Consider the following 72,089-nt stretch of genomic DNA (forward strand, 5'->3'; position numbering starts at 1 on the left):
ATCTGGTTTGAGTACTAAACTCTTTCTTTAGAAAAATATACACAAATACAAACGCATCTAGTTCTGAATATGTATTCAATATATACTCATGGTTTCTCTAAAAGTTCATTCATTACCCGCTAGCCATGGACCCTAGGTTAAGTATCATTTCCTTAAACTACCTACTCTAAGGAGTATCTTCTTCTAGAGAGGATACAATCATTAGATGCAGAGTTGGATTAGATAATTTTAAGACATTCATTATTCGACTGTGAGATTGCAATCTAGAATGTTTAGCTAAATGGTAAAAAAAAAAAAAAATCAGCATAAAAGATTATGGACTACTTATCCAAGTGATCAATTTTAAAGGACTATATGAATTTAAGAATGGTAACTAAGATTCTTCCAGGTAAGAGGTTCTTTTTTTTTTTTAAGCAATTTTCTCCAAAAATTTCAGTGTTTTTTTTTCATACATTGAGAATCATTTTTCGGTGAATCAGATGAAGTATACATATCACTCCATATTTTAAAATTATACATTTTCTTTGGAATTAAAAAAAATCACAATTTGATTATTTTAAATAGATAATAGACACACATGAATTTTTAAAAAATTCAAACAGTACTAAAGAATGTACTGTGAAAATTAAGTCTCCCTTCAATATGTGACCTGCAGTCAACCAATTCCCCTCCTCAAAGGAAACTAGCATATTCTTTCATATATATTTCTGAAGTATTTACAGCAAATATATACATATCTTCATTTCATGCATGTACACATACACACCACACAAATACACACATGGCAGCATAATATACATATAGTATATTATGTATATAATATGTAGAACATAATATACATGTTCTACAACTTGATGTTTTTCATTTTACTAATATATCTTGGAGATAGTTTTATATCAGTATATATAGATTGCATCATTTTTAAATGTTTTTCGTTTTTTAATGACTAAACAGTATTCCATTGAATGTATTGTCATAATATAATTTTACTAGTCTCCTGTTGATGAATATTTAAGTTGCATCAATAAAGAATTTTATATGTGAATATTTGTGCCCATGTTCACATATATCTAAGGTATATTCCTAGAAGTGGCTATTTAAATTTAAGAGCAACCTATTCAGACTAGTTTGGCAATTATTAAGTAAAATAAGTGTATGTCTTTGGGTATATTCTAAGACATAAACAGTTTAAACTGTCAATTAGGTTTTTAAATGTGTTAGTGCTCTGTTGCTCAAGAGATGACTTACAATTCTAAATCTAAATGCCCAATTCAGGGCCGGCCCCGTGGCTTAGCGGTTAAGTGCTCGCGCTCGCTGCTGGCGGCCCGGGTTCGGATCCCGGGCGCGCACCGACACACCACTTCTCCGGCTATGCTGAGGCCGCGTCCCACATACAGCAACTAGAAGGATGTGCAGCTGTGACATACAACTATCTACTGGGGCTTTGGGGGGAAAAAAATAAATAAATAAAATCTTAAAAAAAAAAAATGCCCAATTCAGATTTGGAGTACTATATAGTATCAACATGAATTTATTTATTTATTTATTTATTTATTTTTATTATTGTTTTTTGTGAGGAAGATCAGCCCTGAGGTAACATCCGTGCTAATCCTCCTCTTTTTGCTGAGGAAGACCGGCTCTGAGCTAACATCTTTTTATCTTTTTTTTTAAAGATTTTATTTATTTATTTCCCCCCCCAAAGCCCCAGTAGATAGTTGTATGTCATAGGTGCACATCCGTCTAGTTGCTGTATGTGGGATGCGGCCTCAGCACAGCCGGAGAAGCGGTGCGCTGGTGCACGCCCGGGATCCGAACCCTGGAGGCCAGCAGCGGAGCGCGCGCACTTAACCGCTAAGCCACGGGGCTGGCCCTGAGCTAACATCTATTGCCAATCCTCCTCCTTTTTTTTTCTTCCCCAAAGCCCCAGTAGATAGTTGTATGTCATAGTTGCTCATCCTTCTAGTTGCTGTATGGGGGACGCGGCCTCAGCATGGCCGGAGAAGCGGTGCGTTGGCGCGTGCCAGGGATCTGAACCCTGGCCGCCAGTAGCGGAGCGTGCACACTTAACCGCTAAGCCATGGGGCCTGCCCATCAACATGAATTTAACTCAAATTGAGGCCCATTTCTATGAAGATTCATGTTAAGATTTCGTAAAGTTCTGATTATCTGTTGGAGTGATGTGGTTGATTGCATTTTCTCATCAATTGACTTTTAGTCAGCAAGTCCTTTATTTCAACTCTTAAAGTGGGTTTTTAAAATGTTAGCTTCCTGCTTTTAATCAATAAATAACTTTTAACAATCTTCATACACCTTAACATTAAGTCTAATTGTATTTTACTGCGGAAATTGTAGGACCTTTAAATCTCTACAGACTAAAGGCCATAGAATGAAAATTGTTTCACTAAGTAAAATTTTGGTTAGCACTTTGTTTTCTCATGACACATCTCTGTCACCTAAAAGTAGAGTAACTCTTAGTTTACCAAGGACCTAATTTAGTTAACTTTTACTTAAAATCAAATTTAGCATTCTTTTTCACACCAATTCAGGCTGTCCGGAAAGTCAATTCACAGAATTAACTCTCAAATATGATAAGTACTAAAGAAGTACTAGGAATAATTGATATGAAAAGATTTCTGCTCTGTAAATGTTGAAGTAGTAGATTAAAAATTCATGTAAACCCCAACTGTACACATTTAATCAAAAATCATATTGTACACTTAAAAATGGTGAATTTAATTTTATGTAAACTATACTTCAAGAAAGCTGATTTTAAAAAGGGCTAGAGGAATGATTAATAAATGCTATGAATCCCTATGACTGAAAACAATGAAATCATTTTAAAGTCATATTTTAAAAAGAATAAAAGAAAAGAAAGACAATCCCAGATCATGATTTGCATTCAGTTGTCTTTTCAGTCTCCTTTAATCTGAAATATTCCTCAATCTTTATCTATCATGACATTGGAATTTTTGAAGCACACAGGTCAGTTACTTTATAGAATGCCTGTCAATTGGGGGTTATCTGTTTTTTTCCCACGAGTAGAGTCAAGTTATATATTTTTTGTGGAATGCCACGGAAGTGATATTGTCCTTAGTGCATCATAATCAGAAAGCATGTGATGTCCGTTAGACCCATTACTGGTGATGTTAACTTGGATCACTTGGTTAAGCAGTGTCTGCCAGATTTCTCTAGTGTAAAGTTACGAACTTTTTCCCTTTTTAATTAGCAAGTATCTTTTGGGGAGAGATTTTCAAACTGTTTCTTGTTATTCCTCAAACTTTTACCCACTAGTTTTAGCACCCACCTGAGTCCTGCTTGTCTTAATTATTACTGTCACGGTTGCCAAATGGTAATTTATAGTTTTATTTTGTATTTGTTTAATCCACCTGTAATTTATATTAATGTAGTATGAGGCAAGGGTCTAAATTTACTTTCTTCCTAATAGTCAATTGTACCATCTTTTATTGATTTGTCCTTTTTGTACCAGAATAAAATGTTATCTTTATAATACAAATTTTCATATGCACTTGGATCTATCATTCCTATGTACATTCTTCCATGTGATCTTGGGAACAATTTCATCCATTCCTCCCAACCCCCCATCTTGCAGGGGTTAGTATAAGCAGTTAAGAAAACTCTTCCTGTTTCTACATGAGAATTTGACCTTTCATTAAATTTCCAGCTGTTTCTCCGGCACCCTGATAATGATAGTATGTCAACTCTGTTACATTCGCTTATGGTAAAAACAACTTGATTGCTAATTGCATCTGGACTAGAAGAAACTATATCTGATGGGGACACCATACTTTGAAGCTTCCAATTGCAGTGACATAACAAGGTGTCTTCCAAGAACTTTAGAAGCTATGCCTATAGAGTGTTACAAGAAATGTTGGGTACTGAGGCATAAAACTTCAAGTCAAGCAGCTCCTGCACTTGCACGATGTGGGTTTCATCGCCTGGCACAACGTTGTACTGTTGTGCAGACTGCTACAAGGCCTCCTGCAGAACACCTGGCACTGCCCTACTGCATGTGGCTTCGTGTCCTATTCTAAGTGAATATGATGCAAAATGTGGAGTAATATAATTTTCTAAGCCTGAATGTTTACTAGAATTTAAGACAACATCTTGATGGATGTAGCAGAGCATTTTAATTGGAACTCCATTAAATGTATATATAAACTTGGGATAAGGATTGGAATGTTTATAGTACTAGGTCTTCCCATTCAGTAATGTATAAATGGATTCAGGACCCACATATACAACAAATGTTTTTAGCTTTCTTCATTTGAGTCTTGCACTTATTAAAATTTATATTATTTTTAAAAAGTGTAAACCTTGAATAATCCTGAAAAACCAGAGCATACAAACCATAATTTAAAATTTTAAATGTAATTAAAAGTTCAATTACAAATACGTGTATGGCTTTACAAAGAGGTTAGTGAAAAAGTTTTTAATGTACAGTATTTGAATATAAAATTCATCCCTTTCTATATTTAAAAAAAATTTCCATTGTGACTTCTCTGCACTTGATTTTGTAAACATCAAATGGAATGCCTCACTCATCTGAGATCATCAGGGATCTCAGGTGTTCCATATAAGCCAATTTTCAAGGTGACTTAAGCACCAATACTTATGTTAACTTGCCATGTCTCTTCCTTTATCAAATATATTTATATTAAAAGTGATTTATTTATTTCTTGCTGAGGAAGATTCGCCCTGGGCTAACATCTGTTGTCAACTTTCCTCTTTTTTTTTTTTAGCTTGAGCAAGATCAGCCCTGAGCTAGTATCTTGGCCAATCTTCCTCTATTTTGTAAGTCGCCACCACAGCTTGGGTGATGAGTGGTATAGGTCCGTGCCAGGGACCTGAACCCAAGAACCTGGGCTGCCAAAGCAGAGCGTGCTGAACTCAACCACTACACCATGGGGCCGGCCCTAAAAGTCATTTTTTTTAAGACAATATTTTTATATTGAGATAAAGTTCACATAAAATTAACCATTTTAAAGTGTACAATCCAGTGGTACAAGAACATTCACAATGTTGTGCAAGAATCACCTCTATCTAGGTCCAAAACATTTTCATTACTCTGAAAGGAAACCCATACCCATAGCAGTCACCCCCCATTCCTACCTCCCCACAGCCCCTGGCAACCACTAATCTCCTTTGTCTCTGTGGATTTCCCGATCCTGGATATTTCATGTAAACAGAATCCTACAATATGTGACCCTTTGTGTCTGGCTTCTTTAGTGATTCTTAAGCATTCTTTTGGGTCTACATGATTGAATATATTTTCAACCTAGATCCCTTCCATCATATTCTCTTCATACTTCAACTCTTTAGTTTAACTTGATGGAGCTGAATGGGAATGTCTTAAGTTAATGGGCCCTATCAATCATTTCCCCATGTTACTATCATTCATCATTCATACAAATATTTATTGTACACTTACTCCATGCCAGCCACTGTTCTAGGCACCAACAATGCAGCAGTCACAAAGCAAGTTACCTCACTGGTTACCTAATCTTTTTGTAACTTTCAAATTGTAGGATACATCCAAGAGAAATAGTACTAAATTAGATATACGCAGATCTTCATTTTAGGGAATTCTGGTTTTTTGCTACATCCTTTTTGTGTGTGTGGTAAACTATACATAAACTTACCGTTTTTGTTTTTTTTTTAAATTAATTATTTATTTCCCCCAAAGCCCCAGCAGATCGCCGTATGTCATAGTTGCACAGCCTTCTAGTTGCTGTATGTGGGACGCGGCCTCAGCATGGCCGGAGAAGCGGTGCCTCGGTGCGTGCCCGGGATCCGAACCCGGGCCACCAGCAGCAGAGCGCGTGCACCCAACCGCTAAGGCACGGGGCCTGCCCTAAACTTACCATTTGTAAGCGCCACCTGCGTTTGCTTTCTTTTATTTAGGCCTTTCTTGTTTTCTATATTCATTACTCCCCCTCAATAGTACATCTCTCTTTTTAATGTAAATTTCATATAATACAAAATAGTGATTTTGACTATTCAATCCACTTAATTAGTTGGGTGGGAAAAAGAAATTTCATACACCTGAAGCACTAAGTTTGACATCAGGGGTGGACACATTTTGAACAAATAAGCCTTGATTTTACAATACAAATAATAAACTTTTAATTGTCACAATGAAGCAATATATATTTGTGCTTCATATTTCTCAAGGTGCTATGAAATTCAAATGTTGTAAGCGATGATATCCTAAAAAACAAGCAGCAAGGAAAGATTATTCTTTTTGAATCCATGGGCAATGTCTATATGACAGCTTTTAAGCTAAGAGGTAGCATAATTTCCCTGAATTTGTATGTAAAAACTGGTCTACTGGTTTTCTGCAAATTCCTCTCAACTCCTCTCTCCAGACTACCCTTCAAGAGGGTAACTAAGAACTATCAGGAAACTGGTATATATTCTTATAGAGCTTATTCTTTGCAGAAAATAATTTAAAAACCAAGCATTTGTATACAAAAATTGTTTTCTGTGTGCACCCTTCCTAGGAAGACAGGTTGTACGTTTTTTTCAGATTTTTAAGGGAGCCATTAGCCAAGCAAGATTAAGTAGGAACCACTGTTGTAAAGTTAGAACCAAAAGAAACTAAAAGCTTTTCTTACCCTTCAGTGAGTTGAAAAAATTGTCTTGGATATTTACTTTATTATAGGTAACATTAGTGAAAATGCCCAGAAATACTTCAAGTTTTTTTTCTCTACTCAGCTATGTGACCCCAAGGAAAGTTTCCATAACTTCTATAGCTGTAAAATGGCAATAGCATCTATTTTATAGGACTTTAAAAGTATAAATGAGATAATGCCTGTAAACCTATAGGAAGCAAACCAATAAATATTAGCAACTAAGTTTTTTATCTTCATATAATTTCAAACTTTCAGAAAATAGCACATGGAAATTCTTGTATACCTTTTACCCAGATTCACCAATTGTCTGCTATAACGTTTTTTTAATTGCTTTTTTGTTTTTGTTGACCTAATTCACCCATTCCCTCGCCACTACTAATCTTTTATCTGAGCTTGGTTTTTGTTTTGCAATTCCACATATAAGAGAGATCATACGGTTTTTGTCTTTCTCTGACTTCACTTAGCATAACGCCTTTGAGGTCCATCTATGTTGTTGCAAATGGCAAGATCTCATTCTCAATAATATTCCACAATCTCTTTCTCCATTAATCTATTGATGGACACTTAGGTTGTTTCTGTATCTTGGCTATTGTAAATAATGCTTCGATGAACACGAAGGTGCACATATCAAGTTAGTGTTTTCTTTGGATAAATATCCAGAAGCAGAACTGCTGTGTATTTTTTTTTTTTTTTGAGGAAACTCTATACTGGTTTCCATAGTGGCTGCACCAATATATATTCCCACCATCAGGGCCCAGGGTTCCCTTTTCTCCACATCCTCACCAACATTTATTTCTTGTCTTTTTGATAATAGCCATTGTGAGGTGTGAGGTGATACCTCCGTGATCATTAATGGCGTTGAGCATCTTTTCATGTACCTGCTGGCCATCTGTATGTCTTCTTTGGAAAAAATGTCTCTTCAGATCTTCTGCCTATTTTTTAACAGAATTGTTTTTTTTTGCTGTTGTGAGTTCTTTATATATTTTGGACATTAGCCCCTTATGAGATATGATTTGCAAATATTTCCTCCCATTCGGTAGGTTGCCTTTTCATTTTGTTGGCTTCCTTTCCTATGCAGTTTTGTATTTTGATGTATCCCACTAATTTTTGCTTTTGCGTCCGATTCAAAAAATCATCGCCAAGACCTATGTCAAGGAGCTTACTGCCTATGTTTTCTTCTAGTCTTATGGTTTCAGTCTTTAATCCATTTTGAGTTAATTTTTACATATGGTGTAAGACTGGTTTCATTCTTCATTCTTTTGCCTGTGGCTGTCTAGTTTTCCCACCACCATTTTTGGAAGAGACTGTCCTTTCCTCATCTTATACTCTTGGCTCCTTTGTCGTAAACTGACCATATATGTGTGGGTTTACTTCAGGGTTCTCTATTATGTTCCACTGAATTGTTTTTGAGCCAATAACATACTGTTTTAATTACTGTAGCTTTTTAATATAGTTTGCAATCAGGAAGCATGATGGCTCCAGCTTTGTTCTTTCTGAAGATTGCTTTGACTATTCAGGGTCTTTTGTGGTTCTATACAGAAGAGGCCCAGAAATACCAAAATATCAATACTAAACTTTTATTTCTATATCACATATTCACACAATCTAACCTTTAAGCCTAATATCTATGCACATATAGATAACATTATACCTATGCAACCACTACTTCTGAGAGCAGTTCCTCCTTCTATTAAAAGAACTTGCCTCTTGATTGTTGAAACCACACCTCCCAACGTGTTCCTCTCCCCAGTAGCGCCCAGCCCTTGGTTATTCTCTTTGTCCTCTCTGACCTCCCTTCTTCTTCAACATTCCAAGTATAATACTGCCTTAAGGCCATTACATTTGCTATTCCCTATACCTAGCATGCTCTTCCCCTAGACATCCACAAGGCTCCCTTTCTCACCCTCAGATTTTACTCAAATTTCACCTTCTCAGGGAATCCTTCAAAGACTGCCCTCTTTAAACCTGTATGCCCCTTAGTCCCCTACTCTCCTTCCCTGTTTTTTCTCCATTAACACATGTGATATCTGAATATTATATTTTTAATTATGTTTAGTGTCTCTTCATATGGCTATTAATTCTCTTGCATATTGCGGCTAATGTTTTCACTTTTGTTAATATGCTGCTTAAATCTTTAAAGTACTCCTATAATCAACATATTAATATTCTCTTTAGGGCAGTGATTCCTAGTCTTCTAATACCTGGCTTTACACTCGTTGAAGTATGTTTCCTACTAGCATTGGGCTTCTTGAAGACCTATTGTTTCTTTCCTTCAGCATGGTGCTTGGTAGTGAATACTCTTAATATTTATAACTTGGTCCACAAAAAAGAGGAGGGAAGAAAAACAAGAGTTTTTAAAGACTGAAGAAGAGACACAGATTATGCATTCAAGTGTAAGCAAAAATGTTAGGAAAAAGGACTGGTTCCTAAATCAATCCAGTTATATTTTCTCATTGTACCACAATAAAGAGACAGTCCCATTTTCAAAGAAATTAACTTTTATTTGAAAGGAGACTTTTCCCCACACGTATCTTCTACGGACTGTAGTATACAATGCCTGCCTAACTATTGTCCCAATTCCAAAATTTCTAACAGCGAAGTATACAATTGCTCTAAGTAATAAATAAATCCTTCACTGATTAAAGGAATACTTAAACTTCAATAAACTGAACGCGAAAATCACACTTTAAGTTTGTTAAGTTTTAACAGATGTATTTTAAATACAACATGTTTTGTAGGAGTCCACAAGCTTTTCATTTCTAAAAAACAACGTATTTTTAGGGTTCAAAAATTCCGTTCTTCAAAAGAAATGACCAAGTGTTTTCTTCTATAGCTTCAAACTTTCTACATTACTTGCTCCATGCCAACCCAGACAAACCTGACATGACTTAACTACTTTATGTGTTACTATCTACTCCAAAAGAAAGTTTTAAAAAAGGAGTTCCTTGTAAATGCAGATCTCTAATACAATGTCTAATACAATATGTAACACAAAAGAAGCTTTAAAAAGATCATTTCTTTCCTCATTTGATTAGCCAAGAGTTAATTTTCTGTAAAAGCAAAGAAAACTCATTTACAAAGCATAACACTGGGGGTTCCTTTTTTACTCAAGATGTTCACTCAAAATGACAACAATTACACCTTTAAGAGGATAATAAAAGGAGTGGAAAACAGCAATACAATTGACAAAGTATAGATGCTAAATAAACCAAAGATTTTTTTAAGGGTTCTTTTTAAGGAATAGGAAGGATTAGAAGCTTGGAGAAATCCAGAATTAAACAAAAAAGAGAGAAAGAGAAAAAGAAAGAAAAAGATGTCCTCAACTGCAACCATTCTGTTTATCAATAGCGTCCTGAAAGGGGGAAAAAAAAAAGGTCAAAATGACAATTATAGTGACTTGCCTAATATTTTTCCAACTATATTAACAGTCACCATATACCCTAATTTTCTAAAATTAACCAGTAATTAGAAATGAGGTTCTTTTTTTTCTTTGGTCAGGAAGATCAGCACTGAGCTAACATCTAATGCCAATCCTCCTCTTTTGTGGTGAGGAAGATTGGCCCTGGGCTAACATCCGTGCCCATCTTCCTCTACTTTTATATGGGTTGCTGCCACAGCATAGCTTGACAAGTGGTGCACCAGTGCACGCCTGGGATCTGAGCCTGCAAACCCCGGGCCGCCGAAGCAGAGCACACGCACTTAACCGCTGTGCAACCTGCCGGCCCAGAAATGAGGTTCTTAATGCTACAAAAGCAAAACCGTACGTACTTGGGCTGTAGGAACGAGATCTTGATCGTGATCTATATCGACTATAGTAAGGAGAAGGTGATCTTCTTCTGTAGGAAATAAAAGATTCTTTAGCATACAACATAATCACTCCACTGAGGCGGATGAAAATAAAAATTCCCTGTCATTCAAAATAATAATGGACTCAAGATGATAACTATTAAGTCTTCTGTGTGTCAAATGATACCAAAATAGTAAGCATATGGCACAAGAAAATACTGGCAAATACAGATAATTAACCTCTGTTCTCAGTCTTAATACTTTTTTCCTACGTTCTCCAGAAAGCATCATACAAAGTCTATTTTAAATATGTGCCAAATACTATTATTATCATCTAATTTAGAACAGAAATCACAAGTTAAAACATTACCTGTACCGGTAATCATAGTCTTCATATCTGTCATACCCACGGTCATATCCTCTATCATAGTAAGAATCTCGACGTCTGCCACCTCCTCCTCCTCCACCACCGCCTCCACCACCACCGCCACCACTACTACAGAAAAATGTAAAAATTTCATACCAATGTGAATAATTATTTTCCAGTATTATTTAATACAAACTGGTACTTAAATAAAATAAAATGGAGTAAGGAGGGGAGACAAGGGAGAAAGAATAACCTTTTCATGCCAGTTATCTCCATGTCTCACTTTGCTGACTCCCATGGTATTCTGCTTTGGCTTCCCATTCATTACACAAATAACCAGGAATGATTTCACAAAATCTGTCCAAACTATAAACTGCTTTATTAATGCACTACCCAAAACAGCAGGACCTTTTCAACAAGGTGAAATAAAGCACTGTGCTTCACTTCCAAGCTTCATTTGAAGCTTGGAAACAGTACCAAATGCTAAGATGTGAGTCCTTATGACTAATTCAAAAGCAATTAATACACATCAAGAATAAAAAAGTAACCAACCCTGAACACCAAAGAGAATTAACTGTCTTACACTGAGGTCCAGCACTAAAACAATTTCAAGCTCTGGTATTTAAACCTCTGGCAGTGAATTTAAACTCGAAGCCCTTTCTTCTGCTGTTTTCCCAATTCCTAATCATAGGGACACTATTTTCACTTTAGTTTGCTGTAGGCTCTCCTTGCCAAATCCTACATTTCCCCCAGTAAGGTTTCAAATTAAATGAAAGCCTATATTCCTTCTTTCTCTCTTAAGAAATAAATATTGTCTTTGGTTGTATTACATTAAAAAACATTATAAAAGCCCCCACTTATGTTCTACACAATGTGAAAACTGGCTTTTTGTCCCCCAAAACAAACACTAATACCAGTAAAACCATTCCTTATATACAAAGGTTCCAAGGTCACATAATAATAGAAAGAGAATATTTAAAAAGCATATGATATTTTTCTAGTATTTAATAATCTTTTTGTTTAACTACCAAGAGCCAGGAATGTACTTCAATAGTTTTAATTTTTTTCCCTGCTCAAATATATATATATATATACAAAAAAATAAAATGATTCGAAGAATACATACAAATTAAATAACTTACAACTCTTAACATAGAAAAAAAATTTATCATTTGATTAATCAACATTTTGCATGCGTATCTGGTGGATTTCTGGCTCTTACAGTTTAGCTTAGGAAACTTGAAATCTTACTGAGTTGGTCTGCCCATGTAGATGCCTGGTGTAGGTGTGTGGGCCCTCTTGGTGATAGAATAATCCACACGAATTCTTCTACCATCCAGCTCCATTCCATTTGCCCTTTCCATAGCCTTTAAAGGAGAATAGGCACAGAAAGTCATGCATAATTCACCAAGGAGAAATTACCCAAACTGCAACAAATTTAATATATTTTCCCTTTGAAATTTCAAAACTCTAAACACTTCTTTCTCTATGAATAGAGTCTAAGATTTTACACAGTAATCCCTGCTATATGCCTGTCAATAGTATTGAGTCTTCTAATGTACACACGGACACATAAGCAGGCCTGTGCTGAAAGACTGGAGGCAGCTACAGCCATAGAAAAGGAACCATACAACTCAGGGAAGCCTGCATAACTCTTGAGGCTGCAGTATCTAGTTTCAGTCTAGGCAACTAAAAGCAGAAACTGCAATTCAGCTGACAAGTCTAAACTAATCAAGCCATTCCTTAGGTAACACACTGCCACCTAGTGAACTCCAAACATAAAGGAACTTCCAAACCTGCCAACAAGTGCTCCTCTCTCTATACCTGCGCTTACATTCCCCATCGCTATGCCCTTTGGCACTAATACCAACAAATGCAATAATAATTCAATCACTTTAACAAATCTGCAAGAAGTTCTTTGGAACTAAGTAAAGTTGCCATTTTCATTTTACTTTATCCAGAAATAAACCTTGGGGGGGGGGAGTGGGGGAATCAACAGATATGACAAGTTTCAATTGAAAAAAAAATTTTTTTTAAATTTTTTGTTTATTGCAGCAACATTGGTTTATAACATTGTATAAATTTCAGGTGTACATTATTATACTTCTATTTCTGCACAAAAATATGGAATGCTTCACGAATTTGCGTGTCATCCTTGCGCAGGGGCCATGCTAATCTCTGTATCGTTCCAATTTTAGTATATGTGCTGCTGAAGCGAGCACTGAAAAAAATTTTTAATTGTGCTATTGCTTGCATTTTCACTTCAGGTCAGATATCCTGGTTTTTCCACATTTACACATTTATCCCTTAATTGAGAAAAGGAATAAACAAATCACAGATATGTAACAGTAAGAAAAAGCCATAATACTGACAAATTAAACCATCAGAGTGCCTATTAGAGCATCTACCACAAAAAATGACTTACAACCTGGAGCATTATTTTGCCAGAATTATCTAGGGTTTTTCAACTTCAGTACTATTGACATTTTGCGACTGCTAATTCTATGTTGTGGGTGGCTATCCTGTGCACTGCAGGATGTTTAATATCATCAATGGCCTCTATTCACCAGATGCCAATAGCATCTATTAGTTTTGAAAGATACGCTTTTATTATGACTGTGTATGTTGCGATCAGACACTGCTGATTCATAGAGCAATAATGACCTATATTCAACTACTGTCAAGTAAAATACAAAAAAGAAATGCCAGTACTTACCATTTATTAAGGTTTGATAAAACTTTAATAATGAGCTTCAAATTTCTTCAAATGGAATTTCTTAACTCAATCACTATGAACTGTTAGTATAGACAAAACAAGCCTACTGCTTCCTTTATAATCCAATACCTAACACATTAGAAGAGCACTATTTCAAATCATTGACATTGATTAGGATCATTCTGTTAGGCAAATTAAGAATGGCACTAAACAAAAAAGTACCAATTCCTTCTATGTATTATATTTCAATTATAGAAAAGAACGATAGATGAATATTAAGAGAAGAGAAAAATGGGCCGCCGGCCTGGTGGCTCAAGCGGTTAAGTGCGTATGCTCCACTGCAGCGGCCCGGGGTTCGCCGGTTCGGATCCCGGGCGCGCACCGACGCACTGCTTGGCAAGCCATGTTGTGGCGGTGTCCCATATAAAGTGGAGGAAGATGAGCACGGATGTTAGCCCAGGGCCAGTCTTCCTCAGCAAAAAAAGAGGAGGATTGGCAGATGTTAGCACAGCGCTGATCTCCTCACACAAAAGGAAAAAAAAAAAAGAGAAGAGAAAAACAATGCTCTGTTATCTATACATGGGGAGCTAAGTAGACACCCAGAACATTAAACAGATTAAACCTAAACACTATATAATTTTAAAGTCAATTTAATCATCTGCTTGGAGCACGAATAAGGTTTATTCAAAAGAGAACACTTACAGACTTTACTTTTTTCATTTACTCAAACATATATTGTTCACTTTAGAAGGCCAGATTTCAACCAGAGAGTATTAAATGAAAAGGGAAACTGGCCATTCCAATTGTAACACTGAGAAATAGAGTTTGAATCAGGTCAGAGAATGAAAGTGGACATAATGTTCATGGAACTGGGAGTCTATTAACCAACTTTTAACAGTAACTCAATACTACAGTCATCAAATTGACAAATAATTATATAAACAAAATTACCTCCTTTGAGTCATCTATTCTCTCAAAATAAACAAAAGCAAATCCTCGTGATCGTCCAGTTCGCTGATCATAAACCACATTGACACCACTCAATGGTCCATATCGAGAAAATACTTCACGAAGATCTCTCTCTGTTGTGTACAAACTGAGGCCAAACACTCCAAGACAAGTGTTGGGATCTGGATTCGCCTGTTGAATAAAGATGACATTTAATTTTAATCTTCAAATTAAAATAAAAACACAGAGAAATATTTTGCTTAAAACATGTCACCCAATACACAACTATATTGTTTAAACTCACATGGAAATAAGAACCTAAGAGGATAAAAACTATCCATATTTTATAGTTCACAGTATACTCAGGCCTTCTTTGGAATATAGCCTGAATAAAAAACATCCTTACTCTCTAGCCCAGCAATTTTCAGAATGTATCCTAAGAATTTATCCTTAGTTTAATGCCATATTTCTAGTTTATTCAAATGTTTTACATCCCTTACACATTTGTACATAATCTGACTTTGTAATTGCTGATTAGACTCTCCTCCTCCATTTTCATTTTTTTGCAAGGATACGCTTTCAATGTTCCCATGATGCAGATTTGAAAAATAAATGAATAGATTTCAAAACATCATTAAATAATAGCACACTCCACCACAGTTAAATGATTCAGTATCACATGGGAGAAGCACAGCACAGCAATTAAGCACAGGAATGTCAAGAGCCAAGTAGCCAGGTTGAAACCTGGGCTTTTCCAGTTAGCCAAAAAACAAACAAACCTCAATGTCACATACCCAAGACTCAATTTCCTTATCCATAACACGGTAACTTGCCTCACAGAGATGTTACAAGTATTAAATGTATTGAAGAACTTTGCACAGTGCTCAATGTGTTAGCTATTATTACTACTACAGAGTTTTTGGTATTTCTTTGCCCTTTTCCTTATCTCAATGGTCTCAACTCAGTTTATGCTTTTCATTTTAATTCTTGGAATGTATCATTTCTTTCCAAATTTCATCTGTTTTATTTTTTTTTTTAATTTTATTTATTTATTTATTTTTCCCCCCAAAGCCCCAGTAGATAGTTGTCTGTCATAACCGCACATCCTTCTAGTTGCTGTATGTGGGACGCGGCCTCAGCGAGGCCGGACAAGCGGTACGTCGGTGCACGCCCGGGATCCGAACCCAGGCCGCCAGCAGTGGAGCGTGCACACTTAACCGCTAAGCCACGGTGCCAGCCCCTCATCTGTTTTAAATACTCAAAAGTCAAGAATAGAAATATTCATGCACTCAAGGATGTTGTTCCTAGAGCACCAGTTTTAAACAGTGGTCTAGCTCTCGTAAAAGCAAGCTATTATGTTAGGACTAAATACATAGGAAAGACAAAAGTTTTCATTAACTTTTAAAAACCACATACCCTGCTGCCTGTATGTCTTCTCCGGTTAGACATTGGAGAATGACTTCGGCTCCTTCGACGCCGGTATTCTGGTGTATATGACCTACTTCGAGATCGTCTCCTATGAGAGTGAGAATGGGATCTGGATCGAGTGTAACGTCTATGAGAATGCCTTCTTGACCTCGACCTTTGAGAGAAATAAATTTAGGTAAAAATACTGAAACAAAATGGCTAACTCCAAGGACCTATATATATATATCCCTGCTTATTCTCAGCTCCTTTCTCCCTTCTGAGGAAAGGGTATTCTTCCTCTTGTTCTCTTAATCACTACAATCTCCTCTTCATTCTCAGTCTATCCCTCCTACATTCACTCTTTTCACCTTACAAGTATGTATAAGGCTCTATATTCTTTAAAAAGAAAAAAAAAAACAAAACAAAACTACCACTAGGAAAGAAATTCTGCAATATTCTACGACATTATCCTAAGTGAAATAAGCCAGTCACAAAGACATATACTGTACGATTCCACTCATATGAGGTACTTAGAGCAGTCAAAATCATAGAGACAGAAAGTAAAATGGTGGTTGCCAGGAGCTGGAAGGAGCAGAGAATGGAGAGTCATTAACGAGTAAAATTTCAGTTTTACAAGATAAAAAGAGTTATGGGGATGGATGGTGGTGATGGCTGCACAACAATGTGAATGTATTTAATACCACTGAACTGTACACTTAAAAATGGTTAAGACTGCAAATTTTGTTGATGTGTATCTTACCACAAAAAAGACAAAACAAATCACCAATTACCACTACAATAAAATCCTTTGATTCTTATCACCATTCTCAATATAGTTCTATATTCCCTTCACTGTTAAGTATCATTTCCTTTCCAATCTTTCTTTAGCTCACTGTAATCTTGCATCTAAATTAATCCATCAAAAACCTAAATACCATCTAATCTAATAGTCTTCATGTCTTAAGTCTAATAGTCGCCTTCATTTCCTCAAGCGTTCACCATCTCACCCATCTCTCCATTGCTAATTCCCTAGTTCATCTCCTATCTCTGATTATTTCCAGTCACTCTCAGGCCTCTTTCTTTGCCTATAAATGCAACAATTTCTTATCTATTAGTATGACCCACCCTTAACTAAACACTACTGGTCTGTAGTGATGATAGTCATACAAAACAACTTCTGTAAGACATTCAATAAATGTTATAAAAGGTAAGGGCCAGAAAGTTTAAAAAGACAGTACACGAGTGAAGGGAATAAAGCTAACGAGGCAAGATCGTTTGAGACAAGGAAGGCTAACAATAAAGCTGGGAGACTTAACAGATATTACAAGGTAGATGGGGGAAAAGTGTTCTAGGAATAGCCAGAGCAAAGGTTCCTTGGCAAGAAGACATGGAAATGTGATTAGAGAATTGCAAATAGTACAATCTGCTAGGAATTAGGATACTTACAAAGGAAGTAATGAGAGTGAAGATTAGGAAACGATTGAGACAACATTGTGTAAAATTTTGAATATCGAGCTCAGAGTACAGATTTATTGAAGGGAGGCAAACAAAGGTTTTCTGAGTGGGAACAAAAATAAAATGAGTGGCCTATCTAAAAGAAATTAATCATTTCTGGGGTAGGATGGGGTATGTATGAATAAAACTTACGTATGAGCAAAGATATGAAACAGGCTCTTTCTCGTTTACCTTAGCACTAATTTATAGCCTCAGTTTAAAAAATAAATAAAAAACACTAATAAGAAAATCTGTCATTTAAAATATCAATTGTTACTTTTATTTTATTTTTTATAATTTTATTTGTTTATTTATTTTCCCCCAAAGCCCCAGCAGATAGTCACATGTCATAGTTGCACATCCTTCTAGTTGCTGTATGTGGGACGTGGCCTCAGCATGGCCGGAGAAGCGGTGCACGCCCAGGATCTGAACCCAGGCAGCCAGCAGCAGAGCGCGTGCACTTAACCGCTAAGCCACGGGGCCGGCCCTCAACTATTACTTTTAAATAGTAATGAAAAGCAAGATGTTAATTTAAAACGCTTCAAGAGTGCCTATCTTTTCTCTAAATCAGATAGTGACAAATATGAAAAAAATTAAGAGTAAGGGAATAGTGCGCATGCTATTTAATTTTCTCAGGTGACATATGAGCAGAGAAATGAATCAAGTGATATGAGAATATCTGAGGAAAGAGAATTCTAGGCTGAGGGCAGCAAGTGCAAAGGTCCTAAAATGAAAATATGCTCATTTCTGTTTCTACACCCAAATTCTATCCATTGCTATTCTGCATATATGGATTTAATTAAATAGAGTGGTTAGTAAATCTAGCACTGGGCTGGATCCTGGATACACCAGAAAAAAAGACGTAGCTGTGGACTTCAAGAAAAGTATAGCCTTTTAACTGATTCTTCTGTCTTGTGCCTCCTTAGAGACACAAATTATGTCTCTAATCAAGAAATTACGATGCCTTCAAACTAACTGTCCAAGTTGTTTTTAACTTTTCCCACCTTAGTATACCTGGGAAATCAGATACAGTGACCCTTGCAGTGGTTCACTAGAATTTTTGTTGTTGTCAGTGAAAGTGGTAGGGGCTCTGAATCACCCAGGTATTCTCCTCATCCCCCCAAATTACGTCTGACCAGAGTTCCGCCTTGGATCTACTGAGTCAGAACCTTCAGGTAACAGACATAGTTGGAAGGTGAATCTTGAAAAAACTTCTCAAATCATTCTTTTTTGTGTGTGTGAGGAAGATCAGCCCTCAGCTAACATCCATTGCCAATCCTCCTCCTTTTTGCTGAGGAAGATTGGCCCTGGGCTAACATCCATGCCCATCCGCCTCTACTTTATATGGGATGCTGCCACAGCAGGGCTTGACAAGCTGTGCGTCGGTGCGAGGCAGGGATCCAAACCTGCGAACCCCGGGCCGCCACAGTGCAGCGCGCGCACTTAACCACTGTGCCACAGGTTCGCCACAGTGCAGCGCGCGCACTTAACCACTGTGCCACAGGGCCGGCCCCTCAAATCATTCTGATAACCTGTCCAACAAACATTCATTAACCTTTTCTACAATAAATTACACACTAAGTCTCCAATAAAGAAAATTACCTTTTTGTTGTACAAATATTGTTGAAGTAAAATCAAACACTTATCCTCAAATGCCAAGCATATTAAAATCAATGGACATATATTTAACTTGTATTGTTAGCTAGTATCTGATAGATTAATTGGGCTAGGAGGTGATTCTACCTTATCTGAGTCTTTATCTAGAATATACTATATTCATTTCTAAACTCCAGTTTGAAAAAAACTACTTCATGATTGAGTCTTTGGTGAAATTTCTTAACAAAATGCAACACAAATGAGGGATTTGTTAAAAACCACTTTGCCCTGAAAAATCCAAGGAAAGCATTTAAAGTATTATTTTAAATCACACTTACCTGGATTTTGATCTTGATCGAGAATGGGATTCAGAGTGTTTGGAAACCCTTGATGGACTACGAGATCCTGACCTGCTCTCCGATTTTACACGAGCAGGAGTTCCCGTTGGAGATTTTGACTGAGAGCGAGACTCCTAACAAAGAAGACAGTATTACAAATGGCACTGGTCACGTAGATGCCTAACACCTAACATTTAAAGTACCGTAATTATTTATATTGATTGCTCCTGAAAAACAAATGGTTAGGCAACACCCTCCAGAAAAAATTTCAGCTCATTATTAACCCACTGTTAATACTGCTAACTGTCCTCAATAATTCCCTACTTGAACCAGATCACCAATTCTCTATTAACTAAGTAATCATGCAAATTCATCTACAACTTGATCATACAGACACTGGAACATAAACCATACATTTACTTAACCTAGGACCCATTCATTCTTCCAGATTCTTTTAATTCTACTTCACTCTTGCTTTCTACTTCTCTTCATTCTTCATTGAGTTTTTCATTTTTCATACTTCGTGTATTCTTCCCCAATTCAAACAATTCAAAATAGCCTTAAAAAAATATTCAAGTGCTTCTATCTGACCAATCTTCTGTTCAATTTTTTCCCCCATTCAATTTTAATTTTCTGATCTTTAATACTTTTCATTAGCCTTCTTTTATCTTGATTTATCTTCCACATTCTTGGAAAAAACTCTTCAATTTCTTCACGAACATTAACCTTAATGGAAAAAGAACATTTAGTATATTTAAGCACGTGGGGATTATAAAACTCTGCTGGAGTTCAGAATGTTATCTACCAAATGGTAAAGCCAGCAGGTAAAGTGCAAATAACTAGTTTATTAAAAAAACAATTTTATAATCTTTAAAATTGTTCAAAAGTCTAGTTTCTAACAATTAAAGAGAATTTACTGAATTTCTCTAAATGTTTTTACCATACTCTTCACCCTCCTCCCCTTTCATGTTTCATCCTAGTTCCTAAAATGTGAACAATTTTAATATAATACTTAATTCAAGCATAAATCTAACATTAACTGTAACCCCCCCACCTACGTCTTAAATTTTCACTAATTTATCACCTGAAGATTCTTAGTGATCTTAAAATGTTTTCACTAAGCCATGTTAAGATATCAAGATAGAACTGAAGCAAAGCATTCTAGGCTGAAATATCTGTACACACCTATCTAAACTCGCACACTATAGGACACATGCTAAGGTTCAAAGAGGTAAAAACAAAAAAAATTACTAACATCTTCTCTCAATTTTGTTTGACCACTATCTTTGTTTACTCTGACTTAACTAGAAAGATATGTTCTGAAGTAAAACAAAGATACTAAAAAACTGAGGGGAAAAGAAAACATGAAATTCTTAAAATTTCCCCTTTGGCTTATAAATTCCTAATATATGTATTTTTGCAACTGTGCCATTTAAAAATTCTATATTATCCACGAAGTATCACAAAATTAGTATCAGTGTCTTTATTTTTGACCCCATCTCTTCTGTTCATAGTTTTTGCATATTTTATGCAGTTATGCATACTTGTACTCCCTTCAGTGACTATATCCTGTATCAGAAAACTGACTGACTTCTGAAAGAGTTGGATATAAATCAAAACTTTCCAAATCAAATAATTTGAAACTGATTAAAAGCTTGTTTTTTAATTTGACAGATATATGAGGCACTTATGACCAAAGCAGGATGAACAATTTGGTTTCTTCGTCCATTTAAGCCTTAATTATTAGTGTAAATAATTATCCCAATTTCACACCAATTTTCATTTACGCCATAAGACTACCGTGCAATTTCTTTAAAACTTTTCCTTTACTTTCCGTTTAATGTCAAAAGCCTTATTTATCAAGAACTGTACTAATACTCCCTATTTATTTTTTTCAGATAAAAACAAAACTGAAATATACGGCTACCTTTCTGTTCAATATCAACCTTTCCCATTTAGCTACCTACAATAAGTCTTTCACCACATGTCAGATACACTCTAAATGCCTGGACAAATGCCTGGAGCAGGCACAGCAACTTAGGCTTTTTCATTCCTTTAAACTGTAAAAAAGTAGCATATTCAGTACTTTAAAAAAAAAGTATGGCTTATTTGCTTGTAATTGAAGTCTCACGGGCTAGTTCATTAACTAAACTGCTAAGAATACCTTCCTATCTTTTGACTTTCTCCTCTATAAAACAGATCCTCTGGTATAACATTTACTTATGCCATCACTGAATACCAGTAGATTGAATAGTACCTATAAACTTTACAGTTCTCATTATACATACATATCAGAAGGCTGTGTGCTCTGTGATACTGCAAAAACCTTCAATTTTACTAAGATAAAAATCAGAATCTTATGTTAAAACCCCAAATTTATTCTTAAATGTTTATGTGAAGAAGCCTTCTAGTACAAGATAAAAATTTTATGGTACAAATATGTGTATATTTCATTTTCAAGTCCTCCCTCATAAACATAACTAATGGTTAAAAATTATTCAAAAGTGCTGAAAATTACCACTTCTTAGGAATTAATGTAAACAAGGCAACTCAGTAACATCCTAAAATTTACATTTTAAATCCCAGTTCTGGCACAGCAACTCATCGGAAAAAATGCAATTTTCTAGTTTGTTAACAAAGCATTAAGATATGACAGAGTATCTTTTCAAAAGACATCAACATATTTTTAAAGAAGGCTTGCTTTTTATTATGCAAGGTGTCACAAATACCTAACCTCCTCTGTTGCCTACCCTTCAAGTTTTATATCAGGGAAAACTAAATCTGCATAAATTTCTTCATGGAATCATTCAAGGTTAAAAAACAGTCCTCTTAACTCCCCTTTAACTCCTACTTACAAAGTTGTCACTATCATTTTAACCTCCAAAAACAGTTTAAAGACTTAACTAAAAAGGTAAATCAATAACTGTCAGTACACTTAACCTAAAGAATAAACTACAAAGCATAAAATAAACTTTTACTTCTTCAAAATTATTTTGACTATAATACGAAAAAAATGGCCTGTCGTAAGAAATGGTAGCTAACAGAGTCTTCACGCACAGAAAAATGGTCATATTAATAGTCACCATTTTTAAGTAACTTATTTCTCAAAAGCTGGTACCAAATACATACTATTTTCACTAAACTGTGCATTAGAAACCAGGCTACAATAAGCCCTTTATGGACAATGCTGGATTATCCTTTTCTACCCTTGACCATTTCATTATGAAACGATCATTTCAACTTTTTTCAAAGAAAGTCATAAAACTATTCAGAATTTGGAAACTGAATCGAAATTGCAAATAGAAAAAAATTAAATACTGAGAAGGTGTGGTAACTGTCCTGTTTCACTAGACTACACTTAACCTGCACTAAAAGCTGTCCAGTCAAGAAACTCCACAAATTCCTCAGTAATCTGCATCCGGATGCAACAACCACTCAGTGACAATCTTTCTCAAGCAAAAAGAGGCTCAGGGCCAATCTTCCTCCCTCCCCCAAAAAGCTGCCTAGTTGAAAGGGGCGGATTAACGACTCAACCAAATCTTATCATGAATTTTAAAAGCAATTTTAAGTTAGCTTCCAGTCTACCTTACCTACTATAAACCAGAAGCCAAGCAGAAAGTTCTCACAGTACAATCTGCTTAAATGGCGTGTGTTTGTTCTTTTTTCTATTATTATCAAGGTACCTCTGGTGGCAGCTGAAGGAGACAGCCAAAAATAAAAAGGAGGGAGCTAACCATGAATACTAAGAAAGTACTACAGTGTATTCAATACAAGCAGTCTAAGAACCAACTTTCTTTTATGTGTTAAAATACGGTTGTATTTTACACACTGTAAATAACCACATAACCATGTACTACTCTTTCAATCAGGAAAAAGGGTTATTAAATACATGCACATATTGTTGCAGAACATGAACTACAGAACATGAACAATTCCTACAGCAAGCAATAACTGCACTGTCTTTTAATACAGCTAGTATATTATAGGGGGAAGAAAAAAATTCCGACAATATATATGCTTAGTACTTAAAACCCATTAAAATAAACACATAAACCAATCTAAATGCTATGCTGTAACCCATTCTAATATTACGGCAAGGCAAACTGTATGCCAAGTAATTGGGCCAAGTTTACACAAATTCAGATCTCTATGAATATAGTATAAGCTTTTAAAACAAAATTTCTCAAAACATATTTTCCTAATACTTTATGAAACTGGAGATCTATTTCTATAGAAATACATTAGTGCATTTAGGTAAAATATATGTCCAAAAGATGGAGAGTGTACTTAGATTACCCAAATAACTTATAATATTCATTGTACTAAGAACTTCATTCTTTAGGACTTGTGGGAAACCCGTGTTTACTCAATTCTTTATTTTCGGCCCATAGAAATAGCAGTTCTGCCTCCTTCCTCTTGGGTATGATAGGCTGCTTCTTTTATAGACTCTTACTCAGGCTTATAAAAGAATTACTTCCAGTCTCTTCTTAACCCATAACTGCTATCAAAGCAATTTCTTAAAAAGAAAATACCAACTGCTCATAACATTAGCTGTTTTTAAAGGATAATTTCCCCTCTTTTAAGATCATCCCTGTATGCTGCCTGCTGAGTGAGATTAAAGTGGTCTTTGTATCTGAAAGGCTCACAGATGCTCTAACACTGCATGTGTCTCTTCTCTAAAATTTGGAATAATTCTGGGAATACCTAACATAAATTAATTAGGAATTGGCACTTACACATATATAATCAAATTTAAACTCATGTCACAACTGTGAAATTACCTGTAAAATTTATACTCCTTCGGACAAATTTTAAACATGGCTCATAAACCAGCCAGCTTATGTCATGACCAACTGTAATGTCCAAAAAGCTAGTGTGTAAGTGGCAATTTCAATGGTACAGAAAACAAGTTTATAAGGACTAAAGTGGTTTAGCTATATTAAAAGCCCAAAACAAACTACCAAGAACCTGTTACAGAATTCTATACTTATGCTCTCTTCTTCTAATGTCATGGAGTATTTATGAATCTTGAATAAGTAAGACTACAGGGCCTCAGTTTAAAGGAAAAATCACACCTTGTCTTCTACTTCAGATTGGTCAGGCCTAGTCACTTACACCTTTGGTGAAAATCCTGAGAGAATAAAGATTACACACAACTATATATGGCAGTAAACTGAAAGAGGGAGGGGAAACCACATTTCCTTTTATTATTCCCCTCTCAACTTTTTTTTTTTTTTTTTACAGTGTTTATTGATTCTTTTCCTCATCTGATCTTCACCGTTTTCTCATCTCCACTTCTGTCCTGCTAAATCTGTTAGGACATGCGAACAAATAACAGTATTAATTCACTTAGCATGTGAATATATACCTTTTACAAAGGTCCCAGAGTTAGTTATTTGATGCCTGAGGGAGTGATACTACCAAAGAGAAGGTTTTCACACTGTCAGGCAAGTTCTAGGAAACTATTATGCTGATTATTCACGGCCATTTCACACTTGTTACACTACATGTTACACCACAGGTAAATCAGTTCATTTACAAAATGAAGTCCATAGAGACAAAGTTTATTTGTATTTTTTTTATGACTCTCACTCCTAAATATTTAAATCCCTTGATATTCTTTCAGATCCCAAGACTCTTTATTCTTATTTTAATGATGGTACAAATCATAAGAAGCATCTATGACAAATATGTCAAATTACAGTTATGCAATATGGGTACAATTAGTTGCATTGCTCCTTTTTAAAATCCTGCCTTCTATATATTGAGCAAATTAAATTAGCACTCTTCAGTGAAAGAATCTCAACCATAAAAATTTGAACGTTAAAATATTTCCTTAAGTTTACAAACTTTTTGCTTAAATGATTGAGTGGAATAAAAAAGCATTAAAATTGGATAGATGATAGTACTTAACTTCAGGAAAATAAACCCAAGACAAACAAGATTCTCTCAGGTATAATACTACCCTACTATAAGAAAGGAAGTCTTATTCTTTTGTAACAGGGTGATGTGACGAGATATATGAAATTAAATTGCTGAAGAAGCTGAACTGTTTTTTTTTTTAAAGCTAAAGCGCTGACATTCTTATCTGTAAAATAGGGATTCAATTTTATTTGTATTCTTTTTTTAACAAAAAAAAAAGAGGGGGGGGAGGGGGAACCTCACTAGTACCCTCACATTTATTATTTTAAAATTTCACCAACGGAAATTTTTTAGCCCAGTTTAAGGGCTTTGTAAAAGGAGCCAGTCTCCAAGCTGGGTTTTGAATGGTGTAGTCATCGCCCCTATTATTACACATCAGGTTTCAGAGAAGGAAAAAACCCTTCAGCTATTTCTGCTATTCTTGAACAATACCTTAACACACACAAATTTTAATTCAAAATTGATACAGGTGAATTTGTGTTTTCCTTTTCACTTCTATCACCAATCATCTTGTATATAAAGAGTAGTAGTCTGTTAAAAATATTCCAGCTACTTAAGAACCCAGAACAAGCCCTGAAAAGGAGGCAAGAATAAGTAGCATCTTTCTCTTCAACTGTACTACAAAGCATAGACAATTGTGGAATTATAAGATGGACTCCTACATGACAAACGATCATTAACCTCCACTAAAACACTGGGCCACTGTATGAAAAAAAACTGGACTCAGTTTTTCTAGTTTCGTTTAAAAATTAGGGGTAGAGGGGGAATAAAATAAGTAAGGTGATAAGAAAAGCTTAATTTCCATTATCCTTAATTTCTATATAGGACAATTTTTTTTTGAGATCGCAATTCCACTATTACTTGAAGCTGTTTGAAGCATGCAATTCATTCTTTTTATGAGCAAACAACTCATTCTTTTTATGAAGATGACATGCTCAAGTGCCAACCTCACTCCCAGCTCCAAAAGACATTTCCACTCAAAATATTTCTGTTAACTTGATATACATCTCCCAAGCAAATTGCTTTAATGGACCCATTTATTCTAATGGCAACACTATTCTCCTGGACTCCTGGAAAATGCCTCACTCATTCTTTACATCCCACTGCTGTTCTGTTTAAACCAAATTTTTCATACTTTCTTTCCTTAAATATTTCAAGTGTGCCCTGTTGCTCTTCCTGTACCAGTCTCCGTTCTTCGCTAAAATTCCTTTCATTATGCCACTCCCAGAGTTAAGAATTCATAGATGGCGCCTTACTGCATACTGGATTAAGTCCAAATTCCTAAATCTAGAATTCAAAACCCTCCATTATCTGCCTGCATATTTAGTCAAATCTATCATCTCTCACTATTCCAGCAACTTCATTGTCACACTCATACAATTAATATTCATTTCCCTAATCATCAGATCCAGTGCAAGTTTTACATCCTAGTTAAAGCTTTCCCGATCCCCTCACAAAATTGCTCAGCTCCATTTTCCGAATTCCTTATTTTTTTAATTCTGTCACACAGCACTTGATTATATACTTACTTTTACCCAGAATTGAGCTGTCAGTCATCTCAAATTAGACTCCAAGTTTTCTTTCCCTCAAGAACACCTGGCCTTTAGTAAAAAGGCAGCAGGTGCTCAACAGTTTCACTTCAGGCAGAAGGGAATTTCGGTTGATTAACTTTTAGGGTCACATAACAAAATTCAGCCAATTAAATTTTCTTTCTTAAAGTTCCTTTACTCCAGTCCTTTAAAATGGAAGAGACATTAATCTATAATGGAAAATTAAGCTCCTGTAACTGTTTTTAGCCAACTCCGTTAATGGCTCTGAGACACTGAAGTACAGTGTGCTCCTTTTAAAAAAGTAAATCAAAATATATATAGCATAGTGTATGAATGCAATGAGCAATGGACTGGGACGTGTAAATCTCAGATTCCTAGCTGCATGGTCTACTGGGCCTCAGTTTTTAATACCTAAAATTGTAAGAGTACTCCAGCCCTTGCAAGATAAATGTGAGCAATAAATTAGAAAATATGTCAAAGATGGGGGGGGGAGAGATTCTAAAATGCTATACAAGTAGGAACCATTAGTTATCAGTCGTTTCCTTAAGGTATTTCACAGGCTCCAGAAAGTTACCCTCTAATTCTAAATATCTTTTCAGTGAGATGAGGTTAATAACTGCCCTGTTTATTTCGTGGATAAAGTAAATGAAATCTGAATTTCATTTACTGACCTGTCAGTGTTTTCTCTAATTTGTTTTAGTCAAAAAGTTTCAAGTATAACTACTTAAACTTCTCAAAAACATCATTTCAAAATCTTTTTGAGCCCCTCTAAAAGGTTACTACATTTAAATACAAAGACAAGACCACAACAATTGTATTCTATAAAAACTTTTTAAACTGGTTTGTGGTTAGAAGATAAAAGATCACCGTAGTTTAAAAACCAAAAGCATTAGTGAAAATTAAATTGCTTTAAGAAACAATAAAAAAAGGTAGAAAAGCTTCTGGCATTCTTCTAATTCTTTAACCAACTACAAATAAAGACAATCACCTCAACCTACCAAAAAAAATGTTAACAGGTGAGCGTGAATGTATTCAATCTACTGAGTTCATTCATGCTGAAATGTACTTGGGTTTCATGCATGAAAAAATATTTTCTACAACCACAAACACGTAAGAGGGGGGAAAAAGGTAAAAACCTTTTTTCTATTAAAATAAATTGTTAATGCTTACATACATTTTAGCTTAAAATTGGGTGGGACTCTTACATGTATTATTTTCCTAGGTGGGTAAGGTGGTTATCTAGAACTTGCTCTATTCCCCGACTTGAGGACTAATTAAAAAATAGGAACTTAGGGGAAAATAAGGTCCTCAAATAGTAGTGCTCTTCATTTCCCCATAAACCAAATCAAAACAAATTTTAACAGAAAAAATTTTGTACTAAAGTTAATGGAAGGAAGGATTAATAGGCACCAAAATTTCTTCCCTTAACCAACATTTTCAAAACAAGAAGCAGCTTACGACTGCCACCGAATATTTTTATTACAGGATTTTAAAAAACTTTGTTGGGACAATCAACACTTCATCCTAAAAAAACAAGCAGATTCAACTACTCATTTATAGCTATGGTCCAGATTTTATTTAAAAAGTCCAATCTTAAAGGCATTAAAAGTAGCTTTTTGTTTCTAACGTACTTAAATCTCTTTCCTCAAAAAAGAACAAAAGCCTAAACCGACCTTTTGATTTACAGCTGTCTGGTTCCAGAGGTTTATATTATGAGCTTCTAAAAAAGACAAAATACATTCCCTCCAGCACACATATTAAGTGTTTTTTTATGCGTTTCCCCTAGTGACTAGAATACCAACACAACAGCCAGAACATGCTGCCTGGAGATTTTGTTTTCTTTTCAGGGTTTCACACTAACTCACTTCCACCAATTTCCACTACGAGGGTTAACTTTGGAAATATAACTTAAACACTGATAAACGTTCTAGCACATTTAGGCTGAGAATAACGTATCTCCGTCATGTTTATATTCATCGACCCAAAATAATGAAAACCTTTGAGCCCTCTTTGCTGGGGGATGGGTTGAGAAGAGAAATGGGAGAGGACCTGTAATTTTCAGGTAATGTTTTGAGTTATAATATACACTGACTAGCTATTTTAAAATACTGAGCCATGATTATTTGTTCAGTTATGTAAATTTAAGACAGACGATGCCCTGTTTTTTTTTTTTTTTTTTTACCGTAAAAACCTGTAAAGGAGTAGTCAGTTTTTAGATGAAAGGTCATAGGAAGAAAAGCATTAGAAGTTGAGATATAAAGAATAGAAAAAAAACACCCAACATCAAGGAATTAGAAAAATAAGGCGTTAAAATAAGGCGTTATAGCATTTCCACATTCATTTTGAGGTGAAAGAAAGTAGAAGGGACATTAAGGGAAAAGGGCTCCTTGCGTAGTTTTCCCCTCACAGCTCTCGTCTTAAGAACGCTTAAGGGTCGGTGCGGTCGTTGACTAACCACTTCATTAGGCTCGTCCCACCTTCAACCTCAAGGCTTTCGCCTTTATAGACGCAACGCCGCCGGTTCCAACAGAGACGCGGCCGCTCACTGCAATAGAGAGCCAAGGAGACACAGGCCCCAGCTAGTCCCACGCCAGCTTCTCCCCGCCCAGACGACAGCCCCGCGCACTTTCGACCCCGAGACCCTCTACGGTGCTCGGGGTCGCCAGCAATGCCACCGCAGGAAGCACCTACCACTATGCGGCCGGAGGGGAACTCCCTGCCGTCTCCTCCCGCCCCACCGTGACGGGGACCCACACCTCCAACAGAGATAGGAAGCCTTAGGGTTGGGGAGAAGGGAGGGCGCACTGCCGGGGGAAATTGGACCCAGGAGTCCAGGTACCAGTCAGTCTCCAAAAAAGGAGGAGGAGGGATATTCGTGGTGTTTGGGGAAGAAGTGGAACCCAGAAGCCATCTTGGGATGTGAGGAAGCAACCGCGATGGCTCCAGAGGCTGCTCTCCACGGGCCCCCGCAGAACTCCGCACAACCCCGCCCGACCGCGCCTGTCCCCGTGAAACCCCGAGCATCGGGCCGCCGCCGAAGACGGCTCCCGCGGCTTTGTACTCACTCTGCCCTCGAAGTTGTTCTCCTCTACATCACTCATGTCGGCCAGGCGCTCCCCAGAACTAAATAAGAGACAAGTCTCGGCTTGAGGGCCTATGGCCTAATCAACCTGCTGACTCGACCGTGGGGAGGAGGAAAGAGTCAACGGCCTCCTCACTCCACTCCCACTCGGTCGCAGGCTCCGGCAAAATGGCGCCGATACCGCCAGAAACCTTCTGGCCTCCCTAGTGCGCGACGTAAAGGGGCGGGTGTCTCTGTGACGTCACGAGGCCCCGCCTCCCGCGAGGCTCTTTGGAGGTCTTGGCCCAGCGCCGAGGGATGGGCGAATGCCGGAGCCTGGGCTCGTTGGAACCAAAACCCCGCAAATAAACTCCAAACTTCAGACTCCTTTCCAACGCGTCAGTCCTTTCGAAGATTTTCAGTCAACAGATGAGCCTTTATTGACCTTGGCCCCTTTAAATATTTTCCAAGCGGATTCTAATGAAACAGAAGAAACTGGGAGCGTATATATAATGAATAGGCTTTTGTTTTTGGATGTGTTCAGCAATTTATTACTTTTCTTCAACATTTGCCCTTTGTAATGCTATCGAAGTAATACATGCACAGATGGGGTTATAATGAAAAGTCACAGTTCCTTGTATCACCCCTTCCTGCCTCCAGTCCTTTCTCCAAGAGACAACTGTGTCAATTTTATTTTTTGTGATGCTCAGCTTCCTGTTACTCTTTTTTGACTTAGATATTTCTTTATAGCTTTGTAGCTGTAAAGACCTCCCAAGTCCAGCTACTTGATTCCCAAACATGGTAATAATTTCTGAGATGACTTTGAGCTTTATTTGTATTTTGAAATTTTTAAAATTAGTTTCCTCTTAAAATTTTTATTTCCCGTAATACTTTGGATAAAAGGTTGACATGGACCTTCAATCATGTTCTATGTTAGGAAAGTTAATTGAACATTATTATGAAGATTGCTACCCCTGGGCAAGACTTCAAGATTTGACTGTGTCTGCTGTTCATAGAGGTAAAAATATATAACATCTACTTTTTAAAAAGATGTTGAATTTTATAATGAGGGAATAAGGCTTATAGATTGGAACCTCCCAATCAATCTTAGCACTACTAAAAGTGAGACAACCAGACATGATATACCTCTTGATGTGATGCAATAATAACTACACATCGCCTTCTGTGAAGTATTTTGTGGTCCCTCCAAGTTGATCTCAAATCTAATTCAGCCTTAGATCTAACCAACAGTTCACAAGAAATAGAAAAATAAGTCCAAAAAAAAAAAATACCAAGAGGTAGTAATCAGCTTCCACAGGACAAATAACCTAATTTCCCCAAAAGATTAAATAAATCTAAAAATAAGAGTGTAGGAGGAAAGGTGGACTGTTGAAGACTAAAAGTCTTAAGAGACATAATTAAACATGTACCTTATAATCTTGATTCAAACAGAGCAACTGTTTTGAGACAGCAAAATTTGAATAAGGACTGGGAATTTGATGATATTATGGAATTTTATTAGGTGTGATAATGGTATGGTGAATATGTTTAAAGAAGGAAGTCATTAACATGAAATGACATATCTGAGATTTGCTTTAAATTATTCCAGAAAAAAGACCAAAATAATACAGTAAATATGGGAAGGATACTAGTTGTTAAAATTGGGTATTGAGTACATAAGAGTACTCATAATGGGAATATAAGGGTTACTCTCTACTTTTGTGTGTTTGAAATTTTCCATAATAGTTTTTTTTAATATTGCAAGAAACTATTTTTCTTTTGTTATATTAAACTGACACTGAAAGCACTTTCAAAAGAAAAGGTCAAAAACTGTCACAACTCTACAATAAATATCTAACATCTCAGAGACAATACTTTGAAGGACAACAGTTATTTGAATGGACAAGTTCTATTTTTTCTCTTCATTTTGAAATTCTTTTGAACTTGTTTTTAAAAAAAGTTGGGGGAGTGACGTCAGCATCATGGCAGAGTGAGCTTCCCCCATTGAACTCTCTCCCTCTAAGACACAACAAAAAGGACATTCATATTCCAACAGAAGCTATTCACACAACACAGGAGACGTCTGAGTCACCCAGGCAGCCGTACACCCGAGGACTGAGGTGCTGGAATCTCCAGAGTAAGTGGAAGGAGGTAAGAGGAGCTCCCTTCCTTCCCCAAGGACTGTGACCCAGAGACTGAGACCATGCGGCTCTCAGAGGAGGGGAAGGAGCAGCTCGCTGCATGAAAAACAGCACTCTCCAAGACCCCTCACAGCCCGAGGGGATCCCCCTACAGAGGGAGTGGAACTGTTTCGAGGGTAGTTTCAACAAGCTAGACCGTCAGGAGAGCAGAGAGCGACAGCAAGGCGAGAAACCTCTGAGACCAGGGAGGCGACAGTAAGTGCCCCTCCCCCCCTCGGCCTGCCAGACTGGTGCTTCAGCACAGTGGTGCTTCAGCTCAGCCCCATCCCCAGAGGCAGCAGCCCCCAGCTGCCCGGCCTGACCAGCATCAGGGAGAGCCTGCACCCCCACACCAGAGGCAGCGGCAGCTTAGTCCCCACCACGCCACAGCCCCAGCTGCTCCAGCTGGACCGAGCCACGGCCCCAACTTCCCCAGCTCCACAGTGCCACGGCGCCAGCTCTTTCGGCTGGAACATGCCGCCCCCAGCTCCTTCTGCTTGACCACCGCCCCTCCCCCCCGGCTCCAGCTGCTTTGGCTTGGCCTGTGCGAAGGCTCCAGCTGACTTTGCGCCAGCAGCTTTGGCCCACTGCACTCCAGTTCCGGCTTCTTTGGCCCAGCGCACTCCAGTTCCAGCTTCTCTGGCCCAGTGCACTCTAGTTCTGGCTTCTGTGCCCCAGTGGTGCTCCAGCTCCTCCTTCTTCGGCCCAGTGCACTCCAGTTCCAGCTTCTTTGGCCCAGCGGCACTTCAGCTGTAGCTGCTTCAACCCACCTGCACCTGAGCCCCAGCTGCTTCTGCCTAGCTGCACTCCAGCTCCAGCTGTTTCCACGCTTCCCCCCCAGCAGCCTCCACTCAGCCACGCCGCAGATCAGCCAGGGGCCGACAAGAGTGCCCACGGATTGAGGAGGGCTGGAATACACAGCCATTGACCCCCACCCAGCGGCAGCAAGAGGAAACTGTGCCCATATATTTTCACTATGAGGAAAGGTAAGCCAACACCAACAGGCACCATGCAAAAATATATTAAATCTCCAGACCAAAAGGAAAATGACAAGCAGCCAGAAGTCAACCCAGAAAGCACAGAAATGTATAACCTTAATGACAGAGAATTCAAAATAGCCATCATAAAAAAGCTTAATGAAATACAAGAAAACACAGACAGACAATTGAGTGAAATCAGGAGTTTCTTCACAAAAGAGATTGAAACTATAAAAAAAAAACCAATCAGAAATCTTAGAGATGAAAAAACAAGAGGAGATAAAGACAAATCTGGAAGCCTTAAGCATCAGAGCTGACAATATGGAGGAAAGAATTAGCAATATTGAGGACAGCAATGCAGAAGTGCTCCATATGGAGGAGGAAAGAGAACTAAGACTAAAAAGAAATGAAGAAACTCTCCAAGAAATAGCCAACTCAATTAGGAAATCCAACATAAGGATTATAGGTATTCCAGAGGGAGAAGAGAGGGAAAAAGGAGCAGAGAACTTGTTCAAAGAAATAATATCTGAGAACTTCCCAAACCTGGGGAAGGAGCTGGAAATACCAGTGAATGAAATCAATAAATCCCCTAAATATATCAACATGAAAAGACCCTCTCCAAGGCATATAGTAGTAAAGCTGGCAAAAGTCAATGACAAAGAAAAAATATTAAGGGCAGCTAGACAAAAAAAAGTAATATACAAAGGATTTCCTATCAGGAGATCAGCCGATTTCTCGACAGAAACTTTACAGGCTAGGAGAGAGTGGAACGATATATTCAAAATTCTAAAGGACAAAAACTTTCAGCCAAGAATGCTCTATCCAGCAAAAATATCCTTCAGATATGATGGAGAAATAATAACTATCCCAGATAAACAAAAGCTAAGGAAGTTCATTGCCACAAGACCCCCACTACAAGAAGTGCTCAATAAGGCCCTCATCCCTGAGGAAAAAAAGAGAAAGGGGATTCAAAATTTTAAACAAGGAGGAAAATAGGTCAACAAAATCAGAAAAATTGCAGTCCTCTATCAAAATAGATTAGCAAACACTTAATTATAAAACCAAAGATCAAGGAAAGGTAAGCACCAAGCGTAAATATAACCTCATCATGTTAAACACGAACTCACAACACAAGAAGGAATAAGATGTAACAACAATAACATAGAAGGGGAAGAGTATTGAATCGACTTAGTATAAGGGAATAAGAGGCCGTCAAAAAATGGACTATTACGTCCACGAGATTTTTTATGCAAACCTCATGGTAACCACTAACCAAGTAATCAGAACAGAATCACACATGATAAAGAAAGAGAAAACTAAGAGAATCCCCATACAGAACTACCAAACTGAATTGGTAGTCCGAAACACATGGGACGAGAAACAAAAGAAATGCAAAAGAACAGGAAAAAGAGTGATAAAATAACAGCAACAAGCCCCCATATATCAATAATTACCCTAAATGTAAATGGACTGAACTCTCTAATCAAAAGACACAGAGTGGGGGGATGGATTAAAAAACAAGACCCAACAATATGCTGCCTCCAGGAAACACGTCTTGGCTCTAAAGACAAACACAGGCTCACAGTGAAAGGATGGAAGACAATACTCCAAGCTAATGGCAAACAAAAGAAAGCAAGTGTTGCTATACTTATATCAGACAAAGTTGACTTCAAGATAAAACAGGTAATGAGAGACAAAGACGGGCATTGTATAATGATAAAAGGGGCACTCCACCAAGAAGACATATCACTTTAAAATATATATGCACCCAATACAGGAGCACCAAGGTACATAAAGCAACTATTAAAAAACCTAAAAGGAGATATTAACAACAACACCGTAATAGTAGGAGATCTGAACACCCCACTCTCATCAATGGACAGATCATCCAGACAGAAAATAATTAAGGAAATAATGGACCTAAATGAAAAACTAGATGAGATGGACTTAATATATATATATACAGAGCACTCCATCCAAACACAGCAGATTACACATTCTTCTCAAGCGCATATGGCACATTCTCAAGAATAGACCATATGTTGGGAAACAAGGGATGCTTATATAAATTTAAGAAGATTGAAATCATAACAAGCATCTTTTCAGATCATATAGCCATGAAGTTAGAAATCAACTACAAGGAAAAAACCAGGAAAGTGACAAAGCTGTGGAGACTCAACAACATGCTACTAAACCACCAATGGATCATTGATGAAATTAAAGGAGAAATCAAAGCATATCTGGAGACAAATGAAAATGAAAATACACCATACCAACTCATATAGGAGGCAGCAAAAGCAGTCCTGAGAGGGAAACTCATAGCAATACAGGCCCACCTTAACAAACAGGAAAAAGCCCAATAAGCAACCTCAAACTACACCTAACAGAATTAGAAAAAGAGGAAAAAACAAAGCCTAAAGTCAGCAGAAGGAGAGAAATAATAAAAATCAGAGCAGAAATAAATGAAATTGAAATTAAGAAAACAGTAGAAAGCATCAATGAAGCCAAGAGCTAGTTCTTTGAGAAGATAAACAAAATTGACAAACCCTAAGCCAGACTCACCAAGAAAAAAAGAGAGAAAGCTCAAATAAATAAAATTAGAAATGAAAAAGGATAAATTACAACAGATACCACAGAAATACAAAAGATTATAAGAGAATACTATGAAAAACTATATTCCAACAAATTGGACAATCTAGAAGAAATGGATAACTTCCTAGACTCATACGACCTCCCAAAACTGAATCAAGAAGAAATAGAGAACCTGAATAGACCAATCACAAGTAAAGAGATTGAAAAAGTAATCAACAACCTCCCAAAAAATAAAAGTCCAGGACCAGATGGCTTCTCTGGAGAATTTTACCAAACATTCAAAGAAGACTTAATACGTATCCTTCTCAAACTATTCCAAAAAATAGAGGAAGATGGAACACTTCCCAACACATTCTATGAGGCCAACATCACCCTGATACCAAAGCCAGGCAAAGACAATGCTAAGAAGGAAAACTATAGACCAATATCCCTGATGAACATAGATGCAAAAATCCTCAACAAAGTATTGGCAAATCAAATAGAGCAATACATTAAAAAGATCATACACCACGATCAAGTGGGATTTATACCAGGGACACAGGGATGGTTCAGCATCCCCAAATCAATCAATGTGATACATCACATTAACAAAACGAGGAATAAAAACCATATGATCATCTCAATAGATGCAGAGAAGGCTTTTGACAAGATCCAACATCCATTTATGATAAAAACTCTCAACAAAACGGGTATAGAAGGAAAGTACCTCAACATAATAGAGGCCATATATGACAAATCCACAGCCAAGATCATACTCAACGGGGAAAAATTGAAAGCCATCCGTCTGAGAACAGGAACAAGACAAGGGTGCCCACTCTCACCACTCTTATTCAACACAGTACTGGATGTTCTGGCCAGAGCAATTAGGCAAGAAAAGGGAATAAAAGTAATCCAAATAGGCAACGAAGCCGTGAAACTCTCGCTGTTTGCAGATGACATGACCTTATATATAGAAAACCCTAAAGAATCCATTGGAAAACTATTAGAAATAATCAACAACTACAGCGAAGTTGCAAGGTAGAAAATCAACTTACAGAAATCAATTGCATTTCTATGTACCAACAACAAACTAACAGAAAGAGAACTCAAGAAGACAATCCCATTTACAATTGAAACAAAAAGAATAAAATATCTAGGAGTAAATTTAACCAAGGAAGCGAAAGACCTGTACAGTGAAAACTATAAGACATTACTGAGTGAAATCAATGATGACATAAAGAAATGGAAAAATATTCCATGCACTTGGATTGGAAGAATAAACATAGTTAAAATGTCCATAGTACCTAAAGCAATCTACAGATTTCAATGCAATCCCAATCGGAATCCCAAGGACGTTCTTCACAGAAATAGAACAAAGAATACTAGCATTCATATGGGGCAACAAAAGATCCCGTATAGCTAAAGCAATCCTGAAAAAGAAGAACAAGGCTGGAGGCATCACAATCCCTGACTTCAAAACATACTACAAAGTGATAGTAATTAAAACAGCATGGTACTGGTACAAAAACAGACACACAGATCAATGGAACAGAATTGAAAGTCCAGAAATAAAACCTCGTATCTATGGGCAGCTAATCTTTGACAAAGGAGCTAAGGACGTACAGTGGAGAAAGGAGAGTCTCTTCAATAAATGGTGTTGGGAAAACTGGACAGCCACTTGCAAAAGAATGAAGTAGACCACCTTCTTTTGCCATACACAAAAATTAACTCAAAATGGATCAAAGACCTGAAGGTGAGACCTGAAACTATAAAACTCCTGGAGGAAAATATAGGTAGTACACTACTTGCTATCAGCCATAAAGGGATCTTCTTGAATTCCATGTCTACTCAGACAAGGAAAACAAAAGAAAAAATAAACAAGTGGGACTTCATCAGATTAAAGAGCTTCTACAAGGCAAATGAAACCAGGATCAAAATGAATAGGGAACCCACCAGCTGGGAAAAAATATTTGCAAACTGTATATCTGACAAGGGATTAATCTCCATAATATATAAAGAACTCACACAACTGGATAACAAAAAAACAACCCAATCAAAAAATGGGCAGAGGAAATGAACAGACGCTTCTCCAAAGAAGACATACAGATGGCCAATAGGCACATGAAAACATGCTCAACATCACTAATCATCAGGGAAATGCAAATCAAAACCACACTAAGATATCACCTTACACCTGTTAGAATGGCAACAACCACCAACACAAAAAGCAACAAATGCTGGAGAGGCTGTGAAGAAATGGGGTCCCTAATCCACTGCTGGTGGGAATGCAAACTGGTGCAGCCTCTATGGAAAACAGTATGGAGATTCCCCAAAAAATGAAAAATAGAAATACCTTATGATCCAGCTATCCCACTACTAGGTGTCTACCCAGTGAACCTGAAATCAACAATCCAAAGAGGCTTATGCACTCCTATGTTCATCGCAGCATTATTCACTATAGCCAAGACATGGAAGCAACCCAAGTGTCCCTTGACTGATGAATGGATAAAGATGTGGTATTATATACCATGGAATACTACTCAGCCATAAAGAAAGACAAAATCGTCCCATTTGCAACAACATGGATGGACCTGGAGGGTATTATGTTAAGTGAAATAAGCCAGAAAGAGAAAGACAAACAGGGCATGATTTCACTCATATGTGGAAGATAAACCAACACACGGACAGATAGAACTGTTTGGTGGTTACCACGGGCTAGGGGGGTGGGAGGTGGGCACAAGGGGTGGAGGGATGCACTTATATGGTGACTGATAAACAATAATGTTCAACAAAAATTTCACAATAAAAAAAAATCTAAAAAAAAAAAAGAGTTGGGAAAATAGCGCAAAGAATTCTCTTCACCCAGCTGCCTCATTTATTAACATATTACATAACCACGGTATAATCATCAAAACCAAGAAATTGACGTACTATTAACTAATCTGCAGACTTTAAATTTCGTCAATTGTTCCACTAATGTCCCTTTTCTGGGCTAGGATCCAATCCGGGATTACACATTGCATTTAATTTTCTTCTCGCTTTAATCTAGATAGCTCCTCAGTCTTGGTCTTTCATCTTCGGTCTTTGTCTTTTATGACCTTGAAACATTTGAAGAGTTCTGGCCAGCTGTTTTATGGACATACCTCAATTTGGGATTGTCTGATCTTTCTCCTGAATAAATTCAAGTTATGCATTTTGGCAAGAATATCACGGAAATGATGTTATATTCTTCTCAATGCATTATATCTGAAGGTACATGATACCAATATGTCTCACTGGTGATGTTAACCTCAATCATTGTTTATCAAGTGGTATTTCCTGGATTTCTCCACTGTGAAATAATTCTCTTTCTCTTTGTAATGAAAAAGAGTATCTTGTGGGGAGATTCTTTGAGACTACATAAATATCCTGCTCCTCATAATACTTTCTTGCCTGTAAGAATTATTTGCCTGTAACCTCAGTATTTGTCAAATAGTGGTTTTCTATTTCCATCATTCCTTTCACATTTATTAATTGGAATTCTACTTTAAGGAAAAGCTTTCTCTCTTCTCCTTATTCATTCATTCAATTTATTTATTCAATTATTTATTTTTATCAGTAGGGGCTCATGGATATTTGTTTTATTCTATGAGTTATAATCCATTGCTGTTATTATTTTGCTGTTCAAGTTTTCCCAGATTTGGACATAAAAAGTCTCTTGGGGCTGGCCCAGTGGTGTAGTGGTTAAGTTTGCGCTCTCTGCTTCAGTGAAGGGTTTGCAAGTTTGGATCCCGGGTGCAGACCTACACACCACATGTCAAGCCGTGCTGTGGCGGCATCCCATATACAAAATAGAGGAAGATGGGCTCAGATGTTAGCTCAGGGCCAATCTTCCTCAGCAAAAAGAGGAAGATTGGCAATGGATGCCAGCTCATGGCCAATCTTCCTTACCAAAAAAAAAAAAAAAGTCTCTTTAAGTGATCTCTCTATTTAGGAGTTAGTTTGAATCTTTTTATATGTTTAAACATATATATTTATGTCTTTCTTGTGTATTGTCTGTTTATGTCTTTTTTTCCCATTTTTCTATTGAACTTTTCCCTCAATTTTTAAGAGTTCTTTACGTATTAGGAATGTCAGACCTTTATTTGTGGTGATTTTGCAAATATTTTCTCCTACTTTGTCAATTTTTTTATTTTGTTTATGGTATTTTTGCATACTATTTTTTTATGTAGTCAAATTTATTCTTTTATTACCTTTGGATTTTGAATCATAGTTAGAAAATCTTTCCTTACACTGAGGTTAAAGAGGAGTTCAATTATGTTTTCTTCCAATGGTTGTACAGTTTCATATTTTACATTTAGATTCTTGATCTATTTTGAGTTTATTCTTATGTATGGCATGAAGTATGGATCTAATTTTACCTTTTTCAGATAGTTACACAGTTGTCCCAGCACTATTTATTAAAAATGCTGGGGCCGGCCTGGTGGTGTAGTAGTTAAGTTCGCGTGCTTTGCTTTGGCGGCCTTGGGTTTGTGGGTTCGGATCCCAGGTGCGGACCTATACACTGCTCATCAAGCCATGCTGTGGTGGTGTCCCATATACAAAATAGAAAAAGATTGGCACAGATGTTAGCTTGGGGACCATCTTCCTCAAGGAAAAAGAGGAAGATTGGCAACAGATGTTAGCTTAGGGCCAATCTTCCTCACCAAAAGAAGAAAAAAATGCCATGTTTGCCTCACTGATGTAAGATGCCATGCCACCTTTATTGTATACTAAATGTCCTTTAGTGCTTTAATGTATTTCTGGGTTTTCTAGTATTCTATTCCCATGGTCTGTTTGTCTATTCATGCACCAGTACCACACTGTTTTATAAAGGCTTTTAAGTTTTAATGCCTGATAGGGCAAGTCTCCTTCCTCTATATTTTTAGATATTTTAAAATAAGCCTCATTACTTAATAGCCACAATCCATTTTATGGGAAAAATAGGGGCCAGCCCCATGGCATAGTGGTTAAGTTTGGCCTGCTCTGCTTCAGTGGCCCAATTCATGGGTCCGGATCCTGGGCACAGACCTACACCCCTCTTCAGCCATGCTGTGGCAGCAACCCATGTACAAAATAGAGGAAGATTGGCACAGATGTTAGCTCAGGGCTAATCTTCCTCAAGCAAAAAAAAAAAGAAAAAGAGGAAGATTGGCAACAGATGTTAGCTCAGGGTGAATCTTCCTTAGCACAAAAAGAAAAATAATACCTTTTTGTTATGGCCTTCCTGACAAAGGAAGAGAGCAACTGTCCTAATTCTCTCCTCATTATCATCATCATTGTGACATCTCTACCATCATCATGATATCTTCTGTTCCATCTATACCATCTATGTCCTAACCATTTTATGTACATTTTCTTATTTAATAAGGCACTGATACTCAGACAGACCTTGAGAGAAGTTGAAAATAAGAATATGTAAAGCATCTTTCCTCTCTCCAAGCTCAACTTCTCACTCTTGGCACATGAGGAGGTTTTGGTTATTTGAGGCTAACTCCCCTGTTCAGATCTGTGTTAGTGTGAGTTTAGAAGAAGATCCTTCATGATCAGAGATATTAGAAATAGATGGTATCTCTAGTCTCCTCATTTTAAATGCAGAAATGGAGGCTCAGGGAGGGGAAGTCATTTACGTCAATAGAGAGAGAAATGGAAACAAGTTTAGAAATAATCTAATCCAATTTCTTGGTTTTTGTAAAGGCGGAAGTTGACTGACCCACCTAAGATCATGTAGCGATAATAAAACCTTTGGGTCCTCACCATGTGTCAGGCACTGTGCTAAGTATTCTACATAGTTTATCTCACTTATTACCCATAACAACCTAAAAAGTAGTTAATATTATTGCTTCCATTTTGTAGATAAGAAAACTGAGGCTGAGAGTGGTAGAGTAACTGGACCAAGTTGAGTTAGACAGCTGACACAAGGCAGAGTTGGGATTTAAACTTGGGCTGATTAACATTTCTAACCACTGGGCTCCAGTGCCCCAGCAAGCCTCTGGCATTGCAGATACAGAGCTCAACTGAGCAGACCCAAGATTAATGTCCGGTCACTCAAAACTTGCTTGTTTTAACCAAGAACTGAAGTGCTGAGATTGTAAAACTCTTTCATAAAAGTAAACTAAAAGGAAATATACAGAATAGTTTATATTAATGATTTGACAGTGCAAGACTATCTAAAAAGGTCATTATCTTGCAGTGATAGTTTTTTTTTTAACATGCCCGTACCAAGTTTGAGTGTTTGCTTTAAATATGCACACAAAAAAAGACTAGTATAATGCTGAAGTGTTATAAATTAAATTGAAGTATCCTGATATTGCGTGACTATTTCATCATGCATCTCTTAAAAAATGACTTTCCTTACATAACTGCAATATTATTTCCTACAATACCATTATTACCCCTAAAATTTAACAATAATTCCCTAATACTACCTAATATTCAGTCCATATTCAAATTTCCACCATTTTTTTTTGCTGAAATCTGGATCTAATCAAGCACCATGATTTGCTTTTGCTTGTTTTGTTTCTTAAATCTCTTTTAATTCAGAATGCTCCCAGTTTTCTCCTTCACTCCCACCCTCTCCTGCCTTTTTCTTTCTTTCTTTCTTTTCCCTCCCCCCTCCCTCCCCCTCTCTCTCTCTTCAACCCTCCCTCCCTCTCTCTCTCTCCCTTCCTTCCTTTCTTTCTTCTTTATGTATTTTTTTTATTTATTGAGGAAGATTGGCCCTGCACTTACTTCTGTTGCCAATTTTCCTCTTTTTCTTTTTTATCCCCAGAGCCCCAGTACATAGTTGTAGAGTTGTAGCTCTTCTATGCGGAATGCCACCTCAGGATGGCCTAATGAGCAGTGAGTAGGTCCACGCCCAGGAATCAAACGGGCAAACCCGGGGCTGCCGAAGCAGAACGTGCGAACTTAACCGCTACACCACCAGGCTGGCCCCTCTTCTTTATTTTTAAGTGACATTCACTTGTTAGAGAGACCTGGCCAGCAGACCTGTAGTATGTCCCTCATTCTAGATATATCTGATTGTTTCCCTATGTCATTTCACTTGCTCCCGTATTCTCTCTATTTTGTATATTTTAAAGGCTTGCTTAGATTTAAATTAAACATTTTTGGCAAGAAGATATCGTAAGGGATGCTGTATATTATGTATCAGAAAGCCACATGGTGTCAGGTCTCCCCACCAGCAGTGATGCCGAGACAAATCACTGGGTCAAGGTTGGGATATACAAATCCCTCCCCTGCAAATCCACATTCCACCCTTTTGACTAGCAGGCAATCAGGGATTGATACCTCTACACCATCTGAATATACAATTTCCCATCAACCCTTTATCCAGTCGGTTCAGTATCCTTGAAAATGCTTGCCTGACTCAACCATTCTATTCAAAATAATGACTTTCCAACTCTGTCTTATCTCTGTATTCACCAGCTGGCAATCTTCTGTTAACATAATAGATTTCTAAAAGAGTTTTCTTCTTTGACTTCTCTGAAATATACTTCCTACTAGAAGGGATATATACTTAATTCTTTTCCTTTAATTGTCAGTTTCGGAGTAAGGTGTTGGTATAATAGTCACCTCCAAAATGGAATGTGAAATTTTTCAGTGATAGAACGGAAAGGGATTCACAGTTACAGTGCTTTTCTACTTATATACATTTTATCACCTAGAGCTTCCTCATAGTGGGCCATACCCAAATTTACCTGTAACATTTAGCCAGTTCTGAGGAACTAGATCTCAACATTGAGAAGTAACAGAAAGATCAACAGCAATCAAAGATAAAAGAGATAACTTAGACTTCATCAAAATTTAAAACTTTTGTGCATCAAAGGTCACTATCAAAGAGTGAAAAAAAAAAAACCCACAGACTGGGGAAAATATTTAAAAATCATATATCTGATAAGAGTCTAGAATCTAGAATATATAAATAACTCCAACAAAAAACCCCAAACAACTCGACTTGAAAATGGGCAGAGGACTTGAATAGACATTTCTGCAAAGAAGATATACAAATGGCTAATAAGCACAGGAAAAGATGCTCAATATCTTTAAGGGTGATTAAGGAGTGATTAGAGAAATGCAAATCAAAAACACAATGAGATAGCACTTCACACCTACTAGAATGGCTATAATAATAATTTTAAAAAACAGATAATAACAAGTGTTGACAAAGATATGGAGCCATTGGAAATTGGAACTCTTCTACATTGCTGGTGGGAATGAAAAATGATGCAGCTGATGTGGAAAACAGGTTGGCCATTCTTCAAAAAAGTTAAACACAGAATTACCATGTGACCCAGAAATTCCACTCCTGGGTATATACCCAAGAGAATTGAAAAATGTGTGTTCATGCAAAAACTTGTACACAAATGTGCGTAGCAGCCTCATTCATAATAGCCAAAAGGTGGAAACAACCCAAATGTCCATCAGCTGATTAGTGGATAAACAAAATGTGGTATATATCTATAATAACATATTATTTAGCCATTAAAAAATGAAGTACTGTTACCTGCTTCAATGCGGATGAACCTAGAGAACACGCGAAGTGAAAGAAGTCAGACAAAAAAGGCCACATATTGTATGATTCTATTTATGTGAAATGTTAGGGTTAGGAAATCTATAGAGACATAAAGTAGATTAGTGATTACCAAGAGTTGGGGGTGGGGTGGGAATTGAGACTAACTGCTAATAGGTATAGGATTTCTTTTTGGGGTGATGGAAATGTTCTGAAATTAGATAGTGGTAATGGTTGTTGTACAACATATCAAATATACCAAAACCCACTGAATTGTACACTTTAAAATAGTAAACAACAAAAAGAAGATGAGCAAAGGGCAGGCCCCGTGGCGTAGCGGTTAAGTGTGCGTGCTCCACTGCTGGCAGCCTGGGTTCGGATCCCAGGCGCGAGCAGATGCACCGCTTGTCAGGCCATGCTGTGGCGGCGTCCCATATAAAATAGAGGAAGATGGACATGGATTTTAGCCCAGGGCCTGTCTTCCTCAACAAATAGAGGAGGATTGGCATGGATGTTAGCTCAGAGCTGATCTTCCTCACAAAAAAAAAAAAAAAAGAAGAAGAAGATGAGCAAAGAGAAAGAAAACATCTAAACAGTATTCCTGGAATATGAAACCATTATGTTGACACTATCACTTTAAGTGGTTCCAAAATGATACCAAACAAAATTGCCCCAATGAAACAATAATTAATTCGTGATGATGATTTTTTTTTCTTTTCAATTTATTGCAGCAGTAAAACGAGTGAGGAATTATGAACAAATAATAGAAGAACTCTACATAAAAATTATGATGCTGTGTGATATATTAAGTGATACATAATTTATTATACAAACTGATAATGCAGATATATAAAGTATAAGTTTTAAACTGTGCCGTATATAACAATATCATTTAAAATTGTTTGAATATGACCAGTGGTGTGGTCATGTATAAGAATATAACACATTTTAAGAAAACATATTTAGTATCCGTATTAGCTTGTATACACACAGATTGTCTCTGAAAGGATATTAAAAAGCTGGTATCATTCTTTACCTGGGGGAAGGGAACTGAAAGGCTTAGGTGAAGGAAGTCTTTTTACTATAAACCCTCAGTACCTTCTGAATTTTGAACCATGTGAATGTATTGATTGCTCAAAAAAATTTTTAACTACTAACATTATTTTTACAGTGTAATTAGATTGAACTTAATTGCAACATATGGCACTTTTTCCAGTTTTCAGAACTTCCTGTGATTACATTCTTGGCTATTTCAACCTCAATGTACCATGGAATTTTATCACTGTCAGTGGGACCTGCATTGATGTGGAGCTTAAATCTTAAGAGCTGCAAGAACAGCCAGGTCTGTTTATTGTCTCTATCACATGGGAGCATCAGTCCAACCTTCATAGGGCAATGGTGATACCAAGGAGAGCAACTTCAGGAGCAGAGAGATACCCTTGCAGAAAACAGAGAAAATTCACTGCATCTTGAAACATCTCGATAGGACTGACCTTAATCTGTCAGCTGCCAAAGTGGTATGATTTGAGTGGTGCACAGAAGAACCTTCAGCTTAAATTTATCCCCCACTTTTCACTTTGCCTTCTGGGGCTCCTTGTTAATCATCTGCAAATCCCCCTATGTCCTAAATCTCTTCTTTGAATATTTCCTTCGCTTTCTTGCTCTAGTCCAGTGGTTCTCAGTGGGGGGTAATTTTGCCCCAGAGGACATTTTGCAATGTCTGGCAATATTTTTGATTGTTACAACTAGAGGTGGTGCCACTAGCAGTCAGTGGATAGAATCGGGGATGCTGCTAAAGATCCTACAATGCACGTGACAGCCTCCCACAACAAAGAATTATCAGGCCTCAAATGTCAGTTATGCTGAGGTTGAGAAATCCTGACTCTCCTCTGAAGGTACTGCTTCCCCTGCAGCCGTCTCAAGTAGTATCTGTGTTTTCTCGTAACTAGACTTGGAAGTGGGGTTGGACTTCCTTCCTTCATATCACTGCTTCCAAACAATTCTCCCTCCCTAAAGTCTTAAAAAAAAAAATTTAGTTTTGAATTTCATATCAGACTTTATCACTCACTACCTCTCCTTATGACAGTCATCTCCTGATTTTAGCTCCTCTTTCACTGTAAGTCTCTTCAGCACTACAGCTGTCATAAATCTTGGTGATTTCACTATCCATGTAGATGATCCTTCCAACATCCTAGACTCTCAGGTCCTTGTATTCCTCTCCTGCAAGAATCTTACTCTCCACCCTTGCTTAGTCACTTACTTGCTTATCATTAAGCTTGTCATTGACTTTAACTGCACCCCTTCCATCATCTCAGTTCAAGCAGTCCATTTTCTGATCACTACCTCCTATCATTTTAGTCCATTGCCTCTAGTCGTCTGGTTTCTACAAAACTTTGATCTGATTAGGACAATCAATTCATTGATCCTCGCAACTTTCCCTGTCCCTTGTAAAATCCAATTATTCATCACCTCAGAGCCTACACCCATACAGCTGAATGTGGCTGAAGAAAACCATTCAATTACGCTAACTGTTCTCTCTTCAAGTTTGTGGCCACTAACCTCAAGTGGGCTCTTAATGCTGCCCAACAATATATTTTCTAATCTATTTACTCTCCTATTCTAGACAACTATTTTATTTCTTTCCTCTTTTTTGTTTCATCTTTATTGCGGTATATTTGACAAACAAATTTGTAATATATTTAAAGTGTACAAGGTGATGATTTGATATACGTATACATTGTGAAAGGATTCCCACTAATGAGTTAATTAACACATCCATAACCTCATATATTTCCTTTTTTTTTTTCTTTTGGTGAGAACACTTAAGTTCTACTCTCTTAGCAAGTTTCAATTATACAATATAGTCTATTAACTATAGTCACCATGTTATACATTAGATCTTCAGATCTTATTCATCTTAAAGCTGAATTTTTACCAAACTCTCCCTATTTCCCCCACCTCCCAGCTCCTGGCAACCACCATTCTACTCTCTGTTTCTATGAGATCAACCTTTTTTTTTTTCTTTTTAGACTCCATATATAAGTGATACTGTGCAGAATTTGTTTTTCTCTGTCTGGCTTATTTCACTTAGCATGATACCCTCAAGTTTCATCCATGTTGTTGCAAATGGCAGGATTTCCATCTTTTTTAAGGCTGAATGATATTCCATTGTATATATGGACCACATTTTCTTTATCCATTCATCTGTCAATGGATATTTAGGTTGTTTCCTACCGTGGCTGTTGTGAATAATGCTGCAATGAACATGGGATATGTACCCAGAAGTGGGATTTCTGGATCATATGGTAGTTCTATTTTTAATTTTTTGAGGAACCTCCATCCTGTTTTTCATAGTAGCTGTACTGGTTTTCATTCCGACGAACAGTGTACAAGCGTTCCCTTTTTCCACATCCTTGCCAGCATTCGTTATATTTTGTCTTTTTTGTGTGTGTGTGAGAGGAAGATCAGCCCTGAGCTAACATCCATGCTAATCCTCCTCTTTTTGCTGAGGAAGACTGGCCCTGAGCTAACATCTATTGCCAATCCTCCTCCCTTTTTTTCCCAAAGCCCCAGTAGATAGTTACATGTCATAGTTGCACATCCTTCTAGCTGCTGTATGTGGGACGTGGACTCAGCATGGCCGGAGAGGCAGTGTGTTGGTACGTGCCCGGGATCCGAACCTGGGCCGCCAGTAGCGGAGCATGCGCGCTTAACCGCTAAGCCACAGGGCCGGCCCTATTTTGTCTTTTTGATAACAGCCATTCTAACAGGTGTGAGATGATATCTCATTGCGGACTTGATTTGCATTTGCCTGATGATTTAGTGATGTTGAACATCTTTTTGTGTACCCATTGGCCATTTGTATGTCTTCTTGGGAAAAATGTCTATTCAGGTCTTTTGACCATTTTTTAATTGGGTTTTTTTTTTTTTTGCTATGAGTTCCTTGTATATTTTTGATATTAACCCTTTATCAGGTACATGGTTTGCAAACACTTTCTTCTATTTCATAGAGTGTCTTTTCATTTTATTGACGGTTTAATGTGCAGAAGCTGTACTGATTTTGTTAAATCAACACTTGTTAAGCAGAGCTCTGGGATGCCATATGGTTGAATAAAAGACCACAAGAGAAATTGAGATAGAGAAGTTTATTACTCAGAGTTCCTGGAGAAAGTACATAGCACGATGCCTTGCAGGGCCACACAGGAGGTCAAGGCAGGGTATAGGCAGAGAGGACCTGGGGTGCATGCCTTTATTAGGGGCTGAGGGTGGAGTGCTTCCCTGGCTAAGGCTGGGTTGGTCAATTCGAACAAAGAAGAGTAGGGTTTTGGTAAACTCTACGGGGGGCTGGTGCTTATCTAAGGTGTGCACAAGGGAAAGGCCCTGGGAGGCAGGTGAAACTGCTCATCACAAGGGCTGTTGGAGGAGTCGCATCAGGAATTTACATTTGCTTGTGACTCTGTGAGCTGTGATCTAGGGCATGCACCTGTATAGGGAGCTAGTATCAGTTTAAAGCCCCCTCAGGTCACTTGGCCAAACAAGATGGATGCTGAGGCAGCAATACCATGGAGTAGCTTAGCTAGCTCTCAACAATCCGTCCTGTGATGCCTCAACATCAGGAATAGCAATCACCTGTGTAGCAGATATGTTAAAGGACATGGTTTTGATTTCTGAAGCCATTGTGAAACACATTTAACCAAAGCAATAGTGATGAATCCTGTGATGAAGAGGCTTGATACTGTTTGAAATCCAGTTCTTAGCCATTGCCCCCAGGTGGATGGTGAGAGCCATGAGAACAAATCAGAGACCTCAAGGAGTGTGGGAATTTGTTGAAATATTTTATTTATATGATGCATGAGGTGAGGAAGATTAGCCCTGAGCTAACATTTGTTGCCAATCTTCCTCTTTTTACTGAGGAAGATTGGCCCTGGGCTAACATCCGTGCCCATCTTCCTCTACTTTATTTGTGGGATACCTGCCACAGAATGGCTTGATAAGCGGCGCATAGGTTTGCCACGGATCCAAACCTGTGAACCCCGGGCTGCTGAAGCAGAGCGCGCGAACTTAACCACTACATAACCGGGCCAGGCCCATGACCTGTGAATCTTGAACATCTTCTGGAGGCCTGTACCTGTCCTAAGCTGTTAATGTACATGCAGCAAGAAGTGCCCTATAAAGGACAGATTCCACCTCGTTCAGCCAATAGGAATGCTAACGCCAGTTGATGATCCTTCACCATTTGTGCTAGTGAGTCATACTGTTGCTGCATCAGACTCAGAGTATGGTGTAATGCCTGCATGTGGTTGGTTAGGGTGGCTGTTAATTGCTGGCTGGTTTTAATATTTGATCTTGTTGGGCTAGGGTGGTAGCATCTGTTCCTGTGCCTGCCAGTCCGGTGGTAATAGCCAGTCCCAACAGGACAGCAATAAGAATGGCTATCTTGGTGAGCAAGAGGCATGTCTCTGGTGGAGAGGAGCCAGGAGGGTAAAGGGTGGCTGGAATATTAAGGGCAACAATGTTGCAGTAGTAGGGGTCATCTTCATGGATAGCTTGCAAACTAGGCAGGGTCAAGTGGACTTGCTCCTGGCTCCTTGAGTTAGGTCCGCAGTAGAATTTGGATGAGACGTTATTTATCATTAAGGTGCAGTGAGTACACAGGGTGAGGTCCAGCCTTTTGTGTTCCAATATAGTTGGTAGCCTTTAGAGAGTACTGCCTTGGGGGGTTACTTATTTTGATACTTACTCACAGGATGCCCTGTTTGAGGTCTAGATTAGGGCTTGGGTTTAGCCTAAATGAGGCTTGTGGTATTTTGGATGGAATTAGCACAAGGAACTGATCACTAGGAAGAACTGTGGCATAGATGGTGACATGGGGCTGTAGGTCTGACCCATATGGTGACAGATCCAGCATCATTTTACTTGCAAGATCTGGGCTGCTATCTTGGAGGTTTGTACCAACACAGTCATGTCAGCTCTGGCCCACTTGGTTGTGGTTGGGGCAGAGTCATGGCATACGATGGGGAGGGGCTTATGGATAAGATGTGGAGAGGAGTGAAGGTAGCAATTTCGGATGTGGAGGAGGTACTGGCAGTCATGGTGGAAATAACGAGAGGAGTAGAGTCTGTCATGGATGCATCGGGTGGAAAGCAAAAGCTGTAATCTAGTACACTGAGCAGTGGACATAGCAGCAAGAGGTCCCTAACCGGGGAATCGAAGCAAGTCAAGCTAGGGGTGTTAAGACGAAGTGCCTTATTGTGGGTAGTGTGGTTTAAAACATTGTTTGGCTTGCCATAAAGGTGAAATGATGTCTAGTGCTGCCAGGGGTACGTACTCACAGTTTTGCAAGCGTTTTGACAGAAGCAAGGTTCGTGAGGCAAGCAGTTAGCTATTTCAGAGAAATAGTGTTCTATGGGTCCTCAGGATGGCTCAACTGGAGGCGTTTTTGCAGCTTGGCCCCAAGGTTAACAATCACCATAGTCATTTTCCTCCTGGTATGGAGGTGATCTGGGCGGGGAAAGTCCCCATGTACAGCAAGGTTAGGGCGCGTTGTCCTCCTTGTCTTTCTTTTGGGTTGTAGCGTCTCCATCTGAGGTGCAGTCATCTCCAGCAGCGAGCTCTCAGTCTGGGGCAATATTGTCTGAGGTTTTGGTATGCTCGGTAGTGGTAGAGGCCAACCCGCAGAAGGGTGGCCTTCCCAGGTGGAGATCCACGAAGGGTAGGAGTGGCTGACTGGTGTTAAATTCTGGGTGTATATGCTAGACGCCTGGGTACGGTGGAAATACAAGTATGGGCTCTGTTGCTAGTTGAGCAGATCTCAGAGCTCCGTCGGATCACCGGGGTGCACCTTGCAAAGGAGCGTAGAGTGTCCATGACAAAGCTTTGTAGGGACTCCAATCACAATTTATATAGATTCTGGGCACAGTGAGAGGCTAATTGTATGGACATTTTGTAGATAGCAGCTTTGCAGAGATCACTCCATTAAACCTATAATAAGTTCATTAGAGCACAACCTGCCGGTCAGATGGGTCTGATTTAGCTACATTGGGAGGGCGGTTCTGCTTGGGATATAATTTGAGGCATGGTATAGGGAGGGAGTGACTCATGTAAGCATCTAGTCCAGTGGTAGCATTTAATGTAGAAGGTAAGCTCTGCGTCAGAATCTATGTCTGGTGGCACGCTGGATGAAGCCCTTCTCACAGGGCCTGCCAGCATCTGATGCTCAGCCATCCGTGGTGCAGTTGTGCAACTGGCTGATTTTGCTCCAGCACAGCTCCTGAGACAGGGTTAGGCCCCACGGATCTACTAGCAACCCTATTATCCAGGCTGTGCTCAGTAAGAATAATAGCCATAACAAAGGCGAGCATTTGCATTTGATTAGCTTGCTGGACCTCCTTGGGGGCAAGCAATCTGGATACTGACCAAAGGCTGAGTGTACTTGCTTTGGAACACAGGTCGAGGTCGTTTACCTCTTCCTCTAAGGTGAGGTGGGGGCCTGGCCTGAGCCTGCTGAGAGTGGGCCGGAGATCCCATGGGTTCTATTTGGATTTCATTTCCTAAAGTAACTGGCATCCACTTGGCGGAGGGCCTAGTTCCTCTCTCTGAGATGCACACGGTTCCACTAGTGGGTCCTGGAGTTATAATTTCAATCTTCTGCAAAATTTTTGATGAATTCGGTTTAATTAGCCAGCCTTTATAGCCAGAATAGTGAGGCAAAGCCAGTGGCCTTAGCTTCGTGGTTGGTACTGGGCCATTGTCTGGGCCAATAAAATCTGTATAATCATGATCTCTAAGTAAATTGATACGGGTTTGTCCCCTTGGGCTCTCTATTATAAGAGGGTTATATGGCATAATCCATCCTCGATCGGGTTGCCAGCATTTGGAAGATGGCGAGATGATCGAAAAATCAGAAGGGTAAAGGGAGCATTCATATGATGAGTGGATGTGAATGACGGCTTCTTTAATGCCAAAAGAGTGAGGGTTCCCTGTAACGAACAGCAGGGGAGTCTTTGGAGAAGACTGGTAGTTGATATACAGGTTTGGAGACATGAGGGCTGGGAATTAAGCAGTTTTAGAGCCTGGGGTAAAATTTTTTTCCATTCGGGGGATCACTTATTGTTTAAAAGCTTGAGAAGCATGTCTTTAAGTAGGTCATTGTGCTTCTCTATAAGTCCCCCCCGCCCCACCCTGGGGGCAGTAAGCTAGGTTTGGAAATTCCGCAAGATTCCATGTTCTAGAGCGCATGACTGAACAACTTGGGAGGTAAAGTGGGTACTTCGACCTGAATCTATGATGTCCGGTGGGCCAAAGGGGAAGAGGACATACAGTACCTGGTTAAGATTACATGATGGGAAGCAGCCAGGAGTCCAGTGAAGGTATAGATAATGGTGGTTGTGTACTTACTACTTCCAGCAGAGAGCAGCAGTGGCCCGATAAAATCAATTTGCCTTAGTGAGTAGGGTCTGTTGCCTCAGGGCACATGTCCCCACTTGGTAGCCTTCTAGAGTTTTGTTTGGGAGCAAAGGGGGCAGTTGTTTACCACCAGTTTGTCTACGGGGGTTGGGGGGGGTGGGTGAGGGAAATGCGGCAACAATATGTCCAATCTGTGAATGTTGTCACTCCACTATGGCCTCATATAATATGGGCCCACTCTGCTAGTGGGTATGACGTTGCTGGAAGAATAGTGGTATCCAGGGCTATGTCTGGTATTTTGGGAGGTGGCTCATGCAGAACCTTGGAACAGGTGTGTAATTTGGATAAGGAGTCTACAACGTTATTATAATGTGCTTCTGGTGTTTGTTGGTGTGCTTGTGCAGAGATATGAGTGACTATAATCCGCATGTGTGAGTTGGCTATCTCTTTCCAAGCGGAGGCACCCTAGGTAGGCTTTCCCTGAATCATGAAATTATCCCTTTGTCATTGTCCAGACCACACTGTGAGCCTATTGGCTACTACTCGGGATTCAGTAAACATGTGTGCCCTTGGGAGTCTCATTTTTATGGCCCATTTTTATTATAGAGCCAGGCGCACTGTCATCAACTCTGCTGGTTGGGCTGAGCCAGGAGAGCCCTCCTGGACTAGGGATATGCCCGTAGCAAGATGATATGCGCAGCCAGCCTTCCAGCGGGTCGCATTGTGTACGACGGTGGTGCTACTGTTGGTGAAGAACATCCACTTCCTTTTCATGTCAGACAGTTGATCCCAAGGGGCTCCCCAAACTGTTAGAGGGGCTGGCAGTGGAGGTGCCACTAGCTGCACCTTGAGGTCAGTGGGCAAGGGGCTGAGCATGGGGGAAGCCACATCCTCCTGTAATTTGGAAAGGCCCTTGACATCAGGTTTAGCCCTTTCCTGAAGGTACCATTTCCATTTTAACAGTGAGACCTCAGTGGCCATGCCAAGTCTCTTTTGCATTGAATCCCTTACCCAAGGTAGGATGCAGACTTGTGTGTGAAGCTGTGAGCCCATTAGTGTCTTTGTCTCTGAAAGGGCCCAGTAGGCGCCAAAATTTGGTACTTGAGTATTGTTTACCCAGCTGCTGTTTGGGGCAGATGTTTGGTCCAGACCCCATGGGCAGCCACATGGAGCCATGCTTAGTCCAGAGACTCCGTGAGGCAGAATCAGACATTGCCAGTGATGCAACTCAGAAGTCTGTGCCTGGAGAGACTAAGGGCAGGGCCTGCTGTATGGCTTGCTATGCTAGTCATAAGGTAGTTTGTTGAGGTTCTCCTTAATGGGAAGAAGCCAATTTGCCTGTAATGGCATAAATTGGCCTAAGTAGACTGGATTAGCGTGGAATGTGTTGTCTCACAAAGGTGAAGAGACCTAATATGTGCTGTGCCTGTCATAGTATAGTGAGAGGCTGGGTTGTGAGGAGTTGATGTTTTACAGTGAGAGGAATTTTGTGGCCCTCAGCCGACCACCCTATGTCAAGAAATTTGACAGAAGTGGCCAGACCTTGGATCTCATGCAGGGCAATGGCCCATCCTCTCTGCTGTAAATGTTGTGTTACTAGGTGTCTTTCCAGACTGCATCCTCAGAGGGCCCCTGTAGTAGAATGTCATCTATATGATGCCAAAGGCAGCAGTGGGTTAGTTTGAGTGAATTTAGATCTTGTCTGCATAGGTTATATGCGATGGCAGGGCTATTTAGATAATCCATGAGCAGACAGTAAAGGTGTACTGAGTGCCCTTGAAACTGAGAACAAATTCAAGTTGTGGGGTCTTCAGTTATTGGGATGGAGTAAAACATGTTGGCTAAATCTAGGACAGCAAAGTAGGGGCCCTGAGCCCTTTGGATGTTGTCTTTCATCTTCATAATGTTGGGAATCGGAGCCTTAGTGGAGGGAACCTGTGCATTTAAGTTTTGATAGCCAATTGTTAATCTCCATTCATTGGTGGCCGGTTTTAACACTTGCCAGATAGGGCTATTAAAGGGTGAGAGGTGGCCTAATGACCCCTGTGTCAAGCATATCTCCAATGACAAGCCAAACTCCCTCTGTACCTTGCTTCATGTGATATTGTGGTGCATTTACTGTTTTCATTGGAGGAAGCAATTGGACAGGTTCTCATTTGGCAGCCCCCACGAGATAGGCCAGGAATTTAGGTTTATTCCACCAGATGTGTCGCTGAATGAGGGTGTCCATACCTATAATAGGAAAAGAGAGAGCCAAGGGACCACCACCACTGGCAACTGTTTTAGAAATATGGTGCCAACAGACACATTTAGCTTAATTTGTACTCTCTTTACAGTTTTATCTGCTATGTCTTGTAGGCTGTATGAGGTTCCCTTGGAGAGTTTAGAAGGGTTACCTGGAATTACCACAACTTGGACTCTTGTGTAATAGAGCCGTCATGTCTGTATTGTCTTTGTCTCTGTAGACCACCAGAGTCATAGTGGACAATTAACCCCTGGAGATGGGATAAGCTCTGGGGAGCCACTGAGTCCCTAGGGTAATGCTCTGGGAGACTGCCAAGGACACAGGTCAAGGAAGTTGTTTGGGGCATAGGGAGATTCAGGCCCTTCTGAAGGCCTCGGGTCCACTGAGATTGGGCTCTTTAGTGAGGTAATTACTTGTTTTAAAGAGAGGAGTTTACACCAGGCCTGTCCAGATATGAGATCATTGGGTCCCCCAACTGGCAGAGTTGCCAGCATAAGAGTCACCTCTGCTATTTAGGCCCACTGCTTTTTGATGGGATTGCCATGGGGCCTCCAGGACCAGGAGGTGGAAAGGGTGCTCTTTGAGGTGGGCTGCGGGGCCTGGCACCCAGGGGCTGGCCTTGGGGTTGTGCACCACCTTGGTACTATAAAATCTGGGAGTCTGGGTGAGCTTTTCTTTCATGGCTGGCCACCACGTTTATTCCCTCCAGGGCCTTCTGAATAGTATGGGAGGGTTAGTGTCACCTGTGTCTCTCAAGAATTTGGCCCTCAGGCTCCAGGGGTCTTTTAAAAGGTTACGCATTTTAGGGTCTTTGGAAATATGAGCTAGTTGCACCATTTCTGTGATGGCAAGTGGTAGCTCAGAGGCAGTATTAAACACTTTCAACAGCCAGTCAGCCCCTTTTTCTCCCTCTTGCTGTACAAAGTCTTTTAAAATATTTTTAATCTTCAGATCCATAAAATTTTGCATTTGTTTCTATTTCTCTGTTATTCCCCACTGAATTAACCTTACGAGTTGTTATCAGAAAGATTTACAGTGGATGTCCCTGGCAGCCGGTCTTGTATGTGGTTACTTCTTTCTCCAGGGTATCCCAGTCGAACTCTATAGGATTGGGGTCATCGGCTTCCACTAGCGCGATGGTGGCAGGATCACTGGGGCTGGCCCCTAGACCCCTGAGAGTATAGAACCAGCACTTTGGCGCCTGGCTGAGCAGTGGCCAGGCCGCTTCTATGGGAGTTTTTTTTTTTTTTTTTTTAATTTTTTGTTTATTGCAGTAACATTGGTTTATAACATTGTAAAAATTTCAGGTGTACATCATTGTACTTCTATTTCTGCGTGGACTACATCATGTTCACCACCAAAATACTAATTACAACCCATCACCACACACATGTACTGAATTATCCCTTTCACCCTCCTCCCTCCCCCCTTCCCCTCTGGTAACCACCAATCCAATCTCTGTCCCTATGTGTTTGTTTATTGTTGTTTTTTTTTTTTTTTTCTTTTTCTTTTTTTTTTATTATTTTTTTTTATTGAAGTTTTAATGGTTTCTAACATTGTGAAATTTTGGGTTGTACATTTTTATTTGTCCATCACCACATTTATGACTCCCTTCACCCCTTGTGCCCACCCCCCACCCCCACTGCCCTGGTAACCACAGTCCAGTTTTCTCTGTCCATGTGTTGGTTTATATTCCACATATGAGTGAGATCATACAGTGTTTGTCTTTCTCTTTCTGGCTTATTTCACTTAACATAATATGCTCCAGGCCCATCCATGTTGTTGCAAATGGGATGATTTTGTCTTTTTTTATGGCTGAGTAGTATTCCATTGTATATATATACCACATTTTCTTAATCCAATCGTCAGTCGAGGGACACTTAGATTGCTTCCACTTCTTGGCTATGGTGAATAATGCTGCAATGAACATAGGGGTGCATAAGCCTCTTTGGATTGTTGATTTCAGGTTCGTTGGATAGATTCCCAGTAGTGGGATGGCCGGATCATAGGGCATCTCTATTTTTAATTCTTTGAGGAATCTCCATACCGTTTTCCATAGAGGCTGCACCAATTTGCATTCCCACCAGCTGTGTATGAGGGTCCCTGTTTCTCCACATCCTCTCCAACATTTGTTGTTTTTTGTCTTGGTGATTATAGCCATTCTAACGGGCATGAGGTGGTATCTTAGTGTTGTTTTGATTTGCATTTCCCTGATGATTAGTGATGTTGAGCATCTTTTCATGTGCCTATTGGCCATCTGTATATCTTCCTTGGAGAAGTGTCTGTTCATTTCCTCTGCCCATTTTTTGATCGGGTTGTTTGTTTTTTTGTTGTTCAATTGTGTGAGTTCTTGATATATTATGGAGATCAACCCCTTGTCAGATGTATGTTTTGCAAATATTCTCTCCCAGCTGGTTGGTTGTTTGTTCATCTTGATTCTGGTTTCATTTGTCTTATAAAAGCTCTTTAGTCTGATAAAGTCCCACTTGTTTATTTTTTCTTTAGTTTCCCTAGTCTGGGTAGGCATGTCATCCGAAAAGATTCCTTTAAGACCAATGTCAAATAGTGTGTTGCCTATATTTTCTTCTATGAGTTTTACAGTTTCAGGTCTCACCTTCAGGTCTTTGATCCATTTTGAGTTAATTTTTGTGAATGGCGATAGCACATGGTCCACTTTCATTCTTTTGCATGTGGCTGTCCAGTTTTCCCAACACCATTTATTGAAGAGACTTTCCTTTCTCCATTGCATGTCCTTAGCACCTTTGTCGAAAATTAGCTGTCCGTATATGTGTGGTTTTATTTCTGGGCTTTCAATTCTGTTCCATTGATCTGTGTGTCTGTTTTTGTACCAGTACCATGCTGTTTTGATTACTATTGCTTTGTAGTATGTTTTGAAGTCAGGGATTGTGAAGCCTCCAGCTTTGTTCTTTTTCTTTAGGATTTCTTCAGCTATTCGGGGTCTTTTGTTGCCCCATATAAATTTTAGTATTCTTTTTTCTATTTCTGTGAAGAATGTCATTGGGATTCTGATTGGGATTGCATTGAATCTGTAGATTGCTTTAGGTAATATAGACATTTTAACTATGTTTATTCTTCCAATCCACGTGCATGGGATATCTTTCCATTTCTTTATGTCATCGTGGATTTCCCTCAATAATGTCTTGTAGTTCTCATTGTATAGGTCCTTCACCTCCTTGGTAAGATTTATTCCTAGGTATTTTATTCTTTTTGATGCAATTGTAAATGGTATTATCTTTTTGAGCTCTCTTTCTGTTAGTTCATTATTAGCATATAGAAATGCAACTGATTTTTGTAGATTGATTTTGTACCCTGCAACTTTGCTGTAGTTGTTGGTTGTTTCTAATAGTTTTCCAACAGATTCTTTAGGGTTTTCTATATATACAATCATGTCATCTGCAAATAGTGAGAGTTTCACTTCTTCGTTACCTATTTGGATTCCTTTTATTCCTTTTTCTTGCCTAATTGCTCTGGCCAAAACCTCCAGTACTATGTTGAACAGGAGTGGTGAGAGTGGGCAGCCCTGCCTCGTTCCTGTTCTCAGAGGAATGGCTTTTAGTCTTTCCCCGTTGAGTATGATGTTAGCTGTGGGTTTGTCATATATGGCCTTTATTATGTTGAGGTACTTTCCTTCTATTCCCATTTTATTGAGAGTTTTTATCATAAATGGATGTTGTATCTTGTCAAATGCCTTCTCTGCGTCTATTGAGATGATCATGTGGTTTTTATTCTTTGTTTTGTTGATGTGATGTATCACATTGATTGATTTGCGGATGTTGAACCATCCCTGCGTCCCTGGTATAAATCCCACTTGATCATGGTGTATGATCTTTTTAATGTATTGTTGTATTCGGTTTGCCAATATTTTGTTGAGGATTTTTGCATCAATGTTCATCAGTGATATTGCCTGTAATTTTCTTTCTTTGTATTGTCTTTGTCTGGTTTTGGTATCAGGATGATGTTGGCCTCATAGAATGATTTAGGAAGTGTTCCATCTTCCTCTATTTTTTGGAATAGTTTGAGGAGAATGGGTATTAAATCTTCTTTGAATGTTTGGTAAAATTCACTGGAGAAGCCATCTGGTCCTGGACTTTTATTTTTTGGGAGGTTTTTGATTACTATTTCAATCTCTTTACTTGTTATTGGTCTATTCAGATTCTCCATTTCTTCTTGGTTCAATTTTGGGAGGTTGTATAAGTCTAAGAATTTATCCATTTCTTCTAGGTGGTCCAATTTGTTGGCATATAATTTCTCATAGTATTCTCTTATAATCCTCTGTATTTCCATGGTATCCGTTGTAATTTCTCCTCTTTCATTTCTAATTTTATTTACTTGAGCCTTTTCTCTTTTTTTCTTAGTTAGCCTGGCTAAGGGTTTGTCTATTTTGTTTATCTTCTCGAAGAACCAACTCTTTGTTTCATTAATCCTTTCTACTGTTTTTTTGGTCTCAATATCATTTATTTCTGCTCTGATTTTTATTATTTCTCTCCTTCTGCTGGCTTTGGGCTTTGTTTGTTCTTCTTTTTCTAGTTCTGTTAGGTGTAATTTAAGGTTGCCTATTAGGGCTTTTTCTTGTTTGTTAAGGTGGGCTTGTATCGCTATGAGTTTCCCTCTCAGGACCGCTTTTGCTGCATCCCATATGGTTTGATATGGCATGTTATCATTTTTGTTTGTTTCCAGATAGTTTTTGATTTCTCCTTTAATTTCATCAATGATCCATTGGTTGTTCAGTAGCATGTTGTTTAATCTCCACATTTTTGTCACTTTCCCAGTTTTTTTTTCATGGTTCATTTCCAGTTTCATAGCCTTATGGTCTGAAAAGATGCTTGTTATGATTTCAATCTTCTTAAATTTATTGAGGCTTGCTTTGTTTCCCAACATATGGTCTATCCTAGAGAATGTTCCATGCACGCTTGAGAAGAATGTGTAGTCAGCTGTTTTTGGGTGGAGTGCTCTGTATATGTCTACTAGGTCCATCTCGTCCAGTTTTTCATTTAAGTCTAATATTTCTTTATTAACTTTTTGTCTGGATGATCTATCCATTGCTGTAAGTGGGGTGTTAAGATCCCCTACTATTATTGTGTTGTTGTTGATTTCTCCTTTTAGGTTTGTTAATAGTTGCTTTATGTACATTGGTGCTCCTATGTTGGGTGCATATATATCTATAAGTGATATGTCTTCTTGATGTAGTGTCCCTTTTATCATTATATATTTCCCTTCTTTGTCTTTCTTAATCTGTTTGATCTTGAAGTCTACTTTGTCTGATATGAGTATGGCAACACCTGCTTTCTTTTGTTTGCCATTAGCTTGGAGTATTGTCTTCCATCCTTTCACTCTGAGCCTGTGCTTGTCTTTAGTGCTAAGATGTGTTTCCTGAAGGCAGCATATTGTTGGGTCTTGCTTTTTAATCCATCCTGCCACTCTGTATCTTTTGATTGGAGAGTTCAATCCATTTACATTTAGGGTAATTATTGATATATGAGGGCTTAATGTTGCTGTTTTGTCACTTATTTTCTGGTTCTTTTGCATTTCCTTTGTTTCTTGTCCCATTTGTTTTGGACTGCCAATTCAGTTTGGTTGTTCTGTCTTATGATTCTTCTAGTTTTCTCTTTGTTTATCATATGTGGTTTTGCTTTGATTATTTGTTTAGTGGTTACCTTGAGGTTTGGGCGAAAAATCTTCTGTATGAGATAGTCCATTATCTGATAGCCTCCTATTTCCTTATACTAAGTCAATTCAGTCACTTTCCTCTTCCCCTTCTAAGTTGCTCTTGTTATACCTTATTCTATCTTGTGTTGTGGCTGTGTGTTTACAGTGATGAGGTTAAATTTATTTTTGGTGAATTTCTTCCTTTGATCTTTGAGTTTAGTATTTAAGTGGTTGCTAACCTATTCCGGTAAAGATCTACTATTTCTCTGATTTTGTCTACCTACTTTTCTCCTTCCTCCAAGCTTTGTGTTCCCTTTCTCTTCTTTTTTTCAGGCCTGAGGGCCTTCTTGAGTATTTCTTGTAGTGGGGGTCTCGTGGCCATGAACTCCCTTAGCTTTTGTTTATCTGGGAGAGTTACTATTTCTCCATCATATTTGAAGGATATTTTTGCTGGATAGAGTATTCTTGGCTGAAAGTTTTTGTCTTTCAGTATTTTGAATATATCATTCCAGTCTCTTCTAGCCTGAAAAGTTTCTGTTGAGAAATCCGCTGAGAGCCTGATGGGAGTTTCTTTGTACGTTATTTTTTGTTTTTGTCTAGCTGCCCTTAATATTGTTTCTTTGTCGTTGACCCTGGCTAGCCTTACCACTAGGTGTCGTGGTGAAGGCCTTTGTCTGTTAATATATATAGGTGTCCTGTTGGCTTCGCTTACTGGTATTTCCTGCTCCTTCCCCAGATTTGGGAAATTCTCAGCTATTATTTCCTTGAATAGGCTCTCTGTTCCTCTTTCCCTCTCCTCTCCCTCAGGAATACCTATAATTCTTATGTTACATTTTCTAATAGAGTCAGATATTTCTCGGAGTCTTTCTTCATTTCTTTTTAGTCTTAGTTCTCTCTCCTCTTCCATCTGGAGTATATCTGTATTCCTATCCTCTAAAGTACTAATTCTTTCCTCCATATTGTCAGCTCTGTTCCTTAAAGATTCCAGATTCTCCTTTATCTCCTCCATTGTGTTCTTCATCTCCATCAGCACTGATTGGTTTTTCTTTATGATTTCAATCTCTTTTGTGAAGAAACTCCTAATCTCATTGAATTGTTTGTCTGTTTTGTCTCGTATTTCGTTGAGTGTTTTTATGATAGCTATTTTGAAATCTCTGTCATTTAGTTTATGGATTTCTGTGTCTTCGGGGTTGATTTCTGGGTGCTTGTCATTTTGTTTCTGGTCTGGTGATTTCATATATTTTTGCATTGTGGTTCCTGTGTTGGTTTTGATTTTCCTCATCCTGGAAGTCTCTGGTTGCAATTTCCACCTGCCGCCACTGTGTGGTGGTGAAGGGCTGTGTAGTCTAAGCCCCCTGTGCTCTGCTCCAGTTTTTCTGCTGCGATCCGCAGTTTTGTTGTTTTTTTTCCCCGCTGCGATCCACGGGTCCAGTCGTTTGATCAGGTCTGCCTCGGATCGCTAGGTCTGGTCTGGTCGAGCTGCAGAGTCCGGGTTGCGGGGAGGGGGGAGCTCTCTCTTTTTTGCCCTCTGGGTCCCTGACGTGGGAGGCTTCTTGTTTGCCCCTCTTTATCCGCTCTCTGGGGTGCTCAGATGTTGATGGTAGCCCTGTGGCTCCTCTGAGTCCTCTGTGCGGGAGTTTCCCACTGGCTGAGAGAGTCCGGAGAGCCACGGTTTCCCCGCCGAGGGCCGCCCCTCCCCCCTCTCTGGGAGCCACGTGGCCCGGATCGCTGATCTGATGGGGAGGGAGCGGAGTTCTCCTTACCTCTCCCCACTTCCTCAGGGGGCCCAGCACGTTCTGCTCTCAGATGTGCGGCAGTGTGGATCCCTCTGCTCTAGGTTTTCACTGTCTGGGATTCCATTGTTGGTCTGTGACTGTTGCTTTTGTTGTATCTTGTCGGGGGAAGAGTTCACGGGAAAGCTCACTCCGCCATGATGCTGACGTCACTCCTATTGTTGTTTTTTTTTTAATTTTATTTATTTATTTTTCCCCTAAAGCCCCAGTAGATAGTTGTATGTCATAGTTGCACATCCTTCTAGTTGCTGTATGTGGGATGCGGCCTCAGCATGGCCGGAGAAGTGGTGCGTGGGTGTGCGCCCGGGTCGGAACCTGGGCAGCCAGCAGCCGAGCGCTCGCACTTAACTGCTAGGCCATGGTGCCGGCCCTCTATGGGCGTTTTACATTCAGTGAGGGGCTTGCTAATTTCCTTGGGTGTTATAGATGGTGCCAGTACTAGGTCTTCAGGCTGTTTATATCAGGCCATTAGATCACGCACCAGGGCTGAGACCCACGATATCCCATAGGGTCAGGGGATGAGGTGTGACAGCAGCAAGATATGCATCGACAGAGGGACCACGGCCCCAGCCTCACTTGCCTTTGCAAAGAGCCAGGACTTCCTGAACGAGGGTGCCCCAAAGTACTGGTTAAGACTCGGTGTCCTGGGGGCCAGCCCCGTGGCTTAGCGGTTAAGTGAGCATGCTTCGCTACTGGCGGCCCGGGTTCGGATCCCGGTTGTGCACCAATGCACCGCTTCTCCGGCCATGCTGAGGCTGCGTCCCACATACAGCAACTAGAAGGATGTGCAACTATGTCATACAACTATCTACTGGGGCTTTGGGGGAGAAAAAGGGAAAAAAAGGAGGATTGGCAGTAGATGTTAGCTCAGGGCCGGTCTTCCTCAGCAAAAAGAGGAGGATTGGCATGGATGTTAGCTCAGGGCTGATCTTCCTCACCAAAAAAAAAAAAAGACTCAGTGTCCTAGTGCCACCCGCAAACACAGGAGTCAGTGAAGGGGAGTCTCCTTCTCCTTCTAAAGGCACTGCCTGGCACCTTGAGAGCCCACACTTGGGCAGGAGTTGCCACTAATGCAATGAGACCTTGTGAAAATCTTAGCCAATTCTCCTAACAGTCTGTAGCTGGGTCTATGCTTAGAGTCAGGAAATACACCCGAAATCTAACTCTCACTGGTGTTACATAATTATTTGTTGGAAGGAATGAGGTGTGTCTGAAATTCTACCTCTGCCATTTCTCTGAGTTAACATGTTGCTCAGTTATTTGGGAGCTTAGTAGATCTTAATACATTGACCCACTTGGGTTTTCAAACCTTATCAAGGAATTCATTTTGCATATCCTTTACAACCAGAAGAGGGCAAGCTTGGAGGGAAGAATAGGTAAGAGATGGAAATCAGTCATAAATGTGGGTTCCTACCTGGTTTGGAGATTCAGAGCCACCAGGTGGCAGTATGAGCATGCTGGAACTCCAAGGTCAAGGGCTAGGGGGACGTCTGAGTGCAGGTGGATGCCCCGAACATATACATTTCCCTCTTTTTTTTTTTTAAATCAACTAATCTTTTATTAACATTAGTCTTCTGCAGCTTTATATAAGTTGTTGCTTTGTATTTTCCCTTACATTTTACAATACTAAATTTAAAATGTTGAAGTAGAACAAAACAGATTAAAAAAAATTTTTATTGAGATAAAATTCACATAACAAAAATCACCATTTAAGCTATTTTATTTTATTTTATATTTTTTCATTTAAGCTATTTTAAAATGCACAATTCAGGGAGTTTTAGTATATTTACAATGTTGTGCAACCATCATTACTATCTAATTCCAGAATATTTGTATCACCCCAAAAAGGAATCCTGTACTCATTAAGTAGTCACTCCCCGTTCTCCCTTCCCTCCATCCTCTGACAACCACTAATCTACTTTCTGTCTCCATGGATTTGCCTTTGCTGGGCATTTCATATAAATGGAATCATACAATATGGAGCACAGATTTTTAATGTCAAGATTTATCTATGGTGTCAAAGTAAGACTATATTCTACCTAAAATATCAATGTTATATATGAGATAGAAAAAAGACACAGTTTTGGAACAATTAGTAAGTCTAACTTGCCTTAATATTTCATAACAGAGTTTCAAGGATTACCCAAATAGGATTTGCCTGCCCTCTAGGGCAGGAACATACCTTTTGATTGCAATGAGCTAGAGACTAAAGGGTGGAAGCAATAGAGACTGATTAACAGGGTTCATGTCCCCTTAAATCCTTAGCAAATAAAAAGCAAAACAATACCCAGACATTACCCATCATGTATTCAGGCTCCTGCGGGATTCTCTCATAGTCTTCACGGCTCTGGGCCTGGAACTGGCTGCAAGTGGTCCCTGATGGTTTTGCCCACAGCCCACAGCATAGGCGCCTATGGGAACAGCTGGCTATTGTCAGCAAAGACTGGGGGAAGCAGGGAGAGGGGTCTGTCCTCCTTTTATAGCTTTCCCAAGGGTAGAAATTGTGAGTTCATGGCAACATTAATTACAGCAACTTTCTTCATCTTATTTGGGATACGACAGAAAATAGATTCTCTCAATGTGTTTTTATAGGCAACTATATCAAGAATAAAAGCAAATAGAATTTTTAACCCAAGGAGACATAGGCAGGAGATATAAAGATGCTTCAAATTCTCTCCCAATATGGAAGAGCACCTTCTCATTTTGGAAAGGGCACAGGTCCTTCCTCAAAGGAGTTGTTACTGGCTGTTAGTCCTTCTGTTGCCCATGAAAAAGAAAATCATTACATGTAGGTATGAGGGGTGTCAGACCCAAGAGGGTTTTTCTGGGCAGCTCCCACAGCACTGAGTTAACGTCTTCACTAATTACAAACACAGAAAGATGCATGTCCTTTAAAAACGGGAATTAACTGAAATGAAAGTGGCAGTAGTGTAGGGAGAAAATGACTCTACCTAAGTTGTAAATTTGTATAACAATAGAAATATCCAACTATGTCTTGAAAATTATAAAAAATTCATATTATAAAAAGCTCAAAGAGAAGACAAGCATAAATCTATGGAATGAGACTTTCATTCATTTATTGTCATTCATTAAATATTTATTTGCCCTGCACTGTGCTAGATGTATCACGACCAAGAGGATTGGGTTGCCCTTAATTATTCAATTCTGATTACATAATTTTAAATGATCTCAATGAACAAGAAGAGGGAAGTATTTGAAGAAGCCAGTGCGATAGTATGAAGTATTTTATGATTAGTTCAGATTTTAATAGAACATGTAAAAATGATGGAAATATGACTAAGAATGAATAGAGAGCATCATAAATCTGTAAAACACAGCATCAGGAACACTAAAGCCCAAAATGAGTTGAGAATTGCAAATCTGCTAAGGACAAATAAAAGAGCCTTATAAGTCATATTTAGAGCAAAAAGATAAAGGGAGAGTTAGGTCTGATGCTTGGGGCTGACTGTGTAATGTGAACAAATGACAGAGTAAGCAGAACTCTTTAAGTCTGTTTTCTATGTCAAGAAGAATGGTCTTCATACTGAAAAAGGTAAAACAAAAGAGAGTTAGAAGAAGCTGGAGCTCAAGGTGGGTGAGAAATGTATCTAAGTTGTGGAGAGATCTAAAGACAGTTGTCTCTCCGTATGGGCAGGGGGTTGCTTCCAGCACCCCTATGGATAACAAAATCCGTGGATGCTCAAGTCCCTTGTATAAGATGACATAGTATTAGCATACAACCTATGCACATTCTCCTGTATACTTTAAATCATCTCTAGATAATACTTAATACAATGTAAGTGCTATGTAAATAGTTGTTATACAGTATTGTTTAGGAAATAACAGCAAGAAAAAAAGGTCTGTACGTGTTCACTACGGACACAATTGTGGTAGGCCTTTGACCCAAGGCTGATTGAATCCGCAGATATGGAGCTGACAGATATGGAGAGTCAACCGTAATTTTCAGTCATCTAGACTATATATGAATTATGTCCAACATACTCAGACAACTGGGAACGAGTAGTTGAACAGATGTTATTTTGAAAATCAAGGAGAATGAAATCAGTATCGGATATTGGCAAATAAAGTGGCAATTTTCCAAAAGGAGAAGGTGGAGTACCCAAACCTGATTTGATCCTGGGCAAAATTGAAGAAAGGATTACTCAAAGTATCATTTATGTGCTCTTACAAAGTAAACACATTATTAGAGGTGAGTCTCTACTAGGGACATATACTTTCAGATTAACCTAACTTTCTTTCTTTTGACAGGATTAATGAATTTGTAAAAGAAGAAATGAAAATGACACTAAATTTTGACCTCTGCAAAGCTTTGGAATAGGTTTCTCATTATATCTTCCAGACTCCAAGCTCCTTGAGTGAAGGGGATTATGCCTCATTTGTCTTTGGGTCCTCAGTGCCTGGAACAATTCTTTATAGTTTGCTGAAGTCTGTGCTCTGGATAAACAAATGTAATAATTGAATGAAAGATGAAGAAATACAGCTCAGATGCTAGTACAATTGAGTGGTTACTGGTTAGACAATGTTGCCTAAAGGATCCAGCCAATGGATCAATATTAAACTAGACAAATGAAAAATTCAAATTGTGAAACAATAGGTGTAGGACAATACCATTTCAGTTTTGAAAAATGATACATTTGCATGGAAAAATAGAGAAAATCTTTATGTATTACAGGTGGGAGTATAAACTAGTACAGCTGTTCCAGAGAGCAGTACTTAGTGAAACTAAGAATGTTTTATACTTCATAATCCAACAATTTGACTCCTGAGTATGTATCCCAGAGAAACTCTTCACAGATCCTTAAGGAGACAGAAATGAAAATGTTTATCATGGTTAGGTTTGTAGCAAAAAGCAGGAAGCAGCATAGGGGCAGTTAGACCTGGGCGAGAGGGGGCTCTGCTCTGGACCCTGCACTTTAGAAGTCTACGCATATCACAAGAACACAAAAAGTACATTTCTTAAAGTACACATGGGCAATTTGGTCACTGCCTTAGTACTTAGGGCTGGCACAACCTGACCTGTAACCCTAAATATCTTCTGTTGTGACAAATGCTATTCAGGCTCCAGGGAAATGCATCTACATATCTCGTCCTATGTCCTTTAAAAAGGCGGCATTAAACAAGAATGTTGTGAAGGTCTGTAGGTTGTATTGCTGCCAACCTTGGGGATGGACACTGCTTTGGAGGAAAGGGAGCACTTGAGTGGCAAAAATGCTTAAGTAAGGGAGAAGACAAATTAATTCCTAGACAAATCCTTCCTCTCAGATGCTACCAATGTAATAGATTGTTGCATAATGAAGTATCCTTTCCTAGTAGCGCTGAGCATCCATTTCTTTGCTTCTCTCTTGGTGCACCAATTTGTGGTACTCATAGTTAGCACTGTATTTGCAACAGATAAACATAGCAGCTGAGGAACATTTGTTATAATGAACAATTCACATTATTAAATATGTATATGTGTGGTTTAGACATAACATGCTTAAAATGGAAAACATTCTTTACATTGGCAACTAAATGGACATTGAATGCTAGAAATATGAATAGTTTATGTTAAAAGATTTAGATAAATTTCAAAATTTTAGTGAAAATTCAGCTTTATTTAAACAATTTTGATTGAATACTCTATTAATTATAATTTATATATTGCCTTTTAATTTGACAAATAATTTTGAATTTTTAGAATATTTTAGAAGAAAATAGGCTTTAAAAAAGGTATATGAAATTTCATTTTAATTTTTTACTGTTACATGTACTTTAAGGTACATTTAAAATGAAAATATGTTTGAGTTGGTATAAGCTCTGAATATATTACAGATTATTTTTTTAATTTGGATCATTGAGAATGAATACATGTCAAGGTGATTATGGATGTAGAAAATACAAAAATGGAGCTTAAAAAGAAAACAAATCTGAAAATAAAAGAAATTGAAAGTCTTCAAAAGAGGCAGTCTGCTTGCATTTTTAAAAATTGGAAACAAGGCAAACAGACTTCTGTTGAGAATGACCCACATAAGATACTAGAATATGAGATTACAAATTGTTTTTTTAATAGAGATTTAATAACTGATCAAGACACTGAAACCAGGAAGAAAATTATTCTCTTCAAATCCACAACGTGAACAGATCAAATGAAACCTCTGCAATTTCACACTCTTTATTGATGAAAGTTTAATAACTGACCAAAGCAATTAGATTTAAAAGAGAATTATACATATCAAATTTACAATTTAGAAACAACAAATCAAATTCTGTTTTGCCTGTTAGAAAATGAAGAAAATTAGATTCAGGAAATCAGCAGGTTGAATGGGCAAGAGAAACCCTGAGGTTTTTCACTGTTTCTTGAGCAATGATCCTGGACAATGACCTTCACGTTCTTCTGTTTCAAATGAATGATTATAATTTTTCATTTCCATTTTCACTTAGCAGAAAGTTTAGTAATTCATTTTATACCAAAATGCTTTCAAGTGGAATAAAAAACACAGAAATTGTATTTTATATTTAAAGTTTAAAGGTTATATGTTTTTTGTTATACTGTTATACATCTCACAAGCGGTTTTCAAAGTCAGCTTTGGCCAACAAAGGTATTTGTGACTGGAAATATTTAGGTTTCTGATTAAAAGAACAGAAATATCACTGGCACACACAAAAACACCCCTGCTGTTACTGGAACTGGAAAAAAAAAATGCTGAATAAACAGCACTGACAGCATTCACCAACACAAGTAAACACTGATGTAGGACCTTATTTTAATATTCTTTTTTTTTTATAATTTTATTTATTTATTTTTCCCCCAAAGCCCCAGTAGATAGTTGTATGTCAAAGCTGCACATCCTTCTAGTTGCTGTATGTGGGACGCGGCCTCAGCATGGCCGGAGAAGTGGTGCGTCAGTGCGCGCCCGGGATCCGAACCCTGGGCTGCCAGCAGCGGAGCACATGCACTTAACCGCTAAGCCACGGGGCCGGCCCTTATTTTAATATTCTTAAAGTAATACTATTTTAATAGCACAATATTTATAGAAAATAGTAGAACATTTCTAGATTTAGAATAAATGGTTTTGAAAGTTAAAGCTGGAATGGTTAAACATTTAAGACAGACAATGATTACTATCTAGGATGGAAAATTCTATACAAGATTATTAATTTAATGGTTAGTAAAGTGAGAGAAGAAAGCATATAAAATGAAAACTTAAATATTTACATTATCCATTTCAACTAGATTGTACAAAGTCATATTGAATAATTATACACAAACATACATACACATTTGAACCAGAAGAAAACAGAGTGGAATATTAAGAAATGTTTCATTGATATTTTATCCATATTGTACAAAAGTACAGGGTTTTGGCTTAAGTGAAGAACTGATAGAGCAGTGAAGAAAATATTTTTCAGTTTTAAAGCATTGATTCAAAAGATTGCCAAAGGCAAGTCTGCTAAGAGACAGATCTGGATGGCCCTTTGCTTGAAATCTATTGTTTTGTTTAACTTTTCTAATGTATCTTATATCTTGTCTAAATTAAATACAATTACTTTGACAAAATTTAGACAGCATTTTCCCCATGTGTTCTGGAGTGATTTTAGCACATTTCCTTCCTTCGTTTGGTAGCTTAGCAGAGAGCTGGCTCTGTGGGACTGAGCCTATCTGCAGAGGGACAGCTGGGTGGCGACTGGTGCCAGGGTTCCTGGCAGGTAGAGATTCTTCAAGGCTCTTCCCAAGGCCCTCGGTACAAGACCTCAGCCTTAGGTTTACACACTCCTTAGTGTTCTTCCTGGGCCCGAGATCCCTTGATACATTCTTGTTTTTTAGAGAAACTAGATCTTCCCTACACTCGCTTAGTCCAGTTGATAAATATGTAAGTCAGGGAGGGAGCAGAGTCCTTTCTCGAGTGCTGTTTGTGGCATATCCAGTCCATTGCCCCAGGCAGGCCCCAGGGACTTTGACCAAGGTGCATTGAGAACATCTATGCCTGTGTCATGGGGCAGTGTGAGTTCAGGGGACTGCGTATGCTCTATCAGTAAATCCTATGTTATAGTGTACCGTGTGGCATTAGTGGTGTATTTCTGTGACTGTGACCTCATCCAGGCATGATAAAGCCTATAATAAAGGCCTTGCTAAAATAAAGTGCACGTTCCATAATTTAGTCAAAAATCCAGAAACATTCATTAACCACTTAAACTTTGTTCGAATTTGTTGGTCTTAATCCTGTCAATAGTAATGATATCTTTGGAAAAATCACAGATTACATACAGCATTCTGGATCTGCCCAAACATTGAACATCTTGAAGCGTATACAAAATCACTCCTGAACACATGAGGAAAATGCTGTCTAAATGTTGTCAAAGTAATTGGATTTAATTTAGACAAGATATAAGATACATTAGAAAAGTTAAACAGAACAATAGATTTCAAGCAAAGGGGAATTTGTGGCCTTTGCAGGAAAATGAAATTTATTTTGGACTTGCACTGGGCACAGTTATTTGGTACAAACGGTTCATTATTATTATTAACGTTAGCAAAAGAGTTACAAAAAAATCTTACATAGCTAGGTTTCACTTTCCAACATAATAAATTTTTTAATTTTAGAGAAAATAATTTTTCTAAATCAAAAGGTATTTAACAAAGATGCCATTCAAATAAAATATAAGGAAATTAGAGCAAAGAAACAAAAAGGTTTTACATAAATTTCATAAATAAGAAGATTCATGTACAAATAACCATGAAACTAATTTCCATAGATCATGTTTTCTTGCCCTGATAGATTAAGATACAGTCTTTTTTGAGGAAGATCAGCCCTGAGCTAACATCCGTGCTAATTCTCCTCTTTTTTGCTGAGGAAGACCGGCTCTGAGCTAACATCCACTGCCAATCCTCCCCCTTTTTTTCCCTTTTTCTCCCCAAAGCCCCAGTAGGTAGTTGTATGTCATAGTTGCACATCCTTCTAGTTGCTGTATGTGGGATGCGGCCTCAGCATGGCCCAACAAGCGGTGCGTTGGTGTGCGCCCGGGATCCTAACCCGGGCCACCAGTAGCGGAGTGCACACACTTAACCGCTAAGCCACAGGGCCTACCCAAAGATAGAGTCTTGATTGAAGAGACATTTGAACAAATTGATTAGCATACTTCCAGTTTTGATTTTCTTTGTAAAATCACAGCACTGAAAATTTTGAAAGAACTTGAGAAATATTCTAGGGCTCTACATTGTTTTAAGAGATGATGAAAATGGCATTATAACTGAAAACTATTTGTATGGTAAAATGAAAATATTTATAATATTTTTTGTTATAATAATAATTTATCATACGTATTACAATGTTTGAACATGATGGTATCATTTCATTATCCTGGTATATGAGGATAGAGATAAGAATAAGGGTACAGACTAGAAAGGAGCACCAGGGAGCCTTCTGAGGAGCTGATCTATTTTTTGATCTGGGTGGTGGTTACATAGGTATAAGCATGGAAAAAGGTATAGAGTTATACACTTAAGATTTGTGCACTTTACTGTATACAAGTTGTACCTCAATATAAAAGTTTAAAAATTGATGGTTCATTTTTTTATTGATGTTTTAATAGTTTATAACATTGTGAAATTTTTGGTTGTACATTTTTGTTTGTCCATCACCATATACATGTCTCCCTTCACCCCTTGTGCCCATCCCCTACCCCCATTGCCCCTGGTAACCACAATACAGTTTTCTCTGTCCATGTGTTGGTTTATATTCCATATATGAGTGAGATCATATGGTGTTTGTCTTTCTCTTTCTGGCTTATTTCACTTAACATAATATGCTCCAGGCCCATCCATGTTGTTGCAAATGGGATGATTTTGTCTTTTTTTATGGCTGAGTAGTATTCCATTGTATA

The 72,089-nt window shown here is 38.5% G+C and overlaps 1 protein-coding gene and 1 non-coding gene across 3 annotated transcripts; both read right to left on the bottom strand.

The window, feature by feature from the left end:
- Positions 1-9,736: 9,736 nt before the first annotated feature.
- Positions 9,737-30,016, bottom strand: TRA2A (transformer 2 alpha homolog). Of its 2 annotated transcripts, none has more exons than XM_058527238.1 (8): positions 29,843-30,016; positions 19,306-19,439; positions 15,887-16,052; positions 14,474-14,662; positions 12,058-12,173; positions 10,810-10,932; positions 10,422-10,489; positions 9,737-10,005 (listed from the first exon to the last, which is right to left on the bottom strand). In XM_058527238.1, exons 1-8 carry the CDS (start codon positions 29,876-29,878, stop codon positions 9,995-9,997), a joined length of 843 nt encoding a protein of 280 aa, XP_058383221.1. In that variant the 5' UTR covers positions 29,879-30,016; the 3' UTR covers positions 9,737-9,994. The 2 variants fall into 2 exon arrangements, with proteins under 2 accessions (XP_058383221.1, XP_058383215.1); XM_058527232.1 differs by having other exon boundaries at positions 10,810-10,935.
- On the bottom strand, positions 12,925-13,028 carry LOC131400651 (U6 spliceosomal RNA). The gene has a single exon (XR_009217392.1). It is a non-coding gene; the product is annotated as a U6 spliceosomal RNA (small nuclear RNA).
- Positions 30,017-72,089: the final 42,073 nt, after the last annotated feature.

This window comes from Diceros bicornis, chromosome 3 (genome assembly GCF_020826845.1).
Source record: "Diceros bicornis minor isolate mBicDic1 chromosome 3, mDicBic1.mat.cur, whole genome shotgun sequence".
In the NCBI taxonomy this organism is placed as follows: domain Eukaryota; kingdom Metazoa; phylum Chordata; class Mammalia; order Perissodactyla; family Rhinocerotidae; genus Diceros; species Diceros bicornis.

Coding starts and splice junctions, on each gene's coding strand:
- TRA2A (XM_058527232.1), bottom strand. CDS start 29,878: ATGAGTGATGTAGAGGAGAACAACTTCGAGGGCAGA. Junction 19,440..29,842: donor AGAACAACTTCGAGGGCAGA/GTGAGTACAAAG, acceptor CTTCTTTGTTAG/GAGTCTCGCTCTCAGTCAAA. Junction 16,053..19,305: donor CGATCAAGATCAAAATCCAG/GTAAGTGTGATT, acceptor TTTCTCTCAAAG/GTCGAGGTCAAGAAGGCATT.